We start from the raw sequence: 72,089 nt of genomic DNA on the forward strand, positions 1-72,089 counted from the left end.
ATAAGGCACAAAGACGCCAGGGAGCTTCCTCCATTTTGTTCTCTTCTCTAGAGATGTGCGTCATTATTACACCTCTCCCAAATAGTGTTATTTTAAGAGCCTATTGTTTACGACTCTGCTTTTTTCTTTCAGTTTCTCTCTCGCTGCTTCTCTGTCTCTGTCTCTCTCTTACTTATATTGACCAAAATATGATGATAAATATTGCCCTGATATATATATTTTTTAAAGATTTTATTTATTTATTCATGAGAGACACACACAGAGAGAGGCAGAGACACAGGCAGAGGGAGAAGCAGATGCCCTGTGGGGAGCCTGATGTGGGACTCGATCCCAGGACCCTGACCAAAGGCAGACAGATGCTCAACCACTAAGCCTGCCAGGTGCCCGCCCTGGTATCTTAATTAGGAAGATTTGGGGATCTGGCTTGAGCTGTCTGTTAATGGTTTTTAAAATATGCTAAATGAGAATGGGAAATGGGAGAGGCAGGTCCAGGACAGCAGGTGGAGGGAATGCTCAATGCTAGTAGAAATCCCAGGCTACTGAAATGAAGTTTCTACCCAAAGTTAAAGACCAATTTGCCTAATCCTTATAGCTGTGATCCAGAATCTGATCTGGGAATTGACATCTTCAAAGAGTTGATACAACCTAGAATATTAAGGTTAGGAATGGTAGCAGCAGCACAATTATCCTCTATATTGATGATGTCCCAACCTCTGACCAGTATGGTATGGTGGGAAAACACAGGTTTTATGGTCAGTAAATTTGGGCTGGAGTTTGGGTTTCAGCCATTTACTGTTGTGTGATGTTCGGCAAGTTATTCAGTATCTCTGATCTTCGATTTACATTTCTTTTTTTTTTTTTTTGTAAAGGGAAAATGGTAATACCTATCTCATGGAGGTTATTGTGAAGGTGAAATGTGCAGGTATGGGGTATTTCAGATTCAAGATTTATTTGTTCCTGTCCTTTTATAGGACAGTGTGTTATATGATCTGTTTGAAAATACCTGGTCAGAGATTTAGCTGGAGAGTGTGCTGTATCCACTTTGTCCATTTATTCTTTCATTGATTCACTTGTTCATTCACCAAATCTTGGCCACTAAGTGTGTGACACTGGATGGGTGTTGGGGATACAGCCATGCCCTGCCCTTGCCAGTGTAGTGGAGATGCCTACCGCAAATGACAATTACACTCCAGTGTGGATACTCACTACGCTGGGGGAAGTCCACAGGGCTGTGGAAGCATTTGGAGAGTCAGTCAACTTAGCTGGGGGAGGGTTTGGGAAAGCATCCCTGAGGATGGAGAGAAGAGAGCCAGGTGGAGTTGAGGCAGAGAGCATAGATGACACACAGTGGGTAAGGGGTTGGGGATAAAGTGGCTCCGGTGGATACTTTGGTATGTCTGCAGTGTCAAGTATGAGGGGAAATACAGAGATGGATCCAGAGGTATGGAGAGAACCCAAGCTTCCAGGGCCCAGGATTGTCTCCCTGTTGGGAGTTCTGTCCCTCAGATGTTGATACAATGGACGCTGTCATCACCAAAGAGAAGGTGCTAGGGCAGTCCTCACAGTTAGAGTTAGAACCTGAACTACATTCCCCCATAGAAACAACGTGTTAAATGGTAGCTCCATGTAGTTAGAATCCCCCTACAAAGAACACCTTCAAGTGCATTTTAAACAAGTAAAATATAGAAAAATAAGGGGAAACAGATTCTGTTTCTAGGCTAGTCCTTTGTAACGCAGAGCTCTGTGCTTCTCGCTCTGGCCATCTGAGCCCACACTGGATCCACAGGCTGGCTCTGCGTGGCCCACGCTGTTTGGATTTGCAGTGTCTGGTCCGGTGGGGGTCTCTCCTGAGTGCTTCTATGGCTCCCTTGCTCCCTGCTGGTTGATACCTGGCCCACTTCTTCACACTGATGTTACCTAACTTGGCCCCTGGAGACAATGAACGTGGGGACCCTTTCTCTAGGCAGCAGAGGCAAGAGATAGTATCATCGTTTCTGTCTGATTCATCCTTGCTGTTAGTCCCTATGTGAGGTCAAGCATGATAATTGAGGCAGAGTTTGGATGTGCCTTCTTGCTTTGCACCAAATGCTGGTTTTTCTTTTCTCTTTCTCCAGTCCTCCTTCCTGTCTCTCATTTTGTCTTGCCAATACTTTTCTAGCTCTGTTAAATTCAATTCAGCAAAGGCATAGGGGCCACCAGGCTATGTGCCTGGCACTTAGCGGGCAGGGGCAAGAGAAGCACAGTTGTGACCCTCAAGCACAGTTGTGACCCTCAGTTTGGCACGAGGGGGTCGTGGACAGACGAGCGAAAGGTCCAGCTCTGTAAGGTTGGGGTCACAGCCCTACCGAGGCGGGGTCTATAAGAATGTGGAGGAGGAGTACCTGAGCCACCTTGGAGACAGGAAGAGGCCTGATGGGCCAGCAGGAATTAGCTAGACAAACGTGCGTGCGCTCCAGGCAGGCACAGAGTAAATAAAACATGAGCCAAGGTCAGACACGTAGCAAGGTGCACTAAGAGGAGATTGCAGGAGGGAGCCAAAGGCTGGGAGCAGAAAGGAGGAGGAGGTGAAGAGCCCTGAGAGCTGAGGATGGGGAGGCCAGCTCCTGCCTTTTGGTCTCTCCCTAGAAGGGTGTTAGGGTGTTACTTAGTACCTCCTGGCAGCACTCTGAGCTGAGATGGGCATTGGTTTTTGCCCTCTGGAAAATCTGTATTTTTCAAACGTTTCCTTAGAGGAAAGGGTCCCTGGAGAGTGGAGGGGCTGAGCCTGCATTGGCAGGAAAAGTGGATTAAAAGCAGGCCAAACCCAAAATAGCTCCTGGGGTTGACCAGATGGAAATTAGATTGCTGGCCTGTGTGGGTGTAACCCTGGGGAGGCCAGCCAAACGGTGAGAAGGGAATGATCCCTTCTAGAGAGTGTAGGAGACAATGTTGTGGTCCAGGTCCTAACTCAACAAATGTCACAAAAAGCATAGCCTAACCAAGCCGCAACTTTGAACCAAGATTCAAAATGCAAAGGATTTTCCAGCGCCTGTAGGAGAAAGCTTACTCTATTAGTAGATGAGTACCAAGAAGATCACTGACTCTGCTGTTTAAAATATTAACACCTGGACTTGTTTGGGAAGTCACAGCCTAGAGGCAGCTTTCTACTCCTTCCTCCTGGCAAGAATCTAAGAACCAAAGCCATTCTCCTTAGGTTGCTGTCACTAGGCTTGTGGATGTCCCATTAGGAAAAGGTGCCCGGGCTTAGGAAGTGAGGCAGGCTGCTGTGGAAACATGTAACACCTATACCGTCTTGGCTTTCTTCTCATCACTGTTTGGGACGCTCATTCGTGATGCCAGCCTCTCAGCTGGCCCAGGGCTGCCCAGCTTCCCCACAGGCACCCCCGAGGCAGGCGGGTCTGATTTCCTCTTCTGAAAGCTGCAGGATGTAACAGCTCGGGTGTGAGCACTCCCCTCATCCTTGTGAGAAGGAAAGGCTTTGGGAAAGGAGGTTCAGACTTTCAGTAAACAGGACGGGCTTTCTTAGGCTTCTCGGAAACGCCCGGACCTGACACTTGTCATCTGCTACTAAATTTGGCCGTTTCATTTTCCTTACTCAGGATATATTGGCAACCATGGCACACATTCTGGGATGAAGTTAGATAAACAACTTGGCTGCTGAGGATTTTTACCTGTTACGGCTCCAAGAAATATCCAGTGTTTTAAGCACGACTCAGGGCAATTTCAACCAAAGTGTTAAGAATAGAAAAGATCAGTAGTCTAGTTGATCGCTTTCCCACCCCATGATTTTCATTAGTCTCAATAAGCTGCTAGAGGTAAGTTTTTGCCCTTTCAGCTTTGATGTTGCATGTAAGCTAATTCCTGTGTTTGGGTAAGACCATGGAGAGTTCCAGTATCACCTCCACCCTCCACCTGGGTGGGAAGAATGCATCTCCCCCACCTTGAATATGCAGAGCACCTGTGCACGTCACCGTCCCAGCACTAACTGCTGATAGCATATTGTTTGTTCACCAGTCTGTCTCCCCCACTGCTCCTGGAACCCCGCCAGGGATCATCTCTCCTTCGTTCTTGAATTCTCAAAATGAGCCCAGTGCCTGGTGCATACTTGTGTGCCTGGTGCACACATACTTAATACCAAGCACTCCTCCCGATTCTGGGGGGTGATGCTTTTGGCTGCCAACTGACAGAAGAATAGGGCAAAAGGGCTCATGGAAAGGCAGCTAAGAGATAGGGGAAGGAGCAAAGGATTTGAAGACCAAAGATCCTTCTTTTGTTTAGTAGCTGTTTCTGTCACTCTGAGCAAATCATCAGTTTGACATTTTGTTCCCCAAAAAGTGATCATCCTGCTTTCCTAGTTTTGGGAGAGAGGAGTAAATGATGCAATAGATAAGAAAATACTTTCTTAAAAAAAAGAAAGAAAAAAGAAGAAAGAAAGAAAGAAAGAGGAAGAAAGAAAGAAAGAAAGAAAGAAGAAAGAAAAAAGAATGAAAGAAAAAATGTTCTCTCAACTGTGATGGGTTTTATGTAAGAGAAGCATCTTTTTACCTGCCAATTGGGACAGCCACGTTTTTGTGTAGTTCCCTCACATTCTGAGTGACCTCGGGCAGGTCAATTATTTAGCCTATCATGGATGCTTCCTGGGTAAGGAAGCTGTCATTTTTGTCTTCCTGGGTCCTTGTGAGGATCAAAAGAGATAATGCATATGAATCTGGTTTGGAGATTATTAAAGTCTATGAACTGGAGTCATGATATTGTTCGATAAGGTGGGATGAGTATAGGGCCTGCGTTCCCCGCTGTCCTCCACCCCGTCCCTATCTTCCCACCACCAGTCCTGGGCGCACGTATGTGTGTGCACTTACTGTGGTGCCAGGAGGCAAGAGCCCAACCATCTCCAATTGCTGGCAGTCACGGTCCCATCCTTGCAAGAACCGGACGGGTGAGACTCTTGGTAGTCAGCCATGAGGACTGGACGTGGAGGACTGCCAAAGCTGCTTCTGCCGAAATCCCACATTTTGAGGAGATGCATCCAGGTGCATAAACAGACACATACATTTCTGACATATCTGCCCCCAAATCAGACATCGGTAACATTTGTCACTCTTCAATAAACAAGATCAGCTTTTTCTGCTGGCTGGATAGTATAAACAGTCAGGGTTCTCAGCTGTGCACTGAAAACAAAGCACTTCAAAGCATGATTAAGTAGAACCTTAAGAACCAGGATCCTCAGTTCACCAGAATTATGTTGCTGCATTTAGTATTCATGAGAACGATTAGTAAGCAACACACAAAGCTTGTATGTCAAGATAATGGATTAGGATAATATTTGTGCTTTGTGCTGCAACAGAAGAATGCACTTGAATGAGGCTCTGTTGTGCGTCACTTATTCTATCCCAGCTTTCTCGTTCTAAGAAAGTAGGTCGTTTAGGGACGCTTGACTATGAACTCCTGAGGCAGCAGAGAGAGATAAGGATTTTGGGGTGTGCAAGTGAAAGCTGAGAGGGAGGGGGAGCGATCCTGAGACTGGGGAGCTGGTGGAGATGGGTGGGTCTGCTGAGTCACGGCAGCCTCACCTCCTCTCTGTCCACATCCAGCCTTAGCAGTGAGACCTTGGGCAGAAATGGTTGTGGAGAGTTCTCAGAGGGCTTGAGTCCAGGAAATGGGGATGCTGGCCCCAGTAATAATTGGCTTCTTCTTCCCCCGGCATGGGCTAGTAAGTACCAGGCACTAGGACTTCAGAAGGCCATGTTGGCTCCTTGTATGATCCTGGTAGGTCAGAAAGGCACAACGATTGAATTTTGGAATCATTGTGCAGCGCTGGAGTGGATAAAAAATACATAAATATGATATTTCTTGGAAAGCTGAATTTGTTTGCAAACTTAGCCTCCCTTGGTTAGCAGTATTTATTTTAGAAATGCAATTGCCAGGGGGTTCTGTGAGGTCAATTGATATCCTCCAGTTTCCAGCATCTACATCTTCAGGATGGTAGGTGGGGGTGGAGCAAGAGGAGAACTGACGATCCAGTTTCAGAACTCAGGGTAGTGGGATGTGGAAGAGACTGTGGTTCACCTGAGTCAGGCGCTGGAAGTGTCTCTCATCTCTCTTCCCACTGGGAGTCTCCGACATCCCCAGGTTTGTGACAGTGGCAAACCAGGTTAACCTCATATGGTGCCAGGCATATTATACACATCCACGCATTTAATCCCCATAACAGCCTTGAGAGGTGGGTACTGTTTTTAGTCTCCTATCTTATAGATAAAGAAGCTGAGGTTCAGAGATGCTCAATATCATATCACTCGTAAGGGCAAAGCCAGGAGTGAATCAAGCAATCTGGCTTCAGAGTTCGTGCTCTCAGGAACTGTACTCTCCTGCAAGGTTATTCCTGACGTATAATGGATGGGCTGGGATGTTGTTACTAGACAGTGCTCATGGGCAGGCAGGATGCTATTCCAAGCGAGACTAAATCATCAAGAAAAGAGCGAATGTGCATGTTCATTATGGTTACTCAGGGGTGTAATATTTTTGTTTTTGCCTTTCTATTTTTTAGGACAAATTTTCATTAATACTGAAACAAAAAGGGATTTCTGGGTAATCTTGGATGTTTCACTTCGGAAATACAAAGCAATTCTCCTCCTAGCACATTGTAATCTGGATGTTACTGCAACAAGGAAATTTCAGTAACTGAGGCAATCTTGAGGTGGGTGAGGGCAAATTCCTCCTGTGACACCCTCTCACTAAACCAAATCTGGTCTGGTTTGCGTGGCTCTTCTCAGAAACACTGAAATATGAAAAGTGGCACAGGAATCTCAGGATGAAGTCACAAAAACAGCATATTTGCTTTCTGGCAAGAACACTGGATTCCGGCGGAGAATAGGGGCCAAACACAGAGTACGTGGTTTTGTCTGAACCATTCCATCTAAATGAAATTTGACTGGGGATTTGGAGAGCATTATTGCTACCTCGGGGAATTCCTGTGTGAATATAAATAGAGCTTAGTATTTGTTTATAGGTAAATACTCAAAAGGTTGTAATAGGTGAAGGTTTGGAGGATATAGCAAAATTGTTTGTTTTTTTTTTTAAATAAGGATTTTATATTATGTTTGGGTACTTTCCATGTCATACTACTTTCTGGATTTAAAGATGACATTTCTCATGGTACTTTCAACCCATGGTTATATGGCAGAAGGATCATATAAAAATAGATACTTTTAGAGTCTTCGTGGATTTTAATTTTATCCCCAAGAGAGTAACAGACAAGTGACTAGAAGCTTCCTTTGTTAAAAGCCTAAGACCACCCCGCATTTCTCCTCTCTCCCTCCCTCGCCCAGGGGGGCTGCCGCAGGGCTGTCCGCCTCAGTAACAACAGGTCTCCACCAGGAGCAAATCGTTGAAAGAAATCATGTGGGTGTCCTCTGACAGCCCTTTATCCTTAGTCCCTTGCAATGGCCTTTCATTTCTGACCCAGCTTTTCCTCTGGACTTGGGTTTCTGACTTATTGCCATGAAGCCATCTGTCTAGCCATCTATCCATCCAGCCATCCATTTGTCCACTCTTTCTACTCTTCACATATTATCTATTACCTGCCTCCTCTGTGGCGGGCCTTCCTCAGTGCCTCCAGATGATTCTGTTCTCCTCAGGAGACCTGTGTGCTCCTAGTGGCCGAGCATGCGGGAGGAATGCAAGCCTCTGTGAGGACACCCTCAGGCTCATTTTCCCAGACCATAGGAGACCATTGTAGTGCCAGGCTGACTGGTCTGCAGTTCCTGTCTGGCACCTCCAGACACAATTCTGAGCTCCAGGGCTGGAGTGGGAGGAAGGGGAGGGGAAGCTCTAGGGGTGCGGGGGTGGGGGGAGGTGGGCAGGCCACGGTCTTATCTTGGTTCCTCTTCTTCCTGTGGGGTAGGAATCACCCTCATATCTCTCCCTACCTTCTCTCATTCCTTGATACGTATGTATGGCCAGCCAAAAGAGCTTTTGGGTCTTTCTATGTTTAAACAAACAAACAAGAAAGGTCTGAGAGTCTTGATAAAATGCCTTCTCAACAGTCTTACAAAGTCTATTGCCATTAGAGTGAGAATTGGAATTCACAGCATGAGCAATGGTGGTTTTTTTCAACAGTTAGTTTATCCCCTTCTAGGGGTTGTCTGTCTGAATAGCATGATCCAGTTCTAATGGCAGATGGGCTGGGGGGTAGGGGGCAACAAATAGTCACTGGGAAAATATAGTGAGTGGGCAGTAATTCGAAGCATCCCTGGAGACGTGGGAACCTGTGTGAGCCCCACCCTCAAGCGGCTTCATCCTCCATCGACACTGCCCTCAATGACGCCCTTTCTTGTGACATGGGAAAACCACCTTCCCCCTTATGTTGGGTTCTGATTTATGTGGTTGTTTTGAAGATCAAAACTTGGACTCAAGCTCCCAAGCTGGGCAACCCTGCCAGTGTGCATGGGAGGCCCCTGTGCTGGACTCAGCTGTCACACCGCATCATCTCTGTCCCACTACCCCTGGGCAATTTGGCCCTCTGTCCAGAAGCAGCAGCTCCAGGGTATTGCCATCTGTCAGACCAGCGAAGCTTCTCTGGGGCATCCTTCAACTTTCCCTCCCTGGACTCTGACCAGTGTCAAGTGCAAGCAGCCTCTCAAAACACAGGCAGCTTGAAGATTGCTTTTCAAGGACAATTCTCAGCCCCAGCTGTGGCCCTAATCTGCTCCTCCTATCTGACATTCTGGTGCTCATGTCCGTCATCTTAGAGGGAGGGGTCTAACCATGCCATGTGGGCAGCCCTTCCTAAGTTTCTCATCATTATGGCCTGAGGACTCAAACCTTCCATGCTCTGTCTTTGTGCCTTTACATAGTTTATTCCTTCCTAGAATACTTTCTACTCATGCTCTTTGACTCAATAAGCATTCCCTGAACCAGCTGGGCACTTCTCTGGAGACTTCCTGAATCTAAGTGTCATGGGCCTGGAGGCCTTTGCTCAGCATCTCTTCCATCTCTTGGGGGACTGCCTTGATTACTTCCTTTCTCCTTTACATCCATTTCCCCCTTTCCTCCCAGTCCTGAATCAAGGGCTCCTCCTCTGCCCCCTGAGAACCCCTCACACCCTCCTATTGCAGCATTTATCATGTGTTCTAATTGCTTCCTCTGTCATCCCCTGTTCGGGCCTCATTAGCTCCAAAGGGCAAAGATAGAGTCTTGTTCATCTAGCACACTGTCTGCACATAGAAAGCCCTCAACAGAATTCACTAAGTGTGTGCAGATGAATAAATGGCTGGTTTTAACATATTTTTGAAATCACATCCTGGTGAAGGATTGACGAAGAAGATATTCCTAGAACTGGCAAAACAAACCAGAGTAATTTAGTGGGACTTTAATTTTAACCTGACCTTGAGGCTCTGAGCTGAAAAAACAGAAGATGAAAGACAAAATATTGGGATTAAGAAACAGGCATTTTCTCCCTGCTTAAAGTTTTAAAAATCTCATGCAATTTTGCCGAGAGAGAGAGAGAGAGAGAGAGAGAGAGAGCTGTGAATTTTCTCTTGTCTCCAGGGCAACAAAGTGAGTAACGTTAGAGAGAGACAGAAATTGAGACAGAGTCTCACGAAGCAAATTTGCTGTTCCAGCCAAAAGTCATTTGAAAAGACACAAGGACTTTTCCCAAACAGAGGGCATGGGATCAACACCAAAATAAAAAAGCAAGTGGGGTAGATTCCCTGTCCATAATCTCTCGGTAGGGGTCGAAGCAGTGGATTTCCACTGACTGGTCAAGTGTGTGGAGCCCCGATAGGGGCTTGAGGTGGGGGAGAAAGAGCAGGTCAGAACTGTACACACCAGCCGGTTGCCAAAGCCCGGAGGAGCACGATCGCAGGCGAGGTGTGAGGGAACACAGCGACAGCATTTCCCTGGAAAGGGTTGGCAGGGGCCCGGGCTGCTCCCATGGGGGCCCCCCGCCTCCCACCTGCCCAGAGCCTGCTCATCTTGGCTCCATCTGAGCGAATTTCAGACCTGTTTCCGGCGTGGTCGTTGCTCCTGTTCCTGGCACTCTGAGCATCGGTCGTTGTCATGGAAACAATCATTTAGCCGATTCATGTGAACAGGGCCTTGATCGGAGGGCCAACAGGACCCACATCACTTGGGTGCAGGAAGGTCTCGGTTGGGAACCCAGTTGCTGCTCCCCTAGCAGCCAAGGTGGGTGGTCATGGGGCTTTCCAGAGCCTTCTTGGTTCATCCCCGCCTGTCTCCATGTCCTCAGAATGCATTTTTTTTTTTTTTATTGCTTCACCAGTATCCTCTGTGTATGCCTTCAACAGAAATGTTTTTGGCTTCTCTGACTGTCAGGACCCTCCCACAGTAGCTGGCTCCCACGTTTGGTCATCAGATTGCCCACAACAATCCACGGTGGTCATCCCCGTCTCCAGCGCCTTGTGTTCAGAATGTGGGTGATGAGCAGCTTCTTACTCACTGTCTGTGGCATCCGTTGTGAGGTCCCTGAGGGCCTGGCCCCCCAGAACAGTTCCATCTGTAGTGGTGCCCACAGTCTGGCACTCAGATGCCTAGCACCCCAAGTCGTGGCAGCGAGGGGGGCCCACGGGTGCCAGCCTAGTTAGGGGGAGATATAAGAGCCACTGGGAAACACAGCTGGCCCCGAAGGGCCATGCATTTAATCCCATGTAAGTGATGTGAAGCCGCTGTGAGGATCTCGTCCCTGAAAACTATGCATCACACAGAGCTGTGGAGGCAGCTGGTCAGATCCACACAGAGAGTGACATCTGATATGACAGGAGCTTACAGTCACTTAGCACCCCCAGATGATATTGGAGGCAAAGAGTGCTGCAGAGCCTAAAGGCCACCGAAGGTCTTGTTTTATTGGTATTCAGAAGGATGCCAACATGTCATCGAGGAAAGCTAAATATATTTGTGGATGTACACGCCTGTGTGCACATACTTCCTAAGGAGGTGAAGTATCAGGACGCCAGGGTGGCTCAGTGGTTGAGCATCTGCCTCTGGCTCAGGTCGTGATCCTGGTCTGGGGATCGGGTTCCGCATCAGGTTCCCTGCGAGGAGCCTGCTTCTCCCTCTGCCTGTGTCTCTGCCTCTCTCTGCATCTCTCATGAATAAATAAATAAAATCTTTTTTTTAAAAAAAAAAAAAGGAGATAAAGTATGGAATGTACATCAGGAAGATTTCCTACCAAACTGACAAAATGACAAGGGGAAAAATGGGTTGTATGGGAAATTCAGTTATGTGAACTACTACTCTGCGTACTCTATGCGGCTAGAACTACTTTCTGGTAGTAGTTCCGAGCCAGTGGAGCTAACAGCTCTGTTCTTGGTGCTGCAGAAGCTCTGCTAGAGCCAGAGGGACCCTTGCAGTCACATACTCTGATGGTCTTTAAGTCATTACCGGCCTTGAAACCCTTCCTGCCATGGGTCTTGTGTGGGAGCCTCCCCGTTGTGTGAAAAGCCTTCTCTCTGCCAGCACGTGGCGAAGCAGCTGGAAGGATGGCTGGTTTCAGGTGTGGGTAGCATCTCAGTCTGTGTGGGCTGCCCTAACAAAATGCCACGGATGTCCCTTGAACAACAGACATCTACTTTCTCACAGTCCTGGAGGCTAGAAGTCAAGGTGCCAGCAGGGTCGTCTTCCTGGCTTGTAGACAGGTGCCTTCTGGCTGTGTCCTCACACAGAATGGAGACAAAGGGCTCTCTGGAGTCTCTTCTTATAGGGACACTAATCCTATCATGAGGGCCCCGCTCTTATGACTGCATCAAACCTTAGTTATGTCCTAAAGCCCCCCTCCCCACGTGCTAGCACATTGAGGGTTAGGGTTTCAACATATGAATTTTGGTTTGACATCATTCTATCCGTAACAGGTGGGAATGAGGAGGTGTGAGGAGGTCCTATGATGTGTGTAGGGTCCTGTGGCTCATGTAGGCAGACAGGGGACTTACTCCCAGGGTGATGACATCTAATTCAGGGCTCCTTGCCTTTCACCACATAGCATCTGTCACAGGATCTTGGATCCTCAGTTTCTTCTGTTACTTTTGATAACTGAGTGGGTTTGAGGAAAGATTTCTGGAGGTTGCCTTTTCTAAAACTCATCAGGAGCCATATTAACAATTATATTAGAAATCAATATCGTATGGAGAGCCTCGACTCGTCAGCATTGTTCTAAGAAGTTCACAAATAGTCCCTCATTTGACCTTCACGATTACCTAGGGTAAGGTCCTGTTACCCTTCTCCATTTCATAGACAGAGCACAGAGACACTGCGTGATTCTGCGAGGTCACACAGCCAGTAAGCGGCAGAGCCAGGCTCTGAACTCAGGCCATCTGGCTCCGGATCTGTGCTCCTAATTAGCACAGGAATGAAACAGACAACACCGTGGTTAGGAGAGAGGCAGGGGTAACTCTTCCCCTGGGCTGGGTGTGTTGGAGGACACCATCTGTCTCCTTGTCAGGGCTGGGGCCAACCAGTAAGGCTGATCTTGTGAAAAGCTGTAAGGGAGACCAACATATGGGTGCTTCCCAAGCTGAGAACACAGGCCCAGAACAGAGTCCTCTGCTTCTTCTGACGCCAAGTAATGAAGCAGACAGCCTTCCTCTTTTCTAGTAGGATAGAGGTCAGAGATCTCTTTTTTAGGACCACAGCACCAAGGAGCTAAGCAAGGCCACTGCCCGGGACCATGGGGAATAGGATACCATTTTGAAATGGTCTACTATTTAGGGATGATGATCTCCCCTTCCTGTTGGTGATATTCAGTAGTCACCAAGGATATTCGGTGTGCTGGGCGTCCTACAGCCTAGACATTTGAGCTGTGCTATTGAGGTTTCCACAGGACATTGACTGATGTCATTCGCACTTAGGGAACCTCCTCATCAGCCGTTGCTTCTGGTTAGACTGCCCGTGCACTGCTCTCAGGCACAGGAGAGGATGTGGGCATGGAAGGGTGAAGGTATCTAAGGGTAGTGGGGAATATGTTTCACTGCCAAGATGTAAGCAGTATGCCAGATTTGGGGGTTCTGTTGATAAGGGTTCAATCTTGGACAGTCATTGGGTTAATGGGCAAAGAACTTCACCTTCCCAAACTCTAGCTCCCTCACTTACAAAATATAATAACTGCGTCGAAGTTTGTTGTTTGGATTTACTCAAGGTGTCCAGCATCTGGTCAGAGCTCAATGTTAGTTTGTTTTCCTCATATGCTGCAGATTGTGTGCTTTTACTTAAAGAAATGCAACTCCTCTGCTACAGTTTAATTGACATCATATTTCTTCGGTGGGTTGTTTGTCTTTGACTATGAATCTTTTTATAACTGAGATGCTTTCATGCTTCTGGGTAAAGAACAGAAGTTAAACCAACAAAGTAGCAAAGCTGGGTTTAAGGATAGTCACAGAACAGTGAGGACCACCCATTGGCAGAAAAGAATCACAATGATTTAAAAAGAAAAAAAAAAAGAATATCCTCGGGGGAAAATTGCATTGAAGTTCATTCTATTGTCTCAAGTCTTGGAAAGCTTTTAAAGTTATTATTTTATGCCATGTTCTCAAGTGCAATCTCAACAAAGAAATGACTGTCTCCCAGAAAGATTGGACCAAGAGAAATTAGGGAATTAGAAGATCAAGACGGTAGCAAATAATCACTCACCAGAACAAGAACAAGGAGAGAGAAGCATCCTCAGAAACTCAGAGTAATATTTCAGAACGGGTTCTGCCCAAGGTCGGTATTCCCTTCACAGACCTGCCCCAGGTGACAGAGCTGGAAAGCAAGAGACAGGTAGTTTCAGAATTAAAGCATTATCTCTTATTCTTCTTTCCTGCAGATTGCAGTTTTTAAAGATGTTTTTCTGGCTAACTCTTTAGTAACAGGGAGCAGCTGATGTGTTATGCTGTTTCTCTCCTATGGGAATATGTAGTTTACTGGCAGAGAAACACACAGACACACACACACACACACACACATCATGCAAGTGAATGGATGAGGGTGAAGGAATCGTGATTGGCCATGAAGAAGGCTCAGAAGTTACCCATGGAGATGAAGCACGCAGATTTAATTTAATATTGATTTCAGGTTCGGGAGGAAGAAATCGCTCTTGCCACTGAGCGTGGTGTCATTCAGCGACCTCTATTTTCTCATTCTGACCAGGACTCGGCTCTCCTCCAGGCCCCTCCCCACATGCACGTGTCTCATACTGAGGGCATTTTGAGGGGCTGTTTATTCATTCTAAGGCGATGAAGAGTGGCATAGAAAGCGCATCCAGTCAAAAGCACCTCTGTACAGTGACCAGGAAATCTCAGACAGATGAATTTCCTGAATAAGATGCTTTTCTTTCCCTACCTCATCAGGATCTTCTCTGACAAGCTTATTGCTTGTTCTTAAATGATCTTTAAGAAGAATTCACCCTGGTTTTTGCCTCCTCCGTGGGAAGGGGATGGATGGTAAGATAACCAATGCCTGCATCAAACACTGGGTTACCTATTTCTGGTGCGTGTTTTCTTTTGAGGTTTTGAAGAAGGCAACATCATTCAGTGCCAGGCTTGTGTCACATGGCATCTTCCTGTGTCTCTGTCAGGGCACACACTCACCCATTCATCTCCTCACTGCCTGACCCCCTGAAAACAGTGTGACTGACACATAAATTGTGCCAGGCAAGGGGCAGGTGGGTTAGCTGAGCTTGGGGCCCTGCCAGTCCTCCCATCATGTAATAAGAAAGCTCTCAAATAAACACCGTATGATTTAATTGAATCTGAGCGAGGAGATATGGTTTTTACAGAAACTAATTATGGCAGGCAGCCTGGCATATTAGTGCCGTAAATCTCCCTGATGTCAAGCCCTTGAGCTGTTGCCATGTTGGTTTATTTTCTCTCTCTTTCCCTCTTCCCATGCTTTCTAGTGTTTTTTTTTCCCCCCACTCAGTCTATTTCCACTTAGGCTCATCCCTCCCTCTTCTTCCCAGTATGTTGAGACCTGGACCAGAGGTTCAGTACTTGTAGCTGAATGATTCCTGCTTCAGGTCCATAACCACATGTGGTTCTGTGTATGTATATGTGAGTGTGTATGTGTGTGTGTGTGTGTGTGTGTGCTGGCCTTTCTGTCTGCAATGGATGTGATGGTATAGTAAGTCACTATGGCAGGTGGGGTTGGGGAGTGGGGGCAGTGGCTAAAAAATGATTCAGGCTTCCTTTCTTCAAATAGCTTGTCACAGGTGATACTGGGGGTGGTAGTGTTGGCGATAAAAAGGGGAAGAGGAAAGTTGTGTAAACAACTAGTCTTGGAAACATCAGGCCAGATGAGGCACAAGTCATGGATCATGAGAATGCAGATGGAGGAGTTTAATTCTGACTAGGCTAAGCTTTCACTTCTGTCCGTCCGTTAGGAACAGAACACTTGATTAAATATTATGAGTGAGTGAACTCGTAATTACATTTATTACTTACTTAAGAAGTCTGGAGCTAAGTGGTGTCAGAGACTGTTCAGTCACTTGATGATCCTTCCATGTTTTTTCCATCCTTCTTTGCCATCCTCAGTGTTAATGGCCTTTTGCTTGTGACCTTAAGATGGCGGCTGCAGGTCCAGACTTTGCATGCGCATCCCAAGCTTAAAGAAAGGGGCAAGGGCAAAAGACTTTCTTTTTATTAGGCTCCAGATTTTTCGTCTTTAAGAAACAAGTTTTTTCTGCAGGCTCCAAGAAAATTTTCCTTATATCTCCCATGGTCTGACCTGGGCGGCTAGCTGTAAGGAAGGACAGGAATGTGAGTAGCTAGTGAAGGCGAGTGAAAGGGCCATGAGGTATTCCCCAGGGATGCATGAATTGTTACTCTCTTAAAATTGAGATTTTGTGAGAAAGGGGGAATGGGACTGGGAACAACAGCTGGGTGGTCAACCTGTGGCATCTGTCATACTTTCCTTTAGTATATTTGAGAAAGGATATTTGTTTTACTATAGTTACTGAGCTGAGCCCTGCATTCCACCAGCAGATGGTCCTCACATGGACACCCTTCTCTGCCATTTGCTTTGTTGTTAGTCACCACCATAGTTCTTCCAACTACGGTTCTCTTGGAACAATATTGCTTCTTCTACAGACGCCTCCACATAGGATTTCAGATGAGACAGCCCTGGGTTCAGATCCTATCCCAGATGTACCTTTCTCTAGCATCGTGGTCTTGGGCAAGGTGCCTAACCTCTTCACTCAGTAAAAATGCACATAGTGACTTGTGTCTCATTGAGTGGCCAAGAGCATTAAATAACGAATGTAAAGTGCTTAGCACTGTGCCTGGCCCGAGGCAATGCTCAATAAACGAGAGTTTTCTCTTTTCTCCACATTTAAAAAATAATAATGGCTAGCACTTACTGAATGCTTACTATATAGCCCAGCACACTTCTTCTTCTTTTTTTTTTTAACGATTTATTTACTTGACAGAGAGTGTGCATGTGTGGGGAGAAGGGGCAGAGGGAGAGAAGCCCAAGCAGTCTCTCAGCAGAGCTTGGAGCTTAATGTTGGACTTGATCCCAGGACCCTGAGATCATGACCTGAGTTGAAACTGAGCTGGAGGGGCGCCTGGGTGGCTCGGTGGTTGAGCGTCTGCCTGGTTAAGTGTCTGCCTTTGGCTCAAGTCATGATCCCGGGGTCCTGGAATCGAGTTCAGCATCAGGCTCCCTACAGGGAGCCTGCTCCTCCCTCTACCTGTGTCTCTGCCTCTCTCTGTGTGTCTTGCATGAATAAATAAAATCTTAAAAAAGAAAAAGAAAGTGAGTCGGAAGCCACCTAGGCACCCTTGCCCAGCACAGTTCTTAAAGCCTCATGCCAATTAACTCATTCAACCCCCACAGCAACACAGTGAGGTCTACAGATGCATTATGTCCCTTAACAGCTAAGGGAATGAGGGACAAAAGTAAATTCGTCTACAATTCCAGCCATGGTAAGAGGCAGAAAAAATATTGAGTCTAGGCAATTTGGTCTTGAACCTGGGCACTGCCCACTGTGTGTACCTCATCTCACACACAATCTGTCTCTCCTGAGAATGGATTCATGCTAGGACCAAAGCTTCCTATTAGGTGGCAGATGCTGACCAATGGGCAGCTTGAATGATCACAGTTGTGTGGTCACGGAGAATGGTGGGTTCTTCCAAAACTGAGTGCTCTCCAAGGAGAGGAGCACGGTGGGAGAGCAAAGTCACATAGGGGTGTGAGGAGACGTAGTGGTCAGCACTACACAGCAGGCTTTACCCTATCCCTGGTGTCCTCACCCTTGTTGTGAGGACACACATCTCATTGTGCCGCAAGAGCACCCAGCTCCCTGGGCACGAAGACGGCCCTCAGAGAAGCAGGGAATGGAAGTCTTCTGCTTCCAAAGAAAGACAGCTCTGGGCAGTTAGATAATTTTCCAGGTGGGAACTGTTGAGAGAGGGAAAAGATCAATATTAGAACCCAAGAGCACGAAATCACTTTGATGTCTCCCTGGGTACAGCTTTTCTAATGGAAACAAGACAAAGCCATGTTCTATGGAGGAATATGGTCATTTTTTGGCTTCTGAAAAGCCTCCTCAGTCTCATTGAACGATTCCAATCCATGGACATAGGCTATAGCATAAGGCTCCCCATGGAGCCCTGGAGCTCCAACACCTTTTGGTCTAAGGTCCCAGAAAACCAAGGGAGAGAAAAGATCTGAATGGGGAACTGAATCCTTGCTGGCTATCCTACATTGAAGTCATTTCGATTTGATTTTTGGATGGTGACATTTTTTTTCTGTAAGGGAACCACGGAGCCAAGCCTTAGTACCTGTATTAATATGCATTCTATTAAAAGAAACAGATGAATCTCAAGCCATGCTGGAAAGGTGGTTGGATAAAGACAGAGCATTTTTTTTTTAAAGGGATTACACCACAGTCCACGAGGTCAGGTGGTGGGTGGTGGGTGGCAGGATGGTGGATGTGGAGATGTTTAACAACCGTCCTCTGAAGAGTGAGATTCCTCTGCACATTCCTTCGTCTCTTTATTGCTTTGTTGCCTTTGGATTTTGTTTGTTTGAGTAAAGGATGAGCACCCACTGTAATGAGCCAGAAAGTTAATGTAGCTGAGCAGCATCAGCCTGCCTTGAAATAAGTCTCTGCAATGTAATGATGAGGTGTGTGAATTTTTTACATGCCAGGTATATAATTAGTTTCTTACTTAGACCTATCTGAGCATGGCTGAACCCTTGATAATGACAAATTTATCTTTTTTTTGACAGATTTATCATTTTAAAAGTGAATTCCTGGTGCCTTATGTCATATGACTTCACAGTACCATGGCTGGAACTAGGATAAAGGAGATTTTAGTGCTATCCTGATTTTACAAAGAAGAAGACCTGGACTCAGAGTAGCCAAATGATTTTTAGTGGGGTAAGGACTCTGACTTCTCATCTTTGGAAACAAATCTCACCACACCATTGGGCCCTTCCCTTAAGTGGTTGGGAGGTCTCCCCAGGTCTCCCTTGGGACTCACATTCAAAATGCATCAAGAAGTTCATGTCCAGCAGAAATGAGAATGGACCCATGGATGTTTTGGGTCATCAGTCCTCTGCCTCCACAGGTCAGAGTTGCAGGTGGGTTCAGCAGGACTTTGAAAATATGGTGGCTTATTAGGAGAAATGGAGGGTGGAGGCAGGGTAGTATGTCCATATTCTAGAATCAAAACCATACTGAACACTGGAATGGACATCAGAAGTTTTCGGAGCTAGTTCTCAGGAATTAGGAAAATGATACCCTAATTCCAAAGTGTGGGTTTTCCCTGCCAGCAACCAGTTGAGTGTCCTACAATTCAATTCGATTCTGAGACTCTCTACCTGGAAATAGCATCAGATCCCACAGGTTAAAGAATCAGTCCTGCAAGACTGCCTCTTTCCTCAGTTGCCAATCCTAAATCTAGATTAACTGTGTTTCTGACCAACTGCTATAAATTGGATGTTCCAATGACCCCCCCCCCACTTACATTCAATTAATTTGTTAGAGTGGTTCCCAGAGCTCAGGAAAACATTTACTTATTAGATAACTGGTTTGTTATAAAAGGATATAATTCAGGAACAGCCAGAGAGATGCAGAGAGCAAGCATGGGGAAAGGGTGCAGAGCTTGAGCCGTGCCCCCTCCAGGCTCCTCGCTCTCCCTGTGCCTCCACATGTTCACCAACCCAGAAGCCCTCTGAATCCTGTAATTTTGAGTTTTTATGGAAGCTTCATTACATAGGCATGACTGATTAAATTGTTGGTCATTGGTGACTGAACTCAATTCTTTAGCCTGTCTCCCCTCCCAGAGGTCAGAGGGTGGGAATTGTAAGTTCCAACCCTTTAACTACAGGGTGGGTTCCCCTAGCAACCAGCCTCCATCCTTAGGTTCCCAAGGCCTTTGTAAACACCATCTCATTAACGTAAAAAAGATACTTCTATGACTCCCATCACTACGTGAGTTTTTAGGAGCTCTGTATACTAGGAATGGGAAAAAACTCAAAGATTTTATTTCATACTATAAATCACAATATCACAGAGACTCAGAGAGGTGAACTGACTGACCTAAAGCCACACAGCCAGAACACCATGCATTAGAGCTCAGATCCCTCTACAGGTACCGGGTCCAGTGCACTTTTCTCAGTCCCTCACTGCCTAATGTTTTGGTTTCTTTCCACTGATTGTAATTTGTGGACCAGAGAAGTGATTAAAAGGAGACAGCAGGACATGGTGGCAAGGAGAACAGCTCTGGGGGTGGCTGAGGCCCCAGTTTGAATTCCACCTTGACCATTAGGTAGCTATGTACCTGTGAGCGGCACATTCAAGGCAGCACCAAGGGGGAATGGCAGGGTTGTATGGCTACAACTATTCCTTTTTCCCAGAAAAATTTATTCTGGAAGCAGCGTCCAGGAGTCTTCTGTTTGCATCTTATGGGAAAAATGGGATGATCTGGCTCTGTCGAGCTGCAAGACAAAGAGGACATTAAGTTGTGGCCTCTGTAGTGGGAGGTAGTGAAGGAGAAGGGGATGGGACATGGTTTACGGGGGAAACAGTCAACGGTGGGATGAAATCCTGAACTTCAGGGAGTAGGGAGATGGTGGCATGCAGTCTATGGCTCAGCCTCACGTGTAACCCCGGGAGGCAGTTTTCCTACTCCTTAAGAACCAGGTAAAATTGGTCCAAGTCTCCATTTCTTGGCACTACCAAGGTTGTCTCCAGGATGTCTTCATTTACGAAGCAGGGTTTTGGACTCACTGTCATCTCAGGCACAGCCCTCAGCGTCAGCGGTCTCTGTTCCACTTGAAGGATCACACCACTCCCTATGGGTGCTATTCCTGTTCTCCCCCAACTGACCTAGAACATTGACCTCTCTTCCACAGAGCTTCCCAAGCTCTGGGCACATGCTTTTTACTAAGAAGTGAGTTTAGGGCTGGGTCCACTGACACCAGAGCCAAGGAAAAGTCAATGGAAGAAAACAAACTGGTTGCGCCATTGTTTCTACAATAGTTTTAGTCAGAATGAATTCTTTTAATTGTGTTTTGCCCTTTTGGGCCAGCCGAGTCTGTTTTCTTCAAGACCTCCCCATGCTGTTGTTTGTGTGATGCTGGATTCCCAGAGCAGAGTGGGTGTTTAATAAATTAGTTAAGTAAAGGGAAGGACAACCGTGAATCAGGAAGCAACCACTCATATAGCCAAGAGCTTTTGCGCAAGTTTGGAATAAGAAGGAAGAACAAGCTCTTTCAGTTAACTAGGGTTTAAAAAAACATTCTTCTTGAATCTTTCCCTCTTCACGTGAAAGATTTTCTTACTGTTTTTTTCAGTGGAGGGTATAAGTTTCAGTTATGAAACTCTAGACACTTCCCATTGGGTCATTGGGAATGGGCTGGTAAATAAATAAATAAAATACGTATAAATATATTTATAAATATATATAAAATATATTTGTGTTTGTGTTTATATTCTTTATATTTATATTATGTAATATATGACTTCATAAAACTTAGAAGTATTTTCACATACATAAAATATAAATATTTATTTATTTACTTAAGTAGTTGCCTACAATCTAGGTTATCTATCCCTCCATTTACCCACTCTTCAAACTACATGGGCTGCGTTCCTGAGGTTGCCTTGGGGAAAGGAGCTCCAGGGGGAACCTGGGTGGCTCAGTGGCTGAGCGGCTACCTTTGGCTCAGGTCGTGATCCTGGGGTCTTGAGATTGAGTCCTGCATCAGGCTCCCTGCTGGGAGTCTGTATCTCTCATGAATAAATAAATAAAATCTTAAAAAAAAAAAGGAGCTTTAGGATCTTAAGCCATAAGTGAGGGCACTGAAGGTTTTTTTCTTTTCTGCTGGGGAATGTCTCTGGGCATGGACCATGCTTGTGTGTTTGCTGTGGCTCCTTATGTGAAGAGTGGAATTGTCATTACTCAGACACCCCCTGAAGGTGTCCTGATGGGTGATTTTCAGGCATTGTGTTTAGGAAGCATGGGCTGGCCACAGTTTCAGGAAGTCGAGCTGTGATTTCGGAAGGTGCAGAGATCAGATTAGGTACTGAGAGGATTTCACTGCTAACAGATTCTAGAAAAGATCTTTTCAGGACCAGCATGGAAAAGAAGCCTCCTGTGTCAATCCACTCTCATTGAGGGGCCAGATGACTTAATAATAGGTCCATTGGCTCTTTCCTTAAGGCTCTGATAGATTTCAGCTGCCTTTTTTTTTTTTTTTTTTTTTTTTTTTGGTGGGGGTGGGAGAGAAGGATGCTGGAGGATGGCTGGAGGAAGTTAAATACTTCCACCTGGGCTAATGTTTCCTCCCTCTGAGCTGTAATGTGAGATTCCTTCTCAGAGGAATCAGAAGTGGAAGCAATAGTTTTGGTTTGATAATTCATCATCCTGCAGGTGGGATCAGAGGATGACATAGAAAAAATCACACGGGGCCACGAGGAAGGTGGGGAAAATCCATTCAAGATGTCCATTACGGTGTGCGAAGAGTCAGGTTGATTTCTGCAAAGTCACTTTGTATGATCTTCTGGAAGGGTGTGTTGAACAGCTGCTCTATTCAAATAATGCCCCTGAATATTTTCATCAGTGGGTGATGAGAAACTGAGGTTTGCCTGGAGTTCCTTTAAATGGAAGAAGTGTCACCCCACCCTGATCCCATGTCACAGATGAAGAGATCGCACTTGGGAGAAGACATTCGTTTACAAGGCAGAGAAAGAGCTCAGAGAGCCATTTAAGTCAAATCAAGCCTTGGTTCTTGTTCCCATTACTGTCTTCCTACCTCTGTGGCTGGGGTTGACGGGGGCACTGAGAAGGGGTGACATGCCAGGCTGACATCTCATTGGTGTTTTATTTCCTCAAGAGGCCTAAGCCAAACTGTTACAGCAGAACAGATTGATACAGACCCCTGCCTCCTGTCGAGTTCTAACTGTGGAGAACTACCGACCCCTCTCCAAATATGGCATCCTCTTTGTTGATTTGTGCCCTTGCATGGTCACTCTGTCTAGAATCCCCATCCTCAATTCTCTCTTCTGGGTAAGGCCCTATTCATTCTTTAAGACCCTGCTCTGTGGCTGACCCTCCTAGGAAACCACTGAGGCCTCGGCCTCCTTCTAACACCCCTTCCGTAGCCCATCCCCCCAGACCTTGTCACTATCTGAGCAAGTACCTTCCTATCTCCTTGTCCTGTGTGCACAACGTGAGGACAGTGACCTGGGTCTTTTGATTTCTGGGGACTCCCACCTTCACAATACCTGATACTTAAACTGAAAAAGCACCAGTCACATAACAACTCCCACAGAAACCCATATTAATTCATGCTCATTACGCCTAACCTCTTGAGGGGGTTGCTGGGAACTCACGGAAACAAAGCCCAAACACTGAGGAGTACTGAGTCTGTCGGCAATTTACATTCTCATTCCACTTTTTACTCTTTCTACTGTGTCAGGCCCTTTCCACCCACCATCTCATTTACTCCTGACAACGGCACTACAAAGTAGGTGTTACTGTCCTCATGCTTACTTTACTTTGGGGAAACTGGGATAAAAAAGATTATATGCTTGGCTCAGGGTCATGGAACTCCCCAACATGGCAAAGCCAGATTTGGACGTTAGTTGGCTGAAGGCTAAAAGTGGCTCTTGATCACTGAGCTGAATTACCTTTTAACACATCCATCACAGCACATGTTTAAATGGTACAATTATGGCAGGGGTGGAGGGCCCTGGGATGGGGGTGCCTCAGCCTGGGTTGAGAAGTTTTTTCTCCTCCAGGCTTAGAGTAAGATTCCTAAATGGGGTCAGGCCTGGGGGCTTGCACTAGTGGCTGTTTGGGTTAATTTCTTTGGAAAGGCACCCATGAGCCCCCAGAATCAGAGCATCTATGGTGTCTACAACCAGCAGTGTCATTAATGAAGACCAGGTATGATGGTCTTCACACACACACACACACACACACACACACACACGCACGAACATGTACATGCGCACACATGCTCATTCCACCAAACAACTGCTTACCGAGGCCAAACAATTCTAGAGACTCCAGAGTCTTTCACAGTCAGTATCAAGGGGAAAGGTCCTGTGTGGGGCCAGGCAAGACGCAGCATAGCTGACTCCAGAACAACACCAGTAAGAACAAGCCCCAGGGGGCCAAGTGCAGGGCTCCTGCCTTGTGTTTGCTTAGAGTTCTGAGCAGGAGTTTGGGGTGGGAGGGGAGAGGCTTCCAGCCATTCTGCACCAGCCCTAGGCAATGGTCAGAGCCTGGGATTTGTCTGGGCTTTGCAACCCTGGAGGGCTTTGCTGCTTGCTGCAGACCCAAGAGCTGCCAGGAGGCCCCAGAAAATGCTTGAGAACAAAGAGGCAATAAACACACTCTGAATCCTTTTACCAACTGGCTTCATCCCAAACCAAAATGAGAAATGAATTGTTGGGGTAAGCTTGTGTGTGTGTGTGTGTGTGTGTGTGTGTGTGTGTGTGTGTGTGTTTGTCTTAAGCTGATGGGAAAGGAAAACAGTTTTAGATGGGAATAGTCAGTTTGGGCCATTTAAAGTTATGGTCAAATGAATATAGCCAATTTAATTTTGATAAATTGCTCCTTCCCAAAAAGCTGCTCTGATAAGCTATAAAATCTTAGCACCTCAAATTTTCATAAGTACTAACATTTCCAGGGGAAAGGCAAAGTGTTTGCTTAACTTGAAAATGTATTTTCTGAATAGGGAAGCTCATCGTTATCATCATCATCTTCATCCTTTATTAAGCACGGTTTATGAACTAGGCAATCTTCTGGAAGCTTACAGATATTATCTATCATTTTTATAACAACTCCACTGGGGTGCCATCCTTGACTCCATTTTATTCAGGACAAATTGATGTTCAGATACTCACTTTGTTCAAGATCACGCTGTTGGTACTTAAATTTACATCTTTCCGAGTCCAAAATCCACACTACTTCTGGTATACTTCCTTGTGTGCAAATTATTTGTTATTACTAATACAATGTCCTAGGGCAGATCAATATTCAGCAGTTTGATATGGGGATGACTGTCTTCTCAATGCACTGGCTTTTCGTAGAGAACTTCAGGTGGATGTGCTGTTCCCTAAGCGTGGATCCAGGAGGCAGGGGCTGGATTCCATTTCTGGTTCTCAAGGACTTTTTCCATTCTTTTTTTTTTTTTTGATAAGCTAAATATGATGCCTCTTGCCTTTATCCCTGTTTCATAACACTCGATGAATTCATATCTGCAAGTCACTCCTAATATCTAGCCATTAGGTAGTCACACATTTTGCTAGTTGTTTTCTTTGTTTTTGAATAAAGTCAGACCACATACACTTTGTTATTAACTGAGCTGAAGTTTTTGGAGGGGTCTTAAGTGAGGAGATTGGCATGGTAAGCTCACCCTCTGGAAAGCTTTTTGAGGTCTTCCTCCCACTAAGGGCTCACTACTAGGGAGGCATCAGTGTGTCCAGGAGGTTGCTTGTCCCAGTTTTGTAGGAAGAGGGTCAACCCAAGAGAAGTGTGGGAATGTAGCTTCACTCTTTTGGTAGCACAGGTAAGTCTGAACAGAAAAGTCACACTTCATATGAAATAATGGGAGCAAAACCAAGCACTGATGAGCAGTTGACCTTTTAACAAAACAAAAACAAAAAACAGCCAAGAAAACTTTCAGAACTTTTCTAATATGATTATTTGACCAAAATAAATTTTAGATATACCTGTTAAATTGCTGAATATGTGCCAGACCTCTGTGAGGACAAAGAAAAAGTATAATCAATGGGAAGATCTATACTCAATGATGTTTAACATTATTCAGCATTTTTTTAAAAAAGAATTTTATTTATTTATTTGAGACACAGTGTGTGTGCTTGTACAAGCAGGGAGAGGGGCAGAGGGTGAGAAAGAAGCAGATTCCCCGCTGAGCAGGGAGGCCTAGGGAGGGCTCAATCCCAGGACCCTGGGATCACGGCCTGAGCCTAAGGCAGATAATTAACCAATTGAGCCACCCAGGCGTCCACATTCAGCACTGTTTTAAGGAGATTTTTACAATGAAACCAATAATCCCCACAACAATTATGATCCTTTTCCAGATGAGGAATCTGGGTGCAGACAGAGAAGGCAAGCAACTTGTCCAAATTCACTAAATGGTTCTTTGACTCCATTGTTCATACTTAGTTCATTTATTCATTCATTCACTCAATATTTATTGGCTGTGATGTCTGGGTGCTATTCTCGGCACTGGAGGGAAAGGGTATACAACCCCAAAGGTGACCCCTATGCCCCTAGTCTTTGTGTTTGAGTCAGGGGTGACTCTCAAACTGCATGTGTCATGTTTAACATAACATCCATACCTTCTGCAGCTCTGGGTGTGACAAGTCACACTTCTGAAGTGGTGGTGAATGCTGCATCTTTGTAGCAGGTATTTGTTTTAGTAAATTGATTGTACATCGTGAGTTCCAGGGTAACAGACGTTGGAGCCTTTCTCTTATTGCACCTCATATGGATGTGAGTGAGAAGGTGTTTAGTAAATATTGGCTCTTTTTTAAGATTAGGAAATTATTGGTTCCTTGCAAATGAAGACTTTTGGACTAATGGAGCACAAAGTGCTCGAGTTTCAACCAGAGAGACAGAGGGGGACTCAGGAGGGATGAAGGCCTGAAGCAGAGCTCTCAGCGTGGATGCCTTGGTTCAGTCCTATATACACTGCGGACTGCTTTCTGGATTTGTGTGGGTTTGGTTTGAGCTGTACTCAGTAAAGGATGGTAACCGTGGGGACACTCTGAGCATCCAGAGGCCTTTCTCCCTTTGATGTTAGCTCCCAGTGCTTCTTGCTATCTTAGCAACAAAGACCTCTGAGGGCAGAGATTCTAGTCTTCTCCCTTGCCCAGTTCCTCAAAGAACTGGTTTGTTTAAGTACTGGCCAAATGTTGAATGGGTTAAGTTGAAAAGATCCCAGGACCAAGAGTCATGATAGCTAGTTTCTGGTCTTAGTAACTCAGGCCAGTTTGTCCGGGTCTCTGGGCCTCTGTATCCTCATCTATAAAATTAGGAGGCAAGTCCCCTCAAACTCAGACAATTGCAGATGCTCTGTTTTCCAGGAATTCTTATTTGTAACAGTAGATATGGAAAGTCCATAACTTACATTTTACCTCTGCCTCATAGCAAGCCCTATGGAAAACTCCAAATGGAGACAGCTCTGACTTTCTATAGAGTGCTGAGGGGCTGCAGGTTCTTTGTCAGGAAGAAGGAGATTTCATTATTCTTATTATTACAATCATCTATCATTTATTGAACCCTTAGAATATTCCAGGCGTTTTGCTAAGTGAGTGCTTTATGTATATTTTCCCCCATTAATCTCTGAAACAGAACTATGATTTGGCCCTTTCATTTTCCTCATTTTATAAACAAGACAACCAAGGCTCAGAAAGATTAACTCAAGCAGGCTTATAAACTAACAAGTGATAGACATGCACATGTACATGCATGTATATGGGTGTATGTATGTGCAGGTGTTGATATCTTGGAGTGAGAGTATCTCTTTTTTCCTTTTATTTGTCTAACTCTGCAGTGGGAAGGTCTGTCCATCCCCCAGAGAATACCAGACTCTGGCAAAGATCCATAGCTTAAACAAAACCCCTTCCTGTCAGACCCACTGTCTTAGTCCGTTCAGGCTGCTATGAAAAATACCACAGACTGGGTGGCTTACAAACAACAAACATTTATTGCTCTCAGTTCTGGAGTCTGGAAGTCTGAGATCAGGGTGCCAGCATGGTTAGGTTCTAGTGTAGGCCTTCTTCTGGGTCACAGACTTCTCATTATATCCTCATTCGGTGGAAGGGGCTAGGGAGTACTGGGTTTCTTTTATAAGAACACTAATTGCATTCATGAAGTCTCCTCTTTCACGACTTAAGCACCCCAAAGGCCCTACCTTTTAATACCGGCATCTTTGGAAGTTAGGATTTCAACATGAATTTGGGGAAGGGGGGACACAGTCAGATTCTAGCCCCTGCCTAAGCCAAGCCAAAGTGTGAGGAGAACTAGATGCTTTCCACAAAGGTGAAGAGAAATGAAGGCCAAGTCCAGATCCTCACTAACTGACTTCTCTGGCATGAAGAGCCTCACTGAGCAGGGGCATCAGTGATCTGTCAAAAAAGAACCTGAAATGATTCCCAGAGGGGAAACTGGGGTTGTTAAAACTCCTGAAAATTTTTGTGACCCTTATTTCCAGTTGCTTAAAATGCCTTCCCATAAAAGATACAATTTCACTCAATTCTTCAATCTCAAGATTGTAGCCATCTTCAGAGGAGGGCACATATTCAGGCACCCTTCAGACCTGGATTTCAAAAGGATTTGTCTTGCTTTCTGTTAACATTAACAAAGCTGCCATTGATGAAAACCAAGGGCATTAAAACCCAGGGCACATCCACCGCCATGGGGGAATTAATCAGATGATCACTTTGAGAAATGGGCCTCCTGTTGGGACACACCGGCCAGTCTCCTTAGAACGTGTCCATGATTTCATTACAAAACCATTCATTCCATCTTGTGTAGAGATTTCTCTTGGGAACTCACACATACAAAATGGCCTCTGCTGGTAGGACAGCCTTCCTTGGACAATGTATTTGCTGTGTTGTTTCACAGAAGAAACAGCATAGGCCAAAGAATGCACGTATCATAGTTTGGTGGCTGGAACACCTTGGTGGAGAGCACCCAATAAACTCAGGGGTGCTGATAGGGCTGTATTTATGTCAGGTGTGGGCCCAAGGCTCCCTGCCCGCCCACTGCCTATTCACAATACCCCCATCTAGTGTCACTGGACAGGGCCTCCAGGCCTACTTACTAAATGAAATTATCATGCACCTTCTACCTGGGTTTTCAATGTGCTTTGTTTTACCACTGCTGCTGGGTGTGCAAAACAACTGCTGGTGCCTCATATGTGCCTCAGCTTTGTTCCCCTGAGCCCAGTGTAAACTCTGTTCAGCCCCTGCAGGCCTCTCTGAACCTCACAGTCTGAGTTTAAGGGGATTGGAGAGCTTGCATTCTCATTCCACACACAAGGGTGAGGAGGAGCAGAGAACTTCAGTACATGGCCAAGGTTCCAGTTATTTGTTGTCAGAGCCAAGACCAGAAACTAGCGATCATGACTCTTGGTCTTGGGACCTTTGCATTTATTCAGTCCAACATTTGACAAGCACTTAAGCCAGTTCTTTAAGACTGAGAATGGGGGGATCCCTGGGTGGCGCAGCGGTTTGGCGCCTGCCTTTGGCCCGGGGCGCGATCCTGGAGACCCGGGATCGGGTCCCATGTCGGGCTCCCGGTGCATGGAGCCTGCTTCTCCCTCTGCCTGTGTCTCTGCCTCTCTCTCTCTCTCTGTGTGACTATCATACATAAAAAAAAAAAAAAAAGAAGACTGAGAATGGGGAGATGAAGGGGGGTCTCTGTCCTGAGGAGGTCATGGTCTTTGTTGCTATGACTGCAAGAAGCACTGAGAGCTAACATCCAACGGAGGGAGACCTCGAGATGCTCAGAGAGAGAGCCTCCTCATGGCATCCATCCTTCACTTAAAGCAGCTTAATCCAAATCAGCACAAATCCAGGATTCATGGAATAAAACCACTGGTGAATAAGGTCAGAGTGAGACCTGGGCCAAGGGAACCAACACGGAGCCTTCTTATTCCTCCTGAGAGGCACGCTGAAGAGCGGCCCCAAGTGACAGCCGTGGGACTCACGGCTGGGCCTTGCCCCCCACACCAGCACCGCCTGGGATGAATCACACACCAGAGAACAACAGGGCTATTTCTTGAGAGTCATTTGTCAAGTTGACATCCCTGCCTAGAGTTATTTAGGGCTTTCTAAAGACACTTCTTTCCCTCCCTGGTGCAGGAAGCACCTGTGAGGCTGTTGAGTTGTGGTTTCGCTCAATAGCACTTTGATATCCCTTACGGCCATCAATTACCCTTCTGTCCTTGCTGGCCGGGCTTTGGCCAATATAAAGATAGGAAAACTTACAGAGGATGGTGAAGAGGAAGAGGATGGTGGGTTCCTCTGGGATTTGAGGCCAGACACTGTCTGGAGGTGGGCTTCTTGCTGATTTCTGTGGGGTTCCTCTAGGCCAGGACCGTCTGCATCCTTGGCTGGCTGGGCTTGGGACGTCACTGCAGTGCTCCTGTGAGACCAGGCCTCCCTCCTGGAACACAGCTGTGCTCCTTGCCAACTACTTAGAGAAAAAGCAGGCCTGTAGGATGAATGTAGCTGGAGCAAAACTGGTCCTCTGATTCAGGTAAATGACTTCAGGGAGAGGGAAGTTGGAAAGAAGTCAGAAGAGAAGAACGCAAGTGACCAGAAGACTTGGTGAATGGGCCTCTGTAAGTGGTTAGGGGAATCAGACTTGTTGAGCCTAGGGAAGGAAAGAGTGAGCTAAGAACCAGCTTTGATTACAGGGAGAATAATTGTGCAGAGATTAGTGGTCATTTCCACCGAAAATATGATGTGGGTTACAGATGCTGAAATTGCTGCCTGAGGATTTTGTTCAGTGTGTGCTGGCCTGTCTGGGCTATTGTATTGTTCTTATTCATGAGGTGGGGGGGTGGCTCCTTCCTTGGAGATTTGCATGAATGAAAATGACATCCTCCCAGCTGGACTGGTTTAAAGAAAGTTTTAATGGCACATGGGTCTCTTCCCTTCAGTTCACACTGCCCAATGGCCCAACTCAACCCTTATGTCTTAATCGGTTTGGCAGACTCTTGATTGGTATCCAGACATCCCACCCCTGACCATCCAATCCGTTTTGCACACTGAGGTTCCATTAACCTTCCTTAAATTTGTCTTGGGTTATGGCAATGTCCTGTTCAAAAAAAAATGTTTATGCTTCATTTATTCCTTCAACAAATACTGAGCACCTATTGTGTTGAGCACCTATTATGTGTCTGGTGCTATACTAAGCTTTGTGCATATGCTATGGCACAAAATGCAGTACAGCCTTAGGGAGGTCACTAAGCCTTCATAGCCTTGTCCCAGAATTTTTAAAGGCCACCACTATCTGGTTTTAATATGTCTTTCTGACTTTATAGCCACTGCAAAGACTTCTCTTCTATGAGCCTGGTTGACTCACCACACCCAACTCACTGTGGGCCTTGCCCGTTGCCACTACTGATGCACTGAATACCCTCATCCAAAGCCTATGTCTCCTTTGGAGCTAACACAGTCTCCCCTCCTTCAGCTGGACCTCTGTCATCACCTGGGTTTAGGAATTCTCCAGCATGTTAGCCCCCACAGTGCTTACTTAGCACTAGATACTTTCTTTCTTTCTTTTTTTTTTAAATTTTTATTTATGATAGGCACACAGTGAGAGAGAGAGAGAGAGAGAGAGGGGCAGAGACACAGGCAGAGGGAGAAGCAGGCTCCATGAACCGGGAGCCTGATGTGGGATTCGATCCCAGGTCTCCAGGATCGTGCCCCGGGCCAAAGGCAGGCGCTAAACCGCTGCGCCACCCAGGGATCCCAGCACTAGATACTTTCTGCCTGAGTACAGATAGCAAACTGGGCTGCTGATGAGCCTACTCTGACCACTGCTGCCTTCACTCATTGTGGGACAGGATCTGAGAGAGATCATGAGCACCTGGACTTTCCCTCCCTATCCAAAGCTCTGCTGTGAGCTGTGATGGGGGTAGGCAGGTGGGGGGAGGTGAGAGGGAAGTGAGGAGGGTGAGGGGAGTGGTTGGCCTGGGCATGCAGAATGTTCTACATCATGAAGAAAAGGTCAAGGATATTGCATCTCTGAACTTAAAGGGGAGAAAGGCTCTTGAGACTGTTTAATAAAACAACCTCATTTTACAGATGTGGAAACTGAGTACCAGAGAAACGGATTTACCCAAAGTCACAAAGTAAAAGTCATAGCCTGTTTTTCTGATTCGTCCAAAGTCACGAAGTAAAGTCATAGTCATAACATCAAGTCTGTTTCCCTTGTCCGCTAAACTATCTATCTTGTCTTTATTTGGTCCGGTGGCTAGAATCCTAAAGAACCTAACACTTCAGGAAACACATGAAAGAAATAGGAAATGTGTTAGTTTCTTACTGTGGCTGCAACAATCATAAACTTGGTGGCTTAGACAACCCAAATTTATTATCTTGCAGTTCTGTAGGTCAGAGGTCCAACATGGGTCTAATGGAGCTAAAACCTAAATGTTTGCAGGGCTTCCTTCTTCTCTGGAAGCTCCAGAGAATAATCTGCTTCCTTGCCTTTGCAGTTGCTAGAAGATGCCTCTGTTCTTTGGGTGATGGCTCCCTTCTCCTGGCTTCTGAGCCAGCAGTGGTGTGTGGAGTCCTCCTCACATTGCATCACTCCATTTCCTCTCCTGCTTCCTTCTTCTATTTTGAAGGACCCTTGGGATTACATCGGGCTCCCCAGGGTAATCTTCCTATCTTCAAGTCAGCTGAAAAGCAGCCAGAATTCCTCTTTGTCACAGAACATAACATATCCACAGTTTCCAGGGATTAGGATATAAGCATCTTTGGTTTTTTTTTTTTTTTTTTCCTGCCTATCACTGGAAGGGAGTAGGAAAATGAGAACAAAGATCAGCTCTTTCTCTTGCTTTCTTGACTTCTCTAATTCTCTGTGGCCAGAAAAAGGCAATTTGAAGATATTTTAGACCTCTGTATTCAACCCCAGGCTTTTCTTCTCAGCTGTGATTTGGTTAGTATAGCCAAGACACAAATGAAAGGAATAAAAATGCCAAAATTTATAGAAAAGGAAGCTCACAAATGTTGTCTAACATGGGATGAGGAGGAAGGGAAGGCTTACTAGTTTCTAAGGACTTGTGAATTCCCAGGCTTAAAGGGTATGGGCTTACATTGCCAGAGTGGGGTGTTTAAATGAAACATCCAGATGGAATCCCCTAGTACAAGGTTTGCTGATCGTTCTAATCAGTAAGAGTGGTGGTGTGAGAAAATGTCCTGAACAATTTAAGGAAAGAACCAACCAACTTCAATTTGGGATGGCTTCATAGACTCACATCCTCTCACAGACTAAAGGACTTTTAAGAGTTTCTTTGTCCAGCTTCGCACCTAGTGCAAGACCCTCTACCTGTACAAGATCTTTCACCATCCATCATCACCCTTCTTTGTAAAGCTCTGGCCAGAGATGGGAAATCTAGATTCTCTTAGATATTCTCCAATTCTCTGGCTCTATAATTTTTTGTGAATCCCAAATTTCATCTCTAATTACTTCTTGGTATTGGTAGGAAAATCAGACAAAGCATCCCCACCTCTTCCCCACCAGGATGGTAGGATGTTGACTTGTTGTTATATCTTCATGTAAAGGGTCCAAGAAACCTTAGACCACATGTAGTATTTCTCACAAATGGGGCTGCGAGGATAGGGAGGAGTCATCTGCCAGTAGACCTGGTGGCTTCATGGAATTCTTTTCCTTAGTTGCTATATTAACTGCTATTTAATCTGCCTAGAATTTCCCACCCCTCTTGTGATAACAGAGATCAACTGTCCTCCTGGCTGCATGGGAGACATGACCTAGGAGAGCTGATCACATACCTCATGTGGTTAGCCCTAGTGAATGGGCCAATCAGCATCTCATTTTGGATTTTTTTCCCAGCCCCTAGGGGGAACGGGAGGAAACACCTATGTGCTCAGATCATGAGCTATGGGGAGGTGAGCTTTGCCCATGGCCGTGTCCCCACCTCCATGGAGGATCTGGTCTGGGAAAATAGCATCAAGCAAGAGCAAAAAGGAGAGAGAATGAGAGTCCTGAGGATATCCCTCAATCCAACTGTCTTTTTCGTTTTTGTTATATGAACAAATAAATTTCCTTTTAGGCTTATGCTGGCTTAAGATGTGTTTCTTCCATTTGTAACCCATGAGTCCTGAATAATTTAGGTCCTTTCTCAGTTTTCCTCTTTCCTAGAAATGCTGAAAAGTGAACTAAAAATCAGAAGCTATTAGCGTCAGAGTCCAGCCTGTCCATTATGATTTGGGGAAGAGTCAGAAGAAAGAAGGGACAGGACATCATTCAGGTGAGACAGATTCTTATCTGTGAGGTCCAGTGAGATGGAATCCATAGGTGATGCATGGGGTCTTGCTACCTCTGCTCTTTCTGGACCTCTATTGCTTAAAATAAATTATGACTCCAAACTCACATAGATTCAGCCCCAAATTGGTGTCCCAAAGTGAGTGTTTTTCTATTTTGGTGTCAATCAGAGATTTAGAGAGTACTCAGTAGATTCACTGGTAAACACAATATTTTGGCAGCAGAGGGAGAAAAAAAAAAAAGAAAAATAGGGGGAGGGAAGCGAACAAAGTAGCAGGAGAACTAAGAAGAGAGAGAGAGAGAGATGACTCCATCAGCAAAATGCTGACTGAATATCTCCTATGTGTGTAAGGTTGTGCTAGTTTCAACCTGTCATTCCAAAGCAACAAGCAGAAACCTTATTTGTGACGACAGACGCTAAGAGATAGGTGTGTCTGGTGTATGAAAAATGCACACCCAGGTATGAATGGCAAGCAGCAAAGTAAGTGGACAATTACTCATGAAGGCTGTTAAGGAAGGAACAGGATGAATGGGCCATGTTTAAACCAGAAGTTAAGTTAAAACATATGGAAAATGTTTTTTTGATATTCACTTAGAGCCTGGAACAGTCTACACGAAGAGGCTGTGGCGTCTCCTGTAGAGTGAGGCTGCTGAGAATAGTTTAGACTGCCTCATGGCTGCTTCACAAGCTTGATTACAGGCCTGCATCTCTGCCCTTCACATCTGCTTTTCAGTAACAGCATGGGGGGAAGGCAAGCTGTAAAAGGCTTTTGCTTTTTTTTTCCTGGCGGACTTTGTTTCTCATGTTTGTTTTGTGAAGAAAAAAACATATATATAGTGCAGTAAACAGTTGAACAAAATCTACACAGTTTTGTCCACACTTTTAAATGCCCCCAGATTTGGATATAGTGTTTATTTTTGTAGCTCGAAAGTCAGAATGCATCTGGAAGGTCAGAAGATAGCTGAACTTTTGACTCTGCCCTTCAGCTCACACACTTTTGTGCATTGTTTTATCTTCAAAATGGGAAAACGAGGAACCATTCTTCAGCCATATCTCGCTCACAGAGCCTTTCCCCTCCTGTAGACTGTGCCACCACCCGCAAACTGGAAAACACCCCAGGAAACCATCACACCATTGTGAAAGGACTAATCGCCACACAACACTTGCTTTTCCTTCCTGGACTGCGTCACGGGCCATGGCTGTGTGGTTCCCACATTGTTTCTGTCATGGTCCCAAGGAGCATAACTCTTAATCCAGGGTCTGGGCAGGACAGCCTGTCTCAGCACGAGCTCTTATGTAAGTGGCTGTGGGGAGAGCTGGCAATAAACAAACATTTTTCCAGCCCTTGTTTTCCCTGCAGCCTTGAAAAATTTCTCTCTGGGGTTGCTGCTGCACTCCTGCAACACGATGGCAAATTCCCAGCTTAGAAATATCTTGCGCTGCATTTCTAGATTCTAAAATCAGAACAGAGCGATCCAAGTGTTCAAAGAAACTGAATTATTGCGGGATATTTAGATGGATTTCTCTAAAAGGGGATTTGAGGCAGCATTTCAGAAAGCTCATCCACAGGTCTGTGCCACTGGTACCTACTGGTAAATTCCATCATCACTTCAGGGCCACAGATGGGGAGCAAGCAGATGATAGGAATGAACCTGGTCATGGAAAAGTGATTTCATGGCTACCAAGTCTCATCCACCAGTGTCAAAGTCAGACCTACTGCATGAACAAAATACACACATATTACCAGAACAACGAGGCCGAGAATTTGTAGACCCCTTTTTCCTTGGGCCACTCTCTTTTTTTATTTTTATTTTTATTTTATTTATTTATGATAGGCACACAGTGAGAGAGAGAGAGAGAGAGAGAGAGAGAGAGAGAGAGAGAGAGAAGCAGAGACATAGGCAGAGGAAGAAGCAGGCTCCATGCACTGGGAGCCCGACGTGGGATTCGATCCTGGGTCTCCAGGATCGCGCCCTGGGCCAAAGGCAGGCGCTAAACCGCTGAGCCACCCAGGGATCCCCCTTGGGCCACTCTCACTTAGAAACTCAAAGAAGGAACAGTTTACAATAGTGGCCTCAAAACACTCTGCCTCTTACTCCCATTATTGAATTTAGTGGACATCCCACCCAAGTAGGTAATATCCTGCATGAGCACCAAGACAGGCTCCCAGCCCACTGGGGTACACTGCTGGAGGCGAAAGCTCCTGTGGTGGACATGGATGTCACCTGTGAGGTTACCTGGCCTCAGCTGCTTGTCCAAAGTGGTCATGGTCATGTCCTCCTGCCCACCCCCCATAATAGTCTCCACCCCCAACCTAAATAACTGTGCTCTCAGTTTCCCAACAGTGGTTGGATGCTCTTTGGGCACTCCCTGTGCTGAAGGCCAAGATGGCTGCTCTGTATCTCTGAGTAACTCAAATCATTTCACTATGAATTACCAAGTATGTTTGTTATTTGGGGGAATTGATAGTGATGGGAAGCACATCCACAGTTTCTTTCAGATTTCTTTGAGTCTATGGAGACCCCTGGAAGAGAATTTATTGCCTATAGCCTGAACACATTGCTACACATTCAAGAAGGCTTTATTTTGCTTGTTGGCAAGCCTGGGTCTGTGGCCATACTAATCTCATTTCTTTCATCATTGTCTCCACAACATCCATAAAACTAAGATAGAGCCATCTGGAAAGGGAATACCCTTCCCAAGGCCACTTGGCTGTCTTTGAAGACAGGGAACTAGGGTTGGTTGCATAATTTGCAGGGCCTGATGCAAAATAAGAATGTGGGTCCCCTTTGTGAAAATTATTAAGAACTTCAAGACGGCAAGAGCCAAGCATTAAACTAAGTGCAGGCCCCAGGCAAATTACACAGGTCACATGCCCCCAGAGGTATGATGTGTGTAGCTTTTATTCAAAGCCTCGAGTTATCAGAGTGGAGTAGCTAGAGGAAATAAGTACTTTGCGTGCCCTGTAACAAAGTCTAAGGCAGAGTGACATTGAGTGGTGGCTTCTTCTTCTTTTTATTTTTTTAATTTATTTATTCATGAGAGACACACAGATGGAGAGAGAGAGAGAGAGAGAGAGAGCAGAGACATAGGCAGAGGTAGAAGCAGGCTCTGTGCAGGGAGCCTGATGTGGGACTCGATCCCAGGACTCCAGGATCATATCCTGAGCTGAAGGCAGATGCTCAACCGCTGAGCCACCCAGGTGCTCCTAGGTGGTGGCTTCTAATGGGGAGTCTTGTGGGGTCGCTATGAATCACAGATACCATTCTAAGTACTTCCACATGTAAAATCATTTCATACACATACATACATATATATATATATATATAAATAATCTACATCTACTAAATCATAAATCCTCACAGCAACCATACAAAAGAGGCACTATTGTTTACCACTGCTTTATAGATGAGGACACTGAGGCACAACAGAACTTCAAAAAGCATTGACTGAATGATAGATTCTCAGCTTTCTGATGCTGACTCTCTATTCTTCTATCTACCTGGAGCTGACTGCATCATGCTAAACTCATGGGCAATGGCTGTGTATGCCACAAAACAAATTTATTCCTACACAAAGATGGGTGCTACCCATATATTCATTCCCATAATCCAGGGTACACCTCCTTCGGGAATTAAGGTACCTGGGATGACTGAAGAAAAAATTAGAAGGTTTCTCAGTGAGCACAGAATCAAAACAAAGCTAATTGCCTAATCTCAGGGGGGATGTCCAGCAGACTAATACAACATCTGGGAAATCATCCTTCTTGTGCTTAATGCCCTTCTTCCTGGTGGACAGAGTGCTCCTGTCTGTTGAGCACAGGGTTTCTCTCTGGCACATGGTATTGTCTGGGCCAATACCATGCCAGGCAAGTTACATTACAACTGAATGGCTTCTCCCTTTCTTTATGTTGTGTTCTGATCTGGGATTTGATCCCAAATGTCAAGATTCCAGCAGTAACTTATTTACAAACCAACTCTGAGGATCCCCAATCCACAGGAGGACTGTTGCTTTCTACCTGTTTCCACTTCCTTGGGTGAACGGAATCTGGGCCTCTATGTGCTGCCTGAACTTAGCATTTAGGTGCTCTAAAGAAGAGTTGAATGGTAACATGTTAAAATAGATTATGTTAGTTCCACTAGGAATTGAAGATAAATATGCCAGGCTGGCCCCTGGGATGTAAGCTAACTCCCTAAAGGCTCTTACCCGACTGGCATTAAATAATTCAACAACGAAACTACACTTGAGTAGGTTTCAAGTGGAACAGAGGAAATAGTCGTAAAGTAAATGACTTTTGCATCATTCGGGAATTCATTCTTTTTTCGTTTTGCTTTGTTCGGTACCCCTCCACTTGAAAGTTGTCTTCTCATTGCCAAACATTGGGGTGATTCATAAAACCAACTTCTGATGTAAAGAGAAACTGCTAGAGGTGATTTTGAAGGGCATCTCTGGAAGCCAGTTTAAAGAGTAGCATGACTGAATTATGAAGACGATGATGGCAATGATTGTGAATAACATTAAAAATAATTTTACACACAGGTGGCAAGCATTGTGCTAACTGAATAAAAACAACCCTATGAGATTATTCCCATTTTACTGAGAAAGAATGAGTTTGGGACCAGCAATGGTTATAAAGATAAAGGTGATGATTCTTAAATCCTGAACTAAAAGCAGTAAGAATTGGCTACAATTGGAAGCTTGTCCGGGTTGGAAGAGATGGTTCCAGGGAGACCAACATGGGCTGGATACTTGTGGGGCACATGGAGGAAGACCAGGGACCACAACTAGCCAACCAATACACATGGAGGAAGGTCCTAAAAGGATCTGGGTGGGGAAAGGACCAGGTCAGGTCCTTCTTTCAGTTTAGGCCCACCTGGGTGAAGCCCTGAAATCCCTTACAGAGAGAGGATCAAAAAGCCCACCAGGACCTCTTACTCTCGGGCTAGGTATGGATTTGAATCCTAACTGATTGTATGTGCTCATTTATGCTCAAGTTAACTGTTGAGTAGATTGGTTAGATGGCATTCCACAGTGTGGATTTTGCCTCTCTTTCCTAATTTCTTTTGCTCTATCACAAACTCCAGGTAATAAAACCCTCTCAATGCTGAGAGGCAGAAGCCAGCTGAACCCCACTTAGTCACTTAGTCTTCTGTGCCTCCCTTGGGAGGTGGTTTAATCATACCCATTTGTAAAAGAGGAATTGGTGGCTCAGACATATTCAGTAATTTTCACAGCTACGTACTTCACAGGTGAGGGTTCAGACCTTGGCCTCCGTCTCTCCGGCTCTTCCCTTACACTGGGGAGTCAGGCACACTGCCGCACTCAAACACAAGCAGTTCACCAGGCTTATTCCTGTCTTCAGCGTGCCTCCTACTACTCTGCCTTCCTGTAGCTGCCCCTGGGCTCTAAGCCAAGTACACCATCTCCTTTAGCTCACTGCTTTGTCTACGCATATGCAGTTACTGAGAAAAGCAAAAATATGACTGGGATGTCCTATCTACATTTTTATGTTCAAAATCAGTTATTTGAAAGCAATGTCAAAATACAGTAGTAATAATAATAATAATAACAACAGTTCACAGTTAAAGCAGGAAATACAATAGTGCTTCTATAGCATCTACTATGCGTTAGGTACTGTTTTAAGTGTGTGATATTAATTCACTTTGCCCTATATCTTCATAAAGCAGTGTGTGTGTGTGTGTTAAAGAATGCTAGAATTTCAGTTTTCTTCTCCAGTCTTCAAACCTCTCAAAATGAATTTTAGCAGGGCCTGACCTAAGTAGAACCGGTTCTAACCTGTGGCTCCAAAACGATCCCACTCTAATGCCTACCTCTTTGGCAAAGTGGGGGGCCAAACAAAACTCTAAGGTCTAAGTTACATCCTGCATTCCCCCAGGCCTGGTCTCCCTGGGAGTGTTTCTCACAGTCTGTGGTTCTTTCTTTCCTTCCTTTTGCTTCCTCCCCTGTCACCACAAAGTCTTTCTTTTTCATCTTGAAGAGCCACATGCTAATTACCAAACACACCAACATAGCCACTCTCCTGGGGCTTTCAGGGCCAAGACTCCCTGCTTGCGGAACACTTGTAGCTTTCTCCCACCATGGAAGGGTCATGCCACAGAGCCATGAGAGACACATGTGGGCAGACAGAGGGGAGAATCTGGCTCCCAGGTCCAACAACATGCAAAATCAAGCTCTGGGGAGTAATTCCCCTCATAAATCTCGGCTTTAACTACAAATTATTTAGACTATCCAGTTTCACTTCCTTCTCCTCTCCCATCAGATTCAGAGGATTTCAGACTTAAGAGAAACATTGAATCTGAATTAAGAGTCATCAGCTTGATCATCTCTAAATCTCTCCTTTCACAGAGGAAGCCTAGGAGTGGGGAGATGTGGGGGCAAGGGGTCCCTGGGGCAGGGATCAGAACATGTCTACAGATCAAAAGGAGCCTGCCACGCCAAACTGGATTTGGACTTACTAATGTTGAAGATGGTACCACCCAAATGAAAGACAAAAGGCTGTGATGTTACTGCCCTTCATAACTGTCCTGCGTGGTACCCTTCCGGAAGTTTGAAACAGGAAATAAACAAGCTTTCAGGGGTTACAGCAAGACAGTAATGACAGCTTTGGAGTGCAGCTGCAGCCACTTTCTGTGATTAGACCTCTGTCCCTCCCTTGGCCTTGGCAATGGGTCTAGGGCGCTATTTGATCCCTAGGCTTTCATTCCACCCAGTTCAAGTACCTGCTTGCAGGTTTTTCCTTGCCCAGCACACAAACAAACTTTAAATGACAAAAACACTGCCAGTGTTTTCCAAGGCAGGCCTGAGGCGGGGATTTCCCAGAATTTGTTATGAGAGGCAACCTGCCTCCCAACCAATTCCAAAGGAGCCAGGAACCAGGTGGAAAAGCCTTGAGTCAGGCCTAGAGAATTTCAGTTTCAACACCCACTCAGCAAGAGGCTGTTTAATTATACGTGTTACCTTCAATGAAAAGGTCACCCACCCTGTAGTAAATGATTAATTGTTGGCTGCTTCACATACTGTTCTGAGTCTAATCCCTTTACATTTCTGGTTAATTTTTGTAGGAAAACAATGATGCGCTTCATTTTCTTTTATGAAATGGTAACCACAGTCGCCAGTCAATTGGTGAGCTTGCTCCATTTGACGGATCTTTTGCAAACAACTCTGTGACGGGTTGAAGGGTAGGGATGGGCAGCATCATACCCAATTTGTTGTTCCAAATCTGCTGTAAGTGGCTCACTCAAGTCAAACATTCACTGACTGATTGGAAATCAGTTGACTAATCCTTGTGGTCTACACACAGAAGGAAGAAAATACGCAGGCTTCTAGAGAGAACATTCATTGACACCACACTGCTACTGCATTCAGGGTCTTCCAGTGACAAACTTGCTGTCCTCAGCCCTTAGGGTGACTGACCCAGGAAGATCAGAAGGTCCCTTTGTAGGGCCTGTCTTAGGACACCTGAGTCTAAAATAATGCTTAGCCCTGTCACACTTGCTGGTTTTCCTCTGATGGTGATGGCCAAAGGGACAGAGAAGTGTTGCTGAATTTGACCTATAACACATGCCACAATTTAGCGCCTTCATTTCCCTCAAGAGCATGGTTGTTAAGAGTCTAATTTGTTGGGGATTACTTTTAGGGGAGATAAGGGGAATGATGGATTGGTAGATAGAGGGACCGTCAAATGCACTGTGATAATTTCTTCACCTTTTTTCCTATCTGGGACTCATTCAATATCTGTTGGAAGCTCCTTAATAACCACAGGCATATCATTAGTACCTGTATCCAGGAGACAACCCAGTTAGCTTAACAACTGTGGGAGCATTTATGAACATTAAATATTTATTCAGATTAAGGATAGAAATAGAAATAAATTTTAAAAATTTAAATGCTGACAAACCCTACAAACATCACACCCCACTCCTCCATCCCCCATAGCATACCGTTTCTATTAACTAATTGCCTCTGTGAGATTTCTGTTCATGTCTTTTGCCCATTTCATGATTGGATTGTTTGTTTCTTTGGTGTTGAGTTTAATAAGTTCTTTCTAGATCTTGGAAACTAGCCCTTTATCTGATACATCATTTGCAGATATCTTCTCCCATTCTGTAGGTTGTCTTTTAGTTTTGTTGACTGTATCCTTTGCTGTGCAAAAGCTTCTCATCTTGATGAAGTCCCAATAGTTCATTTTTGCTTTTGTTTCTTTTGCCTCCGTGGATGTATCTTGCAAGAAGTTACTGTGGCCGAGTTCAAAAAGTGTGTTGCCTCTGTTCTCCTCTAGGATTTTGATGGAATCTTGTCTCACATTTAGATCTTTCAACCATTTTGAGTTTATCTTTGTGTCTGGTGCAAGAGAGTGGTCTAGTTTCATTCTTCTGCATGTGGATGTCCAATTTTCCCAGCACCATCTACTGAAGACACTGTCTTTCTTCCAGTGGATAGTCTTTACTCCTTTGTCTAATATTAGTTGACCATAAAGTTGAGGGTCCACTTCTGGGTTCTCTGTTCTGTTCCATTGATCTATGTGTCTGTTTTTGTGCCAGTACCACACTGTCTTGATGACCACAGCTTTGTAGTACAACCTGAAATCTGGCATTGTGATGCCCCCAGATATGGTTTTCTTTTTTAAAATTCCCCTGGCTATTCGGGGTCTTTTCTGATTCCACACAAATCTTAAAATAATTTGTTCTAACTCTCTGAAGAAAGTCCATGGTATTTTGATAGGGATTGCATTAAACGTGTAAATTGCCCTGGGTAACATTGACATTTTCACAATATTAATTCTGCCAATCCATGAGCATGGAATATTTTTCCATCTCTTTGTGTCTTCCTCAATTTCTTTAAGAAGTGTTCTATAGTTTTTAGGGTATAGATCCTTTACCTCTTTGGTTAGGTTTATTCCTAGGTATCTTATGCTTTTGGGTGCAATTGTATATGGGATTGACTCCTTAATTTCTCTTTCTTCAGTCTCATTGTTAGTGTATAGAAATGCCATTGATTTCTAGTGTATAGAAATTTCATTGATTTTGTATCCTGCCACGCTACCAAATTGCTGTATGAGTTCTAGCAATCTTGGGGTGGAGGCTTTTGGGTTTTCTATGTAGAGTATCATGTCATCGGCGAAGAGGGAGAGTTTGACTTCTTCTTTGCCAATTTGAATGCCTTTAATGTCTTTTTGTTGTCTGATTGCTGAGGCTAGGACTTCCAATACTATGTTGAATAGCAGTGGTGAGAGTGGACATCCCTGTCTTGTTCCTGATCCTAGGGGAAAGGCTCCCAGTGCTTCCCCATTGAGAATGATATTTGCTGTGGGCTTTTCGTAGATGGCTTTTAAGAAATCTCATAGAGGAAGACATAGACATGGCCAACAAGCACACGAGAAAATGCTCTGCATCACTTGCCATCAGGGAACTACAAATCAAAACCACAATGAGATACCACCTCACACCAGTGAGAATGGGAAAAATTAACAAGGCTGGAAACAACAAATGTTGGAAAGGATGCGGAGAAAAGGGAACCCTCTTACACTGTTGGTGGGAATGTGAACTGGTGCAGCCACTCTGGAAAACTGTGTGGAGGTTCCTCAAAGAGTTAAAAATAGACCTGCCCTATGACCCAGCAATTGCACTGTTGGGGATTTACCCCAAAAATTCAGATGCAATGAAACGCCGGGACACCTGCACCCCGATGTTTCTAGCAGCAATGTCCACAATAGCCACACTGTGGAAGGAGCCTCGGTGTCCATCGAAAGATGAATGGATAAAGAAGCTGTGGTCTATGTATACAATGGAATATTACTCAGCCATTAGAAACGACAAATACCCACCATTTGCTTCGATGTGGATGGAACTGGAGGGTATTATGCTGAGTGAAGTAAGTCAATCGGAGAAGGACAAACAGTGTATGTTCTCATTCATTTGGGGAATATAAATAATAGTGAAAGGGAATATAAGGGAAGGGAGAAGAAATGTGTGGGAAATATCAGAAAGGGAGACAGAACATAAAGACTCCTAACTCTGGGAAACGAACTAGGGGTGGTGGAAGGGGAGGAGGGCGGGGGGTGGGGGTGAATGGGTGACGGGCACTGAGGGGGACACTTGACGGGATGAGCACTGGGTGTTATTCTGTATGTTGGTAAATTGAACACCAATAAAAAATTAATTTATTTAAAAAATATTAACTAATTGCCTGACATACCTCTACAATACTGTTTTCCCCCTACCTTTTTGGCTACCTACTCTTTGATAATCTCTTTATATGACAATAATTTTATAGAAAAAAAACAATAGGATAGTCTTTCCTCTGACATGGTTGATCAAAACCAGTTTTTTTTTAAAATTTAAATTAAATAGTTGGGATGCATGAACAACTCTCACAAGGATATATTTGCTATTTATAGTACTACTCCTCAAGAGTTTGTGCCCTACGGACACAGAGAGAACTTCCTTTTTTACTACATGTCCACGAGAACTGAAATCTGTATTTGCGATTTTACACGTGTGATGACTAGAGGAATTCCCACAGACCAGCTTCTGCTTTTGTAACCTCAAATCTGGGCGATCCTCCATTTCCCATCCATTTGCAGGTCCGGATTCTGCATAATGCATTTTATCGTAGTATGACATCTGGCTGTGTGTCTTTATATCATGACACTAGATGAGTTGGTGCAGTGGGTTCTCAGAGTATTTCTAGAAGCAATCCTATGCTGACTTGAAAAGCAATAACATAACTATTATATACAAACATGATTGTGAACCATATAAATGTATCCCATTAAATGCAAACTAAATGTATCTCCAACTCACCTTCCCTTCAGCAGAATCCCAAAAATGCTGTGGCAACTTGCGCAGGGGTTAGTGTGGTGAAGGGGAAGTCAGAGCAGAAGGATAGTTTTAACTGATTTCAGTGAAAATGTTTCACTTTTGCAAATTGGTCTTATAGCTTAAGTTTTATTCACAGTAATTGTGCCTCGGCTTGTATCCATTTTAAAGCCCAGTTCAGTGCTCAGCAAATAGCTGTTAATTGAAGGAATGAGGAACTCAGTCTGTAAAGGACAATGCAGAGGGATGAAAGAGGACATCAAAGGTGAGGCTACTGCTAGCCATGTGTGCACCCCAAGCAGCATCTCAGCCTAATGTGGAAACCAGGAAGCAGCCACGTGGCCAGCTGAAGGAAACTTCCAGGGATGTATCAGCTGAGAGGATCTGGTTTTTGGATCATGACATTTTCCAAAAGTACAGAGCAGTCTTGGCTGTTAGAGAATATGAGAGGGCAGCCAGGATATTCCAGAGAAAAAGATAAAAGAGGTTGAATGTGGAGAGGAAAGGATGATAATGATTATGATTTTCTTCACTAGGCCTCTGACTCCCTAAGTAATGGCAATTCTGTGTGTGGCCTAGAAGGACAGCAGGTCAGAAGTCACTTATGGGTAGTAAGCACACAAAGGTTTCTGAAGTGACCCACCAATGAATGACAGCCAGTCTGCTGGCCCTGGAGAGAATTCCTTACCAAGTCTGTGTTTCTAGGAGGCCTTTGCAGTTAGTTCTTTTCCTGGGTAAGAAAACAGGTTTACAGGGGAGGGACTGTGATCTATGAGACTTATTTGTGAGCCTCTGAGATCTGTGGCAGAGCTGGAACAAGACCTTATATTCATTACTTCCTATTCTCCAGGGTACCACTATTCTCCTGTTGGCTCACTGATTCAATGACTATGTATTAACTATGTATCGATCACACCTACAGGCCAAGTCCTGTTCTAGGACTAGGGGTACAGTGATGGACAGGACCAACAAAGCCCTTTCCCTCAAGGAGCTTCCATTTTGTGGCAGGGGGTGACAAGTAGTATACAAGCAAGTGAATAATATGTATCAGCTCCAGGTTGTGATAAGTGTTCTGGAGAAACTGAAATAGGGGTGGGATATGAGTTTTGAGAGGTGGAGGGGGGTGGTAACAGCAATTTCAGGAGTGTTTCACTTTTGGGGAGATAATACCTGGGGCTAGAATGATGAGAAGGAGGCAGGTGTGCAAGCACTCAGGCAAGGATGCTCCAAGGAGAAAGGGAACACGAAGGCTCTGAGACCAAGACGAGCTGGCACATCGGAGGGCCAGTGTGTCTGCAGCAAAGTGAAGAGGTGAAGAAAGGCAGGAGAGGAGATGAGAGGGACAGGGGCCAGACCGTGATGAGTTTTGTAGATTATGGTGAGGTTCATGGGTTTGGACAAATTAGCTTCCCTGGGTTGACAAATTGACTCTCCATATTACAATACTATGCCACATTCCTAGAAGGGTACAAAGAAGGTGACTATTGTGAATCTAGAAACCACCAAACCAGTGCTAACAGCAAGTTCAGGGACCTGTGAGGGTGAAGGAAGGGTGTGCAGATCTCAGAGGAACAATGGAGTAAAGTAAATTGGTCTCACACGATCCCTGCTGGGGCATGTTCCAAGGCACTCAAGAGAGTAATCGGGCACCAGATGCTCAGAAATAGTCTTTATAGTTTATAAAGGACACTTTGGTTATATGAACAAACAGGCGGTAGTGGGAAAAGAAAGGTTACAGAAAGGCCAATTAGAAGGTTATTTTGGTTGTTAGGCTAGAAAAGCTAGTCAATGGTAATAGACACAGGCATTTATCTTGGGGATAGAGCTGCAAAGACCTGCTGAACAACTGGAAGAAGATGTCAGAAAGAGGGGAGGAGCATGGTGTCATCATTTGCTGAAATGAGAAAGATGAGAGAAAAATAACATTTTGGTGGGAAAACTGAAAATTCTCTTTGTGTTGTTTGCAACACCTAATAATATATTAAACATTAGACAGAAGACATTAGACAGAAGATTGCAACCCAAGGAGAAATTCAGGGTTGCATTTATATATTACTGGTTTCATTGGCTCATATTGATGCTTCAAAAGTATTGTGAGTAAGCCAGGCAAGTACACAATTCAAATCTTACCATTGACCCCTATGACAAGTTAACTGGCTCTTCACTAAAAATGCTTGCTCCCCCCCCCCCCCAATAAAAGAGCTGTTGCTGGAAGCAGCTGCCCACTAGGACTCATTTCTTAGCCTCTCTTGCATTTAGGTGGGAATGATGTGACTAATGTTTCTAGGTCAAGGCATTTACAAAGCAATTATATCTTAATCAGTTTCTCCACTTCCCTGTTTAGCTGGCCGGATGCAGAAGATGTGTCCCTTGGGCAGTATTTCTCAACCTTGGCACTACTGACATTTTGGGCCAGAAAATTCTTTTTTGCAGGATCTCTCCTGTGCATTGTATATTCCTGGCCTCTACTTAGAACTGATAGGAAAAAACTACCCTAGAGGATAGTGAAGCCACAAAATGGGAAGAGACCTGAGTTTCTGAACCACTGCAGGGAGGATAGCCATTGCCTGCTGAGTAGAATCCACATTGTACTGTCACATGAACGATAAATAAACGTTTATTGTAGTAAGACACTGATGTACATTAGTAGATCTTAAACATTCACATCACAAGAAAAGAAATTTTATAACTATGTAAGGCAACAGATGTTAACTAGACTTACTGTGGCCATAATTTCTCAATATATACACATAGCAAATCATTATGTTGCACACCTGAAACTAATAAAATGTTATATGTCAATTACACTTCAGTTAGAAAAAAAAATTAAAAACCACTGCAACTCACAGGAAGAAATATATTGTGACCTTGGACACACATGAGTTTCACAGCCCAATACTGAACATTACTTTGAGCAGATGATTCTGATATAGATAGTATATTTGTATACTATCTATACCATTCAAGTTATGGCTATAAAAAGTTTGTAAGAAAATGGGAAAATGATGATTTGATTATGTTGAAAAACAATATGTTTTAACTGAGCTCTTTCCCATGGCAATCCTTGAGCACTATGTATAAAAGTCTTTTCTTTCTTCTTTCTTTTTCTTTCTTTCTTTCTTTCTTTCTTTCTTTCTTTCTTTCTTTCTTTCTTTCTTTCCTTTCTTTCTTTCTTCTTTCTTTCTTTTTTTTTCTCTTTCCTTTGCCTAAAAATGTTGTTTTTCTAATAGAAAGGAAACCTAATACCTTATTTGAAATCCAAAGAAAACCCAGGTTCTGGCCCCCACAATGATTCTGACAGACTATGTAATCTATAAAAGTGGTGTGAGGAAAATATGTTACTTCCACAAGGAATTCTGGAGGGAGAAAGAATTACATTATTTGTAGCACTTTCCAAGGGCTAGTTCTATATAAATATAAGGTATTATTTTATCTGCCTTTTATAATTAGAAGGAAAAAATATTATGAAACATTTTCTTTAAAAAAAAAAAAAAAGACTGAGTCCTGAGTAATTGCTACCATGGACATTCAATAGAGCATGGAAGTTAAGCTCAAATGGTAACCTGTTTTTCTGTCTCACACTATCTTACTTGATTAAAAAAATTCTAGGTCCTAAATCTCCAGGCAACAAGGATCCCCGAGAGCTGCAATTGAAGTAAAGGAACTAGTTTTTCTTGAGATATCTCCCTTTCTGGAGTTTTCAGTGGAAAGTTTTATGAAAAGTAAGACATAATAGAGTTAATGAGAAGGTAGAGAAGTCCAGTCTTGAAGACTCCAATTTTTCCTAGAGGACCTCACAGCTTTTCCTTTGCAATGTAATCTTGTGTGGTTACACATAACTTTGCCAATTGGTTCCAGAAGTTGGTCAACTGTTTTGATATCTCTCTGAGGAGTTATCTTTTGTTGCTCATGGCATGGACACTTCCTAAGACTGTAATTTCTTGGACTTCAATTACCTGTGAAGTCTCTTTTGGAAAGATTAAAACAACTATCAAGGGCACCATCATCTTGCTTTTCCCACCCAGATCCATTAGTGTTTCATGCCTCAGTGGATAGAAAGAGAAATTATGGAAGGTAGAAGAAAGAGATTTTAAGTAACTTTAGGCAAATGATGGAGTTGGATATAAATGGAGACAATGTATAGAGAGACATGTTTTTTATTCCAGAAGGATGATAGAATGGAACATTATCACTATCACCCATCCTAGGAACTCTCTAGCCTTGAAATTCCTGGGCACTCTTAATAGTAATAATTAATAACAACTAATAATTAATAATAATTATATTTAATATGTAAATATTAGTATATATTATAACATATTATATATAATGCTTGTAATGAAAACCATAATAGCTGGACTAAACATTTAGTGCTCTCTAAGTGATGGACACTGTGCCAAGCATTTTATGTTTCATTTTATTATTTCATTTAATCCTCACAATAATCAAAGAGGTAAATTTTACTATTACTCATTCAGGAGGATAAGTAACTTGCCCAAATACCAAAGCTAGCCATTGGCACTGTGAGGATTTGAATTTGAGTAAGTTAGAATCCAAAGTTAATGTTCTTAGCCATTATGCTATACTGCCTTCTCGATGCTCATAAGACGTCTACAGTAAACGTATACATTCTAGAGCAAGGTCTCAAGGCTAATCAGTGCTCTTTTGTAACACCTTTGTCTTTCTTAAAGAAATAATGCTTTCTCTAAAACCTAATGTACTAGATATGATACACTGTGAAAACATTACTTTTTGCTTCTTTCAAATTTGTCAGTTTATGATTGTCCCTAAGTGATCATCTATAATTCCTCTTTCTCCTGGAAATAAATCCACTTTCTACGACCTGGTATATGACCCAGGTCTAGCCACAGTGATTAGTCCAGACTTGGGCACACGATTCAGTTTGATCAATTAGAATCCTTCTCTGAGACCTTTCTAACTGGAGGTGGTAAGAAGACTCTTGCAACCTGAGCCAATAAATCTCCTTTTTTGGGGGTCTTACTTTATATTGAGCTTCTGAAAGAGTCCTGGTTAATGCAACCTAATCCGCAACTCTTCTCAATTTTTGTTTTATTGTAGGCCCTAGTACACTTTAGCTATAGGGGAATTTGGATTTGTACCAATAATACCAAAAAAAATCATTTGATATTAAATGAAAAATGAGATAAAGAGGGGGGAAGGGTACTGATAGGAAAGCATCTTCATGTTTGAGACCTAGTGTTGGAGTGTTACAGAACATAGGTCCAAGGGAAGTTATAATATTTCTTCTCGAAATATTTGTTTAAATATGGTAAGAAATTTTAACAAGGAGGAGGTGCTAGAGGAGATGCAGTCCTGCCTAAATGTGGGAGAGTCCTGAAGATTTTCTGGATCTAATCTCTACTATTTTGTGCCAAGTTTGAGGACTCATTATACTTTAGGCTTTATAAAATATTTCTCCTCTGGGTGCTTCTGTTTGCGTAAATTTTCTATATTGGGTATGCATGTTTTTCTAGTGGAAACTTTCTCCATTGTACATCTTTTTTTCCCCTAAGGACATATAAGAAAAAAATATCATCTTGTTTTTCTATCTAAATGGAGGTTTGTGCTAAACACAAAAATCTAACTACAAATAAATTATGCTCTGATCTTGAAGGATAAAATAAACACAAACCAATGTAGAGCTGCATTTTGTCAGAGCCAAATGGAACATGACGTTCAGAAGTTTCCAGTTGGGTTCCAAAATTAGAATGAATCTTGGCAAAATGTATACTCATGTCCCATTTAGGAATCTTATCATTTGAACTCATTACTGGCTACTCCACGCCTTACTCATTCCAGTAGTTCCCAGGAGGTCTGAGGACCTTCTTCCATTAGTTCTGGAGCTTCCCTAAGTCAGCTAGTTTTAACTTTGCCTAAGTTAGGAAGGAAATAGGGCATCAAAAACCCGACCAGTGATCTATGACTTGAACACCCACTTCCAGCTGCATGTCTTCTGAGAAATTCAGCTGTTGCTACAGAATGCATGCATTGAGTAGTCATCACTACTGGATTTTACAGCTTAGCCCTCTCAAAAGTATTTGGTGGTAGATGCTGAATCTAAGCCTTCTGGTTGGGCCACGAGCTCTGGTTACTATGAGAGTGTCTCTGGATTATATATTCTATAATAAATAGTTTATTTCTTGATTGGAAGCCTTCTTGGATAGGAAGTCTGGTTCAAGGGTGAGAGCACGGGAGTTCCTATCAGGAAACTCTAAAATGGCTGCCAATTAATGTCAAGCAAGGGTGAAAACTTGCTGAGCTCCCTTCCAGGGGCCAGAATGCCAAAATCCATAATCAAAATGGACTGGAAGATCTTCTGTCTGTTGTTCATAGGGCCTCTAAGCTCAGTATTTCATCTTATCTCCCACTACTCATGAATCAGAGTATAAATACTTTCATCAACCAGTGTCCTATTAGTCCCTTAACATGTTATGTTCATTCTACTTCTGGACTTCAGCTCATTCCAGTTTTTCTCTTGGAACACTTCCTTTCAGTCCACCCTGTAAATGCCATTCACTGTCTCAAGCCCATCTCACACCTTTTTACATCCTGTACCAGGCATCTCTGCCAACAATTTCAACCCATTTTGGTTGCTTGCCTCTCTCTTTTTTAGTTGCCTCCATCACACAATTACTACTTAATTAATATTCTGTCTTTTATCTTTCTGCAATTGCATGCCACGATTGTATTAAAGCATTCTGAATTCAAGGCACATATTTTAGACTCTTTTTTTTTTTTAATATCTCTTGAAACTGGAAAGATAGGTATTTGGAGTTTGCCCAAAGTTGAATGTAAATCTAACAAAAAATTAGCAAAATCTGTAGACTGAAACATATAGAACATTACTGAGATAAAGTGAAGAAGACCTTCAAAAATGAAGGTATATATCATGTTCACAGATTGGAAGACTCAGTATTAAAATCAGATGATTATTTTCATGAGCAGAGGAGAGGCAAAGATTTCACTAATAGCATTTATAAATTTTATGATGTACTAAATATAAAACTGACACTACAGGGTATTAAAAAAGAAAAACTCCAGTGTGCCTGGGTGATGTAGTCAGTTAAATGTCCAACTCTTGGTTTTGGCTCAGGTCATGATCTCAGAGTCATGGGATTGGCCCCGCGTTGGGCTCTGTGCTCAGCGCAGAGTCTGCTTGAGATTTTCTCTCCTTCTCCCTTTGCCCCTCCCCCAACTCTCTCTCTCTCTAAAGTAAATAAATAAATCTTAAAAAAAGGAAAAAAACTTCAGTTAATCAAAAGACACCATTAAAAGAGTGAAAAATGAAGTCAAAGATTGGAAGAAAATATTAGCAAATTATATACAAGACAAAGGACTTGTACCCAAAATATATAAAGATCTCCTACAAATTAATAAGAAAAAGATAGACGTCTAAACAGAAAAAAATGTGCAGCAGACTTGAAGAAGTTGTTTACAAAAGAGAAAATTCAAATGGCCAGTAAACACATGAATAGATACCTAACTTCATTAGTCATTAGGAGAATGCAAATTAAAATCACAAACTTCAAAAACAGACACCAGAATGGCTAAAATGAAAAAAGACATTCAATACCAAGTATTTGAATTGAATTCCAAAAAGGATTTGAAATATTTGGAACTATTGTACACTATTGTTACACAGTTGGTAAACCACTTTTCAAATGTCTTTAGCAAAATCTACTAAATCTGAACATATGTATATGCTATGAACTAGTCCTTCTAACTCTTAGGTGTATATGAGCACATACAATCATCAAAAGACATGTAGAAAAAATATTCATAGTAGCACTGTACATAATGACCAAAAAGTGGAAACAATCCAAATATTTATCAGCAGTAGAGTAGGTAAATAAATGATATATCCACACAATGAAATGCTTTCAGCAATGAGAATGAGCAAATTATTGCTATTTGCAACAATCTGGATGAATCTCACAGATAATATTATTGAGCAAAAGAAATCAGACACACGGACTATATATTGTATGATTCCATTTCTTTAAAGTTCAAAAAAGGCAAAATTAATCTATGGTATAAACAGGACAGGTTTCAGGATGCAATAATGTTCTGTTTCTTTATCTGGGTGGTTGTTACAAGGGTTTGGTCTTCTTGTGCAAATTCATTAACTGTACACTTATGATTAGTGCTTTTTTTTTCTGTATGCACGAAGTATTTATGTTTAAAAGCAAAAGGTTTCATCCTAGGCAGATGAACTCCCATTCAATAGGTATTTTTATCCACTGCTCATAAGCTCAGGAGTGGAAAGTGAGGAGTTTTATTGAACAAACAGACCCATAAATCCAATTTCAAACCTCATCTTGACCTTGGAAAGAATAAAACACTGGGTTGAACTACTCAGCTCCTCCTGCTTCAACAAATTTACTCATAAAACCATTTTATAGACATTGCTTTGCTTTGCTTTCAACAAGGAAAGCATCTTTGTTAATAACCTTCCCGTCCTCATTATTTCCCATTGCAGCTCATCTCCTGGCTTAGAGTTGTCCAAGTCTCTCTCATGACTGTCATCTTGTTGAATCTTGCATTACAACTGTGGTATTCTTTTCTTATTCCACCATCCTCACCTCCTGAGGGCAAAGTAGCCCTGTGTGGCTCAGTTCAATACATAGGAAAGGCTCAAGGCTGGGTTTAAAAAAATTTTAATTTAATTGGATTAACTGCAAGGCTCAGGGTTATGAACTCAATGGGTGGTGTTGGCTACACCTGGTTATATTTTGGAATCTCCTGAGTCAGGTAGAAGGCCACTATCCACATCAAAACCCCTCCAAGTGCTGGGGAGTCTTTGCTTGAGTCTGCCACACCCCAGGCTTGATTTTCCAAGGTTGTTCTTGGGCACTCAAATTGGTTTAGGTTATTCCAACCAGAGCACTTTTGAACGTTGAAGGCAAATTGGGAAATATATTGTCCTGGTTTTGTGTAAATTACATCCATCATACTAAAGTGTAAGAGAACATTAAATTTGGACTCTAGAAGTACTGAATTTAAAATGTTTCTACTTTAGGGGTGCCTGGATGGCTCAGTGGTTGAGTGTCTGCTTTCAGCTCAGGGTGTGATCCTGGAGTCCCAGGATTGAGTCCCACATCAGGCTCCTTGTGGGGAGCCTGCTTCTCCCTCTGTCTGTGTCTCTGCCTCTCTTTCTCTCTCTCATGAATAAATAAATAAACTCTTTAAAAAATAAAAATAAAATAAAATGTTTCTACTTTAGCCTTTACTGACTCTGAAACTTTGGTAGTGGAGGTGGGAGAGGGGCATGTAGCACCTGCTTCCTTATCTTCCTCCAATGGGGCAGTAATGCCACCCCACAGGATTACTGGGAGAATTCATTCAAGTACACACTGCACTCAGCTTTCAATGTTCGACATTTATTCAAAACACATTCTATCAGCTCTGGGGACTCACAAAAGGTTCATAGTCCAGTTGGGGGGTAAGATGTATGAACAAATCAGTTCTGTATTTCTCAACCTATTTTTCATTACTGGCCTCTAAGGAACCTTCTTAGACATTTTTTTCCTTATCTTTCCCTGCTCTCCATGAAATTTTAATACCACAGGTACACTGTGCATATATTTATGGATTGTATTCAGATCTATGCTTTATAATAAAAAAGAGTATGATTTTTCCAGCCCCCTCCTTCAAGAACTACTTCTCTCCCCCTTGTGGGAAGATATATATTCTCCCCCTGAAAATGAAGGAGACAAAAGGTTACAGGAGAGTGTGGTGAGTGCAATAGGAGAAAGTGGTACAAGTTGTAGAGTCACTCCACTGCCCATGGGTGGGGGAGACTGACTGTGGTGGGTGTTGTTTGGAAAGACTTCCGGGAGTAAAGGGAGATGCTAGAAATCACAAAGGAGGAATCAGGACTGTCTGGCAGGCATAGAGAGGGGAAGTTCCCATGGAAAGGCATAAAGGGTGTGAGGCGGTATGCCCACTCTGGGTGAGTACAGATGGGGAGGCCTGGGGCATGAGGCGGGCTGGTGTGGCCACAGAGGGCCTTGAATGCCTAGCTAATGGCTGACCTTACCCCAAAAGCATGGGAACACAAGACATCTTTAAGAAGCAAAATGACTTGATCAAATTCATACATTTGCAAGTTTCTTCAGGCTTTTGTGTAGATGAGGGGGAATCAGGTCAGAGTCCTTTACAGAAGTAAAGACAGAAATCATGAGGCCTTGAATGAGAGCCTGTGAAAATGAAAGGCGAGAAAGAGATTGTGGAGACAGGATTAAGTGAAACGGTTTATGTGACAGCACCTCGTTTATGCCATAGGTAACTGATAAAAGGGCTGTTTACTGAAACTCAGCAATTGGGACGGTTTGGCACTGCAGAAGCTTCCCAGAGATCTCTGGACCAGATTGCTGGGATCTCTCAGTGGCCCGAGGCTTGATATCTGTACAGTCAGTATGCTTCCTTGAGGTAAAACCTGGCAGAGTAAACCTAATCAGTGGGCTATGAGGGAACAGCATGGGCTGTTTCTGGGCTGGGCCCCGACTGCTGGGCTGGATGACTCCATGAATCATTACATACGAGTGTAACAACAGGACAGTACCGGCCACGGGCATTGTTGGGCCTGGGCAGGGCTTTCTGCATTGACTTCCACTGCTCCCTTGCCTTTCAGCTCCAGCCAACCTGAATCCACCAACTACATCACCAGCTGCCCTTGCCCTCTGGCTTTACTGTCTTCTGGGAATCACCTGATCTGTTACCAAGATCCCTGAGCGCTGACCACATGCTCCCATTTGTGACTCTAGTTCACAGTAAAATCACCGCCTATGGATTTTCCAACATGAAGCTGTTCATTTCACTCCTGTTAGCAGCTTTGAGAATTATGAAGAAATTTTAATTGTTTAAGAGAGAGAGTGTGTGTGTGTGTGTGTGTGTGCACAAGTGGGGGGGCAGGGGAAGAGGAGGGGGAGAGAGAGAACCCTAAGCAGGTTCCATGCTGAGCACACAATCCAATGTGGGGCTCCATCTCACGATCCTGAGATCACAACCTGTGCTGAAGCCAAGAGTCGGCCGCCTGACTGAGCCACCCAGGTGCCCGTATGCAGAAAATTTAAAAGGCAGCCGTGATGTGACATGTAGGGTAAACAAGGACTGAACGACTCTTCCACTAGGTGTAGGAGCAGGTGTTAGTGGCCTTTTGGCCTTTTGGCCAAGGCACGCATGCAGGGAGGTGGGCTGGGGAGGTGGCAGTGGCCGGGAATGCAGCTTCTTCTCTGTCTTCTGGGGTGCTGGCAGTGGCTGCTCCACAGAGCTGCCTGACAGGGCCTCAGGGTACCCAGGGAGGGGTCTGTCTGCCACTGGGGACCTTGTGGTACATACATTCCCTTCAGCTTTATGCAGAACACACTCATCATGTTTGAGAAGATGGCTTTGAAGTAAAGGTTAATGCTCTTTTGCCCGTTTGGAATCAAATCTATCCACTGGCACCACCTTCTCAGTGATCATCTTTATCATACCATGTCCCTTACAGTCCCTCTCACAGCTTCCAGAAGTCGCCATGAGGGTGGCATGAATTAAGACCTGCCAAAGTTTCCCTGCCGACCATCCCTTTCAACCTCCCTGCTCTTTGGCTTCCCCAGTCTCTCCGCTCTGCCCAACCCCAGTGGGACTGGCAACCGGGACGCAGCCTGTTTACCTTGGCTCCGACACGGAGTGCCTATAAAACACTGCCCTTCATGGACTTGCGATGAAACTTGGCTAAGGGGCCCTGGCCCTCTGCCGTCCTAGGGTGTAGGAACTGGATTCAGTTGGGATTGCAGAACCTTCCAGATTCCCCTTATTTGTTAGGAGAAGGTGGAAGCCACAGTGCTGAGAGACAGCCAGAGCTGAAAGTGACTAAAGAGCTTGCTAGGGAGCTCTGGAATGCTCCAGTAAAGCCAGAGCTTCTGACTCACCTCGAAGTCCATCCCAAGCAGGGGCTACCTAATTGCTGAAAGGCTATAGCCAAAGACTGCAGGCCTGTGCATTTTGATATCTGGAGGGAGGTTTTCGGTGGGGTGCCACAGTTCCTGACATAGTCACCATTTAAAAATTAATTGGATTAGGAGCTTTGAGAAGATGTTAAACAAACACTGAGAGAATGCAAAGCTGGCAGAGGAGACCAGTACACTGTGACAAGCTCAAGGATTTAGAGCAACTTCAAGGGGCTGAGTGGTGATGTAATGTTCAGGGAGAAATGTTAATGAGAAGTGTGAATTGTTTTTCTATTAACTGCGTAGTGCATGGGAGAGGACATGTGGCATACCAGCATGAGCTGAAAGGACCTTCAGGATTTTAGTGGATAATAAGACCAAGGGAATACAAAACAGACATACTGGCACCTCAAATTTTACGTACCCAAAACTGAGCCTGTCAAATTTGTTCTTCTCTTGACGGTACCAATTTCTACAGATTAGAGCTATTATTAGCCTCCCAGAATTATCTACCATATGGTGACAGTCTATAGCAACTATTTAATAAACATATATTTGGTATGTATTGAATAATATGTTTTGTTTTAGTGAGTCGTTTTATCATTCATTCATTCTTTCAGTAAATATTTATTGAGCACACAGTAAGTACCATACCCTTTGTGCAGTGCTAGAAATATAGTAGTGAATAAGAGAGACACAATTCCTACCCTCTGAGAGTTTATCAGGCACAACAGGTATTAAACTAGTGCATACACATACAATTATTCAAAATTATAATCTTCATTAGCTTTATGAAAGTACAAGATTCTAGAGGGCATATAGGGGGGAGATAGGGCATATTTGGGAGGAGGATTCAGGGAATGTTCCTTGAGGAAGTGAAATTTGAGCTCCCTTATGGTTGTTCTGTCTGCTACAGTTGCCACTAGCCATGGCATGTGGGTAATTAAATGTAAGTGGATCAAAATTAAATAAAATAGTTCAGCTCTTCAGTTGCACTAGCTACATTCCAATGCTCAATAGCCACCTTTGGCACATGGCTACTGAATTACATAATACAGATATCAAATGTTTCCATCATTGTAGAAAATTACATTGGGCAGTGCTGTGACACAGAATTTAACTAGCTGAAAAAGGGCCAGGGGAGGGGAAAAGAAATATCTTGAGCCAAAAAAAAAAAAAAAAGATACTTCTAATTTAGAGAAACTTTATAATCTAAGACAAATAAGATTTTTAGAATGTCCATTTGATGGTGAAGTTGGATGGTGGGTTTTAGTGAAGGATCAGAGGAGATGGGGAATGTCCCCTCCCTAGGTTTTCTGACTCAGGCGCAGACAGATAATACCCAGCCCATTGTTCAGGGCCCCCTATTCTGGACCTTTGCCTTGGTTCCTGGGTGTAAGAAGTAGTCAGTGACCAGGACAGCAGAAAGGAGAACACTTATAATATATAAAATAAGTGACACAGAATAGGGCAACAGGGAGTAAATTTTGAATTGTATCCTAAAAACCACACATAACTAAATCCTGGCAGTCATCTGCCTCTGAGTCATCTGCCCCTTGCAACAGCCTCTGTTCTCTGCCCGAGTGAGTACTGATGCCCCTAAGAGTCCTATTGTGGGCGCTATTCTCTTTTCACTCTGTCCATTCCTCTGAGTGTTACCATTCACTCCTTGGTTTAACGTGTATTCTATGTGTTGACAGTTCCCAAGTCTGTATTTCTAGTCCCAGCACCCTCTCTTGGGCCTCAGACTTCTAAATTCAAATGCCCACTAACCATCTCCAGTTGGCTGTTCCACAGACACTTCAAACTCCTCCCTTTGGTGTCTACCCAGACTGTACTTCTTACTCTGTTCCTTACTTAAACAACCATAATGTTCTCTCTAAACCAGACGCCAGAAGCCTGGGCACCATCCTTGACTTCTACACTGAAATCCCATCGGCCACCAAGTCCTGTTGGTTCTGCCCCCCAAAGTATCTTCTTGAATTTATTGGCTTGCCTCCCTTCCCTTTTGTACTATCTTAGTTTATTATTCCCTGTCTGAATTATGTAACCATTTCCTAACCAGTTGCCATGGCCTAGTATTGGCCCCCTCCAAATCATGCTCCACTCTACAGCCATAGCAATCTTTTGAAATCCAATAATGTCCTTCCATTGCTTAAAAGCCTTCAATGTCCCCCCATTACATTGTTCCAAAGCCCTTTCTGTAGTTACAGGGCTCATCTTGATTTGACTTTGCTCACTTCTCCAGCTGCTTCTCTTAACCTTTCTCCTGTGTATATTATTCTGTAAAAACACTTAGCTTCATTTAGTTCCAGGAACCCAGCATGCTTAACTTTGTGTTGTGATCTTTGCACACACTATTTCTAGAAATATTTCTTATCCCCATCTTCCTCCTTCTCCCTCCTCTTTTTCTGGCTTATTCAGCTTCAATGTTTTTGTTTGTTTTTTGTTTTGTTTTTTTTCAAGAAGACAACCCCCAGTTCCTCAGTGTGGGGTTAGCTGACCTATCACACACCCTCTGAAGTAGTTTTTTTTTTTTTCTGAAGTAGTTTTAATGATGCCCCCGCAAATGTCCACATCTGAATTCCCAGAATCTGTGAATGTCGTTTTAATTGGAAAAAGGCTCTTTGCAGATGTAATTAAGGATCTTGAGTTGACAATGACAAGGTCATTATAAGAAACGGAGAAACAGAAGAGGACATGTGAAGAAGGAGACAAAGATCAAGTGATGCAGTGACAAGCCAAGGAATGCCCAGGGCTACCAGAAACTAGAAAAGGCAAGGAAAGATTCTCCTCTAGAGCCTTCAGAGGAAGTGTGATCCCACTGATACCTGGATTTCAGTCTCCTATTGTCCTGAACTATGGGAGAACTAATTTATGTTGCCATAAGCCACCAGGTTTGTGGTAATTTGTTGCAACAGCTGTAGGAACTAATATATCCTTCCCTTACTTCTATGATACCTGTTTTCACAGTGCTTCAAAGTGGCCTCTTTACTTGTCTACCTTCCTAACTTGCAATAAGCTTCATAAAACATGGGTTTGTTTATAATTATATTTCCAGCACTTGCTCAGGACCTGGTACAGATTAAGCAACAAATAATACTTGATGTGTGAATCTGATACACACAGGATAGATTAGTAGGACCTACTCCTGCCAGATTTTCCTTAGCAGGTGTGCTCAGCTTCTCTGTGTGCTGGGAAGTGGTCACAGTTTGCCATGACATCTGTTCCCCTCATTTTGGCTGTCCAGCATCTGAATCTCCAGGGGAGCCCACTGTAACACACACATATTATCACGTTCTTTGTATGCCATGCTCAGAAAAGACTAGGAAATACCTTTAAGGTAAGGAGTCATGGAAGCTTCTTGAACTGAAACATGAATAGGGCTAGCTATATAATTGGTGGGCCCCAACACAAAATAAAAATGTGGGCCTCTGGTTCAAAAATCATAAGCAACTTCAAGATGGAGATAGCAGACCATTAAATTAGTATAAAGCCCTTCTAAGTGTGGGGTCTGGTGTAACTGCCAGATCTCACACTCATGAAGCCAACCCTGACCATGAGAGATTTGCTGAAGATGGATATGAAGTCATTGTGTAAAATGGGTTGAGCAAGTCTGGGGTATATTTGGGGATGAGGTAAGAGGTTACTGCAATACACCAGGAAGGTGGAGGTGATGAGGCCCTGGATTCAGGTGGTTTCATAGGAGTATGAAGGGAGGAAAAAGGCAAATCTAAGAAATAAGAGATGATATGTGCTCACAGTCAGGGATGTTTCAGGGTCTCTCTATATTTCTCCCAGCAGAGGAAGCACTGGGAAGCTCCTGAGGAATTGGGGAACACTAGTGTGTCATTGACATTGTACTGGGAGCTCCTTCGGGTAGGACTGGACATTTTACTCCACAAAGGAACCACATAGAGACATCAGGCTGTACCTAATAACTTCCTGACGTTAGTGAGGGAGACCGATGCAAAAGGAAGTGGGAGAGAGGACAAGCCTACCATACTTCCGGGGGCCAGAATGTGTGAGGGTGAAGAATGGTAGGGACTGCCACAAGCTCTGGCCTGTCCATGGGTGACAGCCACTGTACAGCTTTAGCTGCACACAGTTATGTGGGAACACAAGGGCATGGTGACCAGAGCTTCAGATTTTTTTTTTAAGATTTTATTTATTTATTCATGAGAGATACACACAGAGAGAGAAGCAGAGACACAGGCAGAGGGAGAAGCAGGCTCTATGCAGGGAGCCTGATGTGGGACTCGATTCCGAGTCTCCAAGATCATGCCCCAGGCGGAAGGCAGGTGCTAAACCACTGAGCCACCCAGAGATCCCCTGGAGCTTCAGATTTTAAAAGAGAAACTAAAGGTTCAGAATTGTGAAATCATTCTCAGTTTTTAAGCATTGACAGTGAAGTTACATTGTGTGTGTGAGTGTGTGTGTGTGTATGTGTGTGTGTAAATACTGTAAGCCAAGACATATACACTCATGGGCCAGATCTGGCTCATGGAACTCAGCTTACAGCTTCTGCATTGGACATAGTTGGTAAGAGCTGGGGCAGGGCTCAAATCCTGCTTCTGCACTTGACTAGAAAGGCTCTTCTAAGCCTCACCCTTCTATATAATGGGGATGATTTTAATATCTACCTCTTGGGGTAGCAGTGAGGTTTAATTGACATCTTTTAGGCAAAGCACAGATGGTGGTAACTGGTATATAAAATCTAAAGAAATGTTAGCTGTTGCTGTGTTTACGCATCCACTACATGTCAGCTTCTGTGCTGTGTGCTTTATATATTCTATTTTATTTTGTGCCCACAACCAGGCCATTAAGTAGGCTTTATTACAGTATACTCACCTCCCAGACGTGGGGCAGAAAGAAAGGCTCAGAAATCCGAACTCACTTGCCTCAAATCACAGGCTTTGGTTTGAGCAGGAATTCAAATCTTATAATTTCTGCCTACCAAGGTGTTGCTTTTTAAACAGTCTCTCTTACCCTACAGTGACTCTTGTGTTTTATTCTGGAGGTTTTTAGAAAGAATGTCCTAGCCAACAGTACTTTTCGAAGAGAATTTAGTAACAAAACACACTTGAAAAAGAAAAAAGAAAAAAAGCTCTCCCTCCCTCTTCCAAACACAGATACACAAATGCTCAAAACAAAAGTAACGAAAGCTGCCAGTGTATTCTCTCCCCCATCCAGTGGACTCTTAAATAACATTGTTTGGGACAACACATTATTCTTTGTATTTTCCCAGTTCCTCAGGACAACCACTGCATTCCTATTCTGGCTTAGAGGTGAAGAAGTTGACAGCATAATGGATAAGGAACCTGTGTACAGGCCGTACGGCAAGAGATTAACAGGTAGGACTCCAATGCCTTTATTGACTAAACAAACTCTCTTGGGTCCACTCAGCTATGGTGACAGGTGTCAGAGCCAAGCACGGGGCCCTCAGGCCTCTGTGCCTTGGAACGTAATTAGATATTTGCTCCGTGGCCTATACATTGTGTATATCCTCCGGTGTTACAAACTGATAACTCCATCCCCCCACTTCTCTTCAGGGCTTTACACTCTGGAGCTGGCTACCCAAGATTGTCCAGCAAGCAGTTTTTTTTTTTTCCTTAAAACAAGAAAGGGAAAGGAAAGAAAAGATCTGCCTTGTTTGTAGGTCTGAAAGTAGCAAGAATTTTAACTTGCTCCTGGAACAAACCCTGGAGCATTCGAAATGGGAGTGGAATTAGGTAGGGGTGGGGGAGGTCCCAGCTGGGCAAGTCAGAGTGATGAAATTCATGGCAAACAGCTTTGTTTGAGTCTTTTGACTATGGCCAAGCCAGTAGGGCTGAGAGCATGATGTTCTCAATAACAGCCTTGACAATAACATGATTTGTTTTCCTCCCAAAGCCGAAAATGGCATCTCAGCCTGCAAAGGAGAGCTTTCTTCTGAACCTGTGGGATGGGAGAGCTGATTTAGTCCTTCACAGTAGGAAATGAAGGCATTAAGCAGAGCAGACTCAAATCTAAATGTCATCTGACCATAACACTTGCCTAAACAATACATATTTTATTTTGGAGGAGCTTCTCTTTAGTCTTTTCATGGGTAGGATTTCAGACTAGGACGTTCCTCTTTCCTAACCACCACGTTGAAACTAAATTTTGCCACAGTCCGAGAGGTACAATACCCGTGTTATTTCTATATTTCAAACCATAAACTCAGTTCTGAAGCTGGACCCAATATAGATGATATTTTTTAGGCCCTGGGATGATACCTACCTACATGGTTTTCCTTTTTTCACACCTTTCCGGGTTCTTTCAGAGAATTGGAAGGATGTAAAGTAAGCCCCCATGCTTTCTCAACAGGGAAAACTAAAAGCTAATAGGCATTTATGCCATTAAGAAAAATAATGGTCTCAGTTAGCTGGCAGTTAATAATGATTGCAAGGGACTACAAATCTCTTCAGTTGCACAAATGCTGCAGATAGAAATATGTGAGATTCCCATGCTTTCTCCATTAGTGGAAAGCATGGATGGAGCTCAGTTCTGGCCAAAGCAGTGCTTTAGTGCTTCGGGGAAACAATGAGTCACGAGAGACATGATTGATCCCTGCCCTCACTGAAATTACTATAGAAAGCAAAAGCAGTGTGCTCACAGCCACACACACATGCACAAACCTGTGAAAGATAGGCACAGACTCCAAGGTGAGCACTGTGCAAGTTCATTTCCAAATCAATGGCTTGAACTTAGGTTGTATTTGCCAATGTAAATTATAAATTATACCCTAAAGGTTGATTAAGTTCTCCAGTGGGCAAACCACAGCCCATTTGCTTCTTCAGACAAGCGTGGGATTTATCCACCTTCTGCAACTTTGTTTCTGTGGACTAATGAATTGATCCCCTTGGTCCTCACATTAAATCACAGAAGCTCTGTGTCACCATCTTGTTGGAGGGAATGTCCCTTCCTCTATCCTTTTACTAAGCTTCTGCCTTTTATTTTTATTTTTTTAAGATTTATTTATTTGAGAGAGAATCTGTGAGCAGGAGGAGGGGCAGAGGGAGAGGGAGAGAGAGAATCCTCAAGCAGACCACCCCGCTGAGTGTGAAGCATGACACAGGGCTTGATCTCATGACTCTGAGCTCATGACCTGAGCCGAAACCAACAGTTGGACACTCAAAAGTAACTGAGCCTCACAGGCACCTCCTGAACTTCAGCTTTTTAATGGTTCCAGTGGGGGTGAGGCCATGGTACCTGGCTATTGGTGGGAGCAGTGAGTGGTAGGTGCCTCGGGTGGAAATGGAAAAGCAGGGAGGGCTCCAGAACATTTAGGGAGCAGCTCATCTTTAGGCAGGAGTTTAATCCTCCCTGTGGCACTTCTTAGTAGGCACTTAGGGGACTTAGGCAACACTGATTTAATGAGTCCCTTGGCCTTCAGGGACCCTTTGAAGCTAGGTCTCCACATCTGGAAAACAGGATAATAACAAATGATGCTTCTTTATGGGACTGTTGTGCAGATAAGAAAGTGGGGGTGCAATATGAGCAAGCACTTAATGTAATGTGCTGTCACATAGTTGGCATTCAGTACATATTGGATCTGGATCTGTTAGAAAAAGAGACAACATGTATAAAAGTATAAACAAGTACAAATACATTGAATGCAAACTGCTTATATACAGGCTGAGAAATAGGTGTGGAATTATTTGGGTAGGAGGAGGTGATTTGTGGGATGGCAGATGAAGCTACCCAAGGAAACTCTGAGAAACTTCCATGTGGATGCCCCTCTACAAGACATATCTGTTAACACAGGCAGTCTTTTTGGGTTCTTCATGATGGTCTTGGATTGGTCAGGGCTTCTGTGTGGGGCTCCTGGCTCTGTTTCTGTTCCTGCTGATAACGGGAAGCTCAGCCCCACCCTTGCAGAGTTGCAAGATTTAGCAAGTAAAAATAGAGAATGCTCAGTTAAATTAGCATTTCAAATCAACAATGAATAATTGTTTAGTATAAGTATGGCCTATGCAGTATTTGGGATGTGCTTTAATAAATAAATAAATTCCATTATTTAACTGAGATTGAAATCAAACTGAGAGTCCTGCAGAGTATTTGGAGATCCTACCCCTAACACCTCAACTTGTAAGAGGCCAAGGGCAGAACTCAACAGGATACTCCATACTGATATGTAGTTAAGAGGAATTAACTAAGAGGTTGGATTGGTTGAAGAAAAAGAGCAAGGGCAAGGTGGAGGTATATGAAGGATGTCTTTGTCAGAAAAGCTCTATCAGCTGCCCTCTCCTCAACTCTATTTGGATCAGGGGCTCTCCTAGCATAAGCACCAGGATTGATGCTTACTCCCCTGCACTGTGGCAGTGTGGGGAATTTGGGCCCAGAGGGAAAGTGCTGCCTGCCCTGGATAAGGATCTGAAAGAAAGTACATGTGACCACTGGTCAGGAGTTCCCCTAGATTCCAGTCAGTCTTCTGCCTCAGAGTCAAGTCTTATAGCATCAAATCCACTGCTCCTCTCAGCACCCACTGTTTTCATGTTTCCCTGATGGACACAGAGACTTTTCATTAATCCTCTACACTGTGGTAATGCCCCTTAGTAAATTCTTAGGACAACAACATGGTTTGAAGAGAAGACAGAACAACGTGGCTTGAGGAGGCAAAGAGAACATTAAAAATATAAAAATAAATGGTATCACCAACTGAAGTTTGGAGGGAGATGATGTTAGAAAAACTTTAAAGCACTCATTTCTTAATCGTATATAGTGAAGAGTAAGCCAATGCTATCAAAAGCTGATGGAACAAGAGCCAAGCACATAATTTAGAGTTATACTCATAACCATTAGAAAAACTTAAAAATAATAATGAAATTAACCATACTCAAGAAGTGGGCAGGAGGGTAAGGAAGCCCAAGAGAGTGTAAGAGGCATTCATTCTTCATCTTTCAGAACAGGAAGCAAACAAAACAAAACAAAGCAAAAACACCTATTAAAACCTAAAAAGTATGGGGTGCCTGGGAGGCTCAGTTGGTTATGTGTCTGCCTTCAGCTCAGGTCACGATCTCAGGGCCTTGGGATTGAGCCCTGCATGGGGCTCCCTGCTCAGCGGGGAGTCTGCTTCTCCCTCTGCCTCTGGCCTTCACCCACTCTCTCTCTCTCTCAAATGAATGAATAAAATCTTAAAATAAAATAAAACTTAATAAAGATATATAAGTGTATCATTTTAGCTTTCTTTTTTTTTTAAGATTTTATTTATTCATCTGACAGAGAGAGAGAACACAAGCAAGGGGAGCAAGAGGCAGAGGGAGAGGGAGAAGCAGACTCCCTGCTAAGTAGGGAGCCCGATGCGGGGCTTGATTCCAGGACCTCAGGATCACGACCTGAGCCAAAGGCAGACGCTTAACCAACTAAGCCACCCAGGTGCCTCACAGTTTAGCTTTTGATGGGTTATATTAAGGCAAAAAACACTGCCTAATAATAATAAGATGATTTATTATTTTGCTTATAAATCACAGAAGGCCGGCCCACTCACATGTGGGAACCTGAGAAATGGCATGGCCATGAGTTCTCTGGATTTTCTTTTTTGCCTCATATAGCCCAGACTTGAGCTAAAGAAGCCAGCAACCCAGAAAGGCCAACAGGAGCAGACAACAACAGCAATAAGCCCTAACTAAGAAAAGCCTGCTTTCTCTAGTCAAAGGAAGAAGAAAAGAGCAATCTAGAAAAACAGAACATTTTTAGACATTAACTGCTCCTTCAGCTAAATACCACAGAAAAAGCTGTGGCTCCATTCCCACCCATGCCGGTGAAGACCATGTGAAGATTCAATGCTTCTAACCCTTGTGAGCTTGTATTGAGGTACTCCTGAATCCCCCGCTGTGGGATAGGCAGAGAAGGCCAAGTAGGGGGCTAGGACTTTCATCCCAACTGGCCTGCAAAAGTGTTCCCTCATCCCCACTTTGCAGGGTAGGTGGAGATTACATGGGGAGCTGTATCTCCCATTGTCATCCAGCAGTAACAAGAAGCCCCTTCCTACAAGGGTCAATAGAGACTGTAAGGGGAACATGGATTTCCGTCTGCTCCCTGGCAGTAACAAGGTGTTTCTCCATCCCCCACAACCCTGCCACCTCCTGCAAGAACAGTATCAGAAAAACTCACTTAACAACAGAAATTTTTATCAGACCCAGAGTCTGAAACTTTTTTTTCAGAGTCTCCTGTTTTGATATATAGTTTTTTATTGGTTTCCTGTGGCTGCTACAACAAAAACTGGATGGCTTAAAACAACAGAAAGTTATTCTCTCTTATTTCTGAAGGCCAGAAGTCTGAAATAAAGGTACTGGCAGGGCAGCTTTCCCTCTGGGGGCTTTAGGGGATAATCTGTTCTTTGCCTCTTCCAGTGGCTGGTGGTAGTTTTGTTTTTTTGACTTGTGGCCACTTCAATCCCATCTCTGCCTCCATGGTAACAATGTGCTCTCCTTTTTTATCTGTCTCCTCTGTGTGTCTCTTATGAGGTCATTGAATCTAGAACCTACCTGGATAATTCAGGATGATCTCCTCATCTGAGGATCCCTAACTTCATGACATCTGCAAAGACCTTTTTGCCATATAAGGTCACATTGATTCATTCCAGTGATCAGGATATGGGCATACCTTATGGGGGCCCACAATCCAACCAACTATAAGGTTTAGCTCAGTTCTATCAAAATATCAGCAAGATTTTTGTAGACATAGACAAGATTACCCTAAAATTTATACGGAAAGGCAAAGAACTTAAAGTAGCTGAAATAATTTTGAAAAAGAAAAATAAAATGAGAAGAATCAGTCTACTAGATTTTAAAATTTATTATATAGCTGCAGTAATCAGGATTTGTGTGATATTGGTAGAAGGATAGATAAGATGGATCAATAGAACACAACACAGAACCTAGAAATAGACTCTTACAAATATGCCCTACTGGGTTTTGACAAAAAAGAAAGAAAGAAAGAAAGAAAGAAAGAAAGAAAGAAAGAAAGAAAGAAAGAAAGAAAGAAAGAAAGAAAGAAAATAAGTTCTGGATCAATTAGATATCCACAGGCAAATATATGAAATGCAACCTAAGTCTCCTTTCTTTATAAAATTAACTCAAAATGCATCATGAACTTAGATGTAAAATGTATAACTATAAAAGTACTAGAAAAAATAGGAAGATATCTTTGGGATCCAGGGCAGAAAGGTATTAGACTTCATACCAAAAGTATAATGTTTTAAAGGAAAAACTGCTAAGTCTGAAACCTCAAAAAATTTGCCCTATGAAGAGACCCTGTCAGAAAGAAAAGACAAGCTATCTACTGGGGGAAAATATTTACAAACCACATACCTGACAAAGGACTAGTATCTAGTACACGTAAGGATCACTCAAAACTGAATAGCAAAAAAAAAAAAAAAAAAAAAAAAAAAAAAAAAAAAAAAATCAATTAGAAAATGAGCAAAAGACACAGAGATATGCCACCAAGAAGAATATACAAATAGGAATAAACACATGAAAAAAAGCTCAATATCATTAGGGGTGCCTGGGTGGCTCAGTCAGTTAAGCTTCTGAGTCCTGATTTCAGCTCAGGTCATGATCTCAGGGTGGTGAGATCTAGCCCCATATCGGGCTCCACACTAGGCATGGTGCCTGCCTAACATTCTCTCTTTCCCTCTTCCTCTTCCCTTCCCTGTTATTCTCCTCTCTTAAAAAAATGCTCAACATTATTAGCCAGAAGGGAAACAAAAATTATATTTGCAATGAGATATTACTACCTACCTATCATAATGGCTAAAATAAAAAACAGTGACAATACCAAACGATGGCAAGATGCTGAGAAACTGGATGATTCTTATATCGCTGATGAGAATGTCAGCCATCCTGGAAAACAGTTTGCATTTTTCTTAAAAAAGCCAAACATGTAAGTACTTTATGATGCAGCAATTGTACCCCTAGGCATTTATCTGAGAGAAATGAAGACTTACGTGCACACAAAAACCTGTACATGGATGTTCATAGCAGCTTTCATTTAGTAATCAAACTGTAACTACTGGAAGCAACCCAGATGTCCTGCAGTACATGAACAGTGAAACAAACAGTGATGCCTCCGTATCTTGGGAAACTTAATAATAAAAAGGAAAAAACTATCAGTGCACTCAATGACCTGGAGGAACTTCCAGAGAATTGTGCTGAATGAAAAAAGCCAATCCCAAAAGGTTATAGACTTTACAGCTGCATTTATATAACATTTTTGAAATGACAAAATTATAGAAATGGAGAATAGAATAACAATTTCCAGGGGTTAAGGGGAGGGTGGGAAGGAGGTGGGTGTGGCTATAAAAGAAAAACATGGAGGATCCTTGTGACAATGGCCATGTCCTGCATCTTAACTGTACCATGTCAGTATTCTTGTGATACTGTACCACAGTGTTGCAAGATGTTAGAATTGAAGGAAACTGGGTGAAGGGTAAAGGAGACTTTTCTCTATTATTTTTTTAGAATTGCATGTCAATCAACAACTGCCTCAAAAAGTTTAATTAAAAAAACCTGAAACAAACTTAAAAAAACCCTTATTTTTGTATTACTTTGATCATTAAAAATAAAAATAAACCTACAGAAAAATATATTTAACATAAGTAACAGTAGTTTAATGTTATTATTGTAACATGATCTTTATATAATTGTTAAGAATAGACAAGTAGATAGAAAAATAAAAGCTGCCGACAAGTAACCCTCAAACTGAGAAATGCAAATGGCCAGTAAGTAGTGTGGCCATGAATTCCATTTGCTTCCCTACTGGTTAGTGCCTCTTTTCACTTTTAACACACTCCAGACCAGACAACCAACTGATAAAAAGATGTTCACTTTCATAAGTAGTAAGAGAAATGTGAAAAACAAGTTATTGCTGCCTCCTATCAACTTGCTAAAGAATAAAAGACTGTTAATTCTCACTGTTGGCAAAGGTGTGGAAAAAGTGCATCTTATGTTTTGTTGGTGAGAGTATAAGTTGATTCAAGTTTTCTGGAGAGTAACTGATCAATAATGTCAAAAATTTTTGAAAAGTATATTCTCATGAATAGCAATTCCATTTCTAGAAAATTAGATAAGTAGACAAAGGTATATGTTGAAGGATTTGTCCCTAAAATGCATATATATGGTGAAAACTATCCAAATAGCAATCATCATTAATACTTAAATAATGGTACCTACACATGTACATGTCGATGAAATGTTATGTATGTATAGTAAGATATTGACATATCTCAGTAAATGAGTAATTTGCTAATGCTTATTTTCTTATGTATATTATTTGTGTTTTCTAAATTATTTTCAAAAAACATGTATTATTGTTAAAATCAAAATACAGCAAATCCATTTTAAAAGGGTCCTGAGAAAATTATACCTAGAAGATCAAGGTAGCCTCAAGGAGATTAAATGAGGCAAGAAAAATGCGGAGTGTCATTTAGGAAAGTGGCCTCCACAGGATGTAGGAATTGATTCCAGCACCTAAGAACACAGTCAAGGCTGGGCCTAGTCATCCTGAAAAATATAGCCACCTTGCTGTCCCGCAGTGTTGAATGCAGTGGCTGGCACTCAAAATTAGAACGTATGGGACAGGTACTTCAGAGAGCATAAAAATCTATGAAAATGTAGCTTATCACTCTTGTTACATGTGGCCTCTCCTTGCTGCTGAGCTGGGGTTTAATGGTAGCTCTGGAACACCAAAGAGCCAACTGGATCCTCCTTGCTCATGAATGGGGTGCTCTGGTGAGCAGTTCACTTTCAACCCTTTGGCCATCCTTAGGCTCCATGCTGAGACATCACATGGTGTGGTGCCCAGAGCAAATGTTTGGACATCATAAGGCACGGGATTAAATTCTGACAGACCCATTCATCATTTCAGAAAACCTGGGCAAATTGCTGTAATTCCTCTAGCTGTGTCCCCTACTTGGAAATGAAGAAAACAATAATCCTTATATTAGAGGACTTTTCTGAGGATCTGATGAAATGGGGTTTGTGAAAGTGCTTTTTAAATGCAATTTCTGCAAAGCCCAGTTATGCGTGTTAAAGAGGCAGTGTGGATACTAGAAAGGCATGGCATTCCAGTGTGCAGCCAGAATGACCATCTGCAGTCACGTGAATTTGACAAGTTTCTTTAAACTTCCATTTCCCCATCTATAAAATAAAAATTATAATAACTTCCTCATTGTGTGTGTGTTTTTTTAAGTGAAAATTACATGAGATAGTGACATAGGGAAAGAAACTCAAATTTATTCAGTTTACCTGCTATGTCATACACAAACTAGATGCTTTTATATGATAGTAAATACACAAATATAAGGCATGTTTCCCTCCAAAATACCCCTTGATGTAGAGAGTTTTGCCTTACATTCAGGTTCTTACAACGTCTCTAACTGTGGGATGTTCTCTCAGTTATTTTATATGTGAAAGACAACATACCATTTGGAAAACACACTAGACCATAATGACTCAATGAATGCTGGTTTGGGACACATAAAGGTCATTTGATGGGATCCGGGAAATAGGAGGCCTGAGCGCTGAATCAGGAAGCAGCATTACAGATGGTTAACCAGCACATGAGGGGCCTGACTGTGAATCAGCATCTTCAGAAGGGGGTTTCTAGTTCTCCCTACATCTTTAGTGAAGTCAATTCTTTGGTACAATGAATATGTCAAGACTGGGGACTGGTTAGGTATGTTGTAGAGGCTCCACCCTCTTTCATAAGACAAGATGGCAAATCTACCCATGCCACCAGCCCCAAGAGGCTTTTGTCCTTCCCTTTACAGAGGACCCTCTTGCCCAATCCAACTCAGAACTGCCCAGTGTCTTGTCCCCATGCCAGCCTTTCATGCTCCATGCTCACTGGACTGCTAGGGGCCTCTCCAAACTACTGAATGAACTGAATGGCTGTTTTTGTGCTTCCTTGCCAATACATGTCTGCATGTTTGGTGGGGTTTAGTCCAATACTTCTGAGGTTTTAGGAGAGGGGATTTATAGTTCCCCATGTACCTCTAACCTGAAGAGCCTATCAGTCGTTAAGAGAAAGCCCTGATGTTTGCAGAATGGCCAAATTTGCTGAAGTCAGTTCTTCAAAAATCTTTCACAATGCTGTCTGTCTCTCCACCAGGACATAAACACTTTTAAAGTAGAGATCATGCCATTTCTGTTGACCTCTTTCAAATGCCTAGTATGGTGCTTTGCACAAAAGTAAACATGGGAAGCAGATACCCTTAGTGACTATAAAGGTTGGATTTGGAATAAAACTTCCCCCATTAAGTAGGTGTAAAATGTTTGTTGAGTAAATTATTATTAGCAGTAGTACAGGATTCTGATAATTGCACAAGAGTTATGTCCAGGCCAGCTACTATTGTGCAATCAGTTGTCATAAGTCAACTATTGGTTCCAAATGTATCCCTGTCAATAAATTCACCTGCACCACCTACTAAGCCACCCCTGGCAGGGTTGGAGGCAGTCCACACAGCTAGCCCCTCCATCTCCCATTCCTGCTTCTTGGGAAAAGCCAGCAGGATACTTTCTGAGAAGGCTGCCTGAGATCCAGTCCCAACTCATTCCTAACGAGTACTGTTTTTTCCAGTCTAAGCTACCTCTGCATCAGGATGTTGATTATGACAAATGGTAGATTTCTTTGTGCCATTCTATCTCAAGACTTTACACTGCTCTTTCCCCCTAACTATGCTAGGTGATTCCCAGAGGGGGAGCTGGAATGAGAACAGAGTACTTGTTGTTTGGAAAATAATAGCTTTTCCCATCAGAGTTGGATTTGGCAA

Source organism: Nyctereutes procyonoides, unplaced genomic scaffold, assembly GCF_905146905.1.
Source record: "Nyctereutes procyonoides isolate TBG_1078 unplaced genomic scaffold, NYPRO_anot_genome, whole genome shotgun sequence".
Taxonomy (NCBI): Eukaryota; Metazoa; Chordata; class Mammalia; order Carnivora; family Canidae; genus Nyctereutes; species Nyctereutes procyonoides.